The 55856-nt window shown below is 40.1% G+C and overlaps 4 protein-coding genes across 6 annotated transcripts in view; 3 read left to right on the top strand and 1 right to left on the bottom strand.

Moving 5' to 3' along the window:
• The window catches only part of shmt1 (serine hydroxymethyltransferase 1 (soluble)), a 12027-nt gene extending 619 nt beyond the window's left edge, over nucleotides 1-11408 (top strand). The window contains exons 1-12 of one of the 2 annotated variants that reach the window (XM_038695393.1): nucleotides 2488-2639; nucleotides 3722-3827; nucleotides 3994-4139; nucleotides 4276-4391; nucleotides 4535-4695; nucleotides 5580-5661; nucleotides 5782-5994; nucleotides 6126-6239; nucleotides 6326-6448; nucleotides 8517-8633; nucleotides 8823-8933; nucleotides 10744-11408. In XM_038695393.1, the coding sequence (XP_038551321.1) occupies nucleotides 3735-3827; nucleotides 3994-4139; nucleotides 4276-4391; nucleotides 4535-4695; nucleotides 5580-5661; nucleotides 5782-5994; nucleotides 6126-6239; nucleotides 6326-6448; nucleotides 8517-8633; nucleotides 8823-8933; nucleotides 10744-10916 (1449 nt within the window). In that variant the 5' untranslated portion in view covers nucleotides 2488-2639; nucleotides 3722-3734 and the 3' untranslated portion in view covers nucleotides 10917-11408. Of the gene's footprint in view, nucleotides 1-2487; nucleotides 2640-3721; nucleotides 3828-3993; nucleotides 4140-4275; nucleotides 4392-4534; nucleotides 4696-5579; nucleotides 5662-5781; nucleotides 5995-6125; nucleotides 6240-6325; nucleotides 6449-8516; nucleotides 8634-8822; nucleotides 8934-10743 lie in introns of those variants that run through there. The other variant, XM_038695400.1, reaches the window with a different exon arrangement.
• Nucleotides 11409-13015: 1607 nt separating this feature from the next.
• Nucleotides 13016-18132, top strand: cpsf4 (cleavage and polyadenylation specific factor 4). Its single transcript, XM_038695489.1, has 8 exons — nucleotides 13016-13441; nucleotides 13595-13645; nucleotides 14282-14434; nucleotides 14609-14704; nucleotides 14875-14968; nucleotides 15195-15267; nucleotides 15414-15575; nucleotides 17603-18132. The coding sequence occupies exons 1-8, from the start codon at nucleotides 13339-13341 to the stop codon at nucleotides 17669-17671; spliced, it is 801 nt and encodes a 266-aa protein (XP_038551417.1). The 5' UTR covers nucleotides 13016-13338; the 3' UTR covers nucleotides 17672-18132.
• Nucleotides 18133-18530: 398 nt separating this feature from the next.
• atp5mf (ATP synthase membrane subunit f) lies at nucleotides 18531-21129 on the bottom strand. The gene is made up of 4 exons (XM_038695544.1): nucleotides 21011-21129; nucleotides 19868-19975; nucleotides 18841-18957; nucleotides 18531-18681 (listed from the first exon to the last, which is right to left on the bottom strand). The coding sequence occupies exons 1-4, from the start codon at nucleotides 21060-21062 to the stop codon at nucleotides 18653-18655; spliced, it is 306 nt and encodes a 101-aa protein (XP_038551472.1). The 5' UTR covers nucleotides 21063-21129; the 3' UTR covers nucleotides 18531-18652.
• Nucleotides 21130-33639: 12510 nt separating this feature from the next.
• slc29a4 (solute carrier family 29 member 4) lies at nucleotides 33640-49264 on the top strand. 2 transcript variants are annotated; one of them, XM_038695359.1, is made up of 11 exons: nucleotides 33640-34971; nucleotides 37366-37741; nucleotides 41025-41156; nucleotides 41290-41403; nucleotides 42299-42427; nucleotides 43339-43413; nucleotides 43567-43826; nucleotides 46076-46196; nucleotides 46414-46601; nucleotides 47932-48172; nucleotides 49085-49264. In XM_038695359.1, exons 2-11 carry the CDS (start codon nucleotides 37507-37509, stop codon nucleotides 49228-49230), a joined length of 1641 nt encoding a protein of 546 aa, XP_038551287.1. In that variant the 5' UTR covers nucleotides 33640-34971; nucleotides 37366-37506; the 3' UTR covers nucleotides 49231-49264. The 2 variants fall into 2 exon arrangements, with proteins under 2 accessions (XP_038551287.1, XP_038551286.1); XM_038695358.1 differs by having other exon boundaries at nucleotides 43567-43835.
• Nucleotides 49265-55856: the final 6592 nt, after the last annotated feature.

The raw sequence follows: 55856 nt of genomic DNA, 5'->3' as shown, positions 1-55856 counted from the left end.
AAGACTGCAATACCAGAAAATTGTTTTTTATGTATTTCCATGTCTTCTACTCGGATCAGCTGGTGAGGAACTTTTTGCTTTGGACAGCTTTAGCCTCAATCTTTTAGTCTAATGTAATGTAGGAATCCAGCTAGGGTATATTTAGGACTCCTTTACAGAGTTCTCTTTTTTCAAAAGACTCTGCTGGAAACATTAAAACGTCAGCTGGAGTAAGTGTTTTCAACCGACTCATGAAGCTAAGATGAGTTTAATTAGCCAGCCAGCCGCAGCTGGCAAACTCTATGTGAAGCTGCTCCAATTGTTTCAAAGATTACGAGATACTTTGAGTGGTAAATTAAACTCCGTCATTTGTGTGGTGTGCAAGAATGGATAACTTGACGTGCATACCATTAGATTAAAATTCCTTTGTTGTCTTTGCATCAAGTACAATGAAAGCGGGTGCAATCCTAAAAGCTCGACCTAAAATTAAATTAAGGTTCTAAATGTACGAATAAATAATACAATTTGTGTAAATTAGTGAATCTGAAAAACAATAGATATGAAACAATACAGCTCCATAACTTATTGTTAGCATCTGAGATATTACTCTCCAGGATATTTCACACACACAGTACATAGTTGAAATGTAAACATGTTCTATGAAGTAACTTCCAAGTATTATAGTGCTGATAGTCACACAGTACCCAAACAGTCAGTGTCAATGTTTAGTTCTCGTCTGGACGGTAACTAAGAAGCACAAAGGCTTAGTGAACGGCCAGCTGGAAAATGTACAGTGGAACATGGTTAGTAATCAGCACAGAGAGCTCAAACATCAGCCTCCATACTGTCACTGTTTATGTGCCCATGCTGTGTGTCAAGCTGACTGTGTCTGTCTCTTATTTTCTGCTTGCAGCTAAAGACGCAGCGGCAGCAGCAGCTAGAGGAGTAAGCTCCCTCTCACTGAAATGATGAAGTCTTTATCAGAGGCATTTTCACATGTTCATGGACTGGCGCAATATATATATATTTGACTGAGGAGGAGCCATGCTGTTGACATTACTGTAAAATATGACCATTTGTAAAATGATTGAGGAGACACCAGTGGAGAGAGGGGTTGTGAATATTTTGGCATGGAGTAATGGCCTCCTTGTTCCCTCCAGGAAGTAAAGCTACAATTGAGAATACATCGGCCTTCATGTACATTCAGAATGAACCTCTTCTAACCTATGATCTTGTACATGTACAATAATGGTATACTTATCATTGTACAATTGCAACTTTGCTAACAGAGCTTTGCCACTATGTTTTTTTTGGGGATCTTACATTGTATATAACTGATTCATGAAAATACTTCAGATTAATATGATGAAACCAGTTAAATGTGCCCATTTCTTTATTAACTTTATTTCCCTGTGACAAAACTGTCACCACTGGTTTAGAGCAGGATTTACTGGCCTCAGGTGCAGGAGTCCCTGTTGGGTCTGCTGATATGAAAATGAGATGAGTCAATAAAGCAGATGTTTATTTTGGAAAAGTAGTAGTAGAATCTGGCAGTGCAGAAAAGTCTTTGCAACAGCACTTTCAGAATATACTAAATATAACTGAACAGTTAAATCTGTTAAACGAATGAATAATAAAATGGCCCTGACATTAGTTTCAGATCAAGAACAACTAAGAGGTCAAAGATGTTAATATGACGATGACGAATGTATTAAGTGGTACATGACGCAGAAGTGAGTTTGATTTTTTTTTGCCAGACAGGATTAAAGGCTGGGTTTTAGTCTCGGAGCCAGTGTGTATAAAGCTGCTCAGAGTAAAGTGTCAGTGTTAAGTTCATCGAAATTAAGTCAGTAGGCAGCAGCTACACAGTCTCTATATTTTGAAAATGCCTGATACAGAAGGTGTGTCCCAATAACCACAGTCCCTGTACAACACACAAGTTCATGACTTTGATGGATTCAGTATTGATACAATCAAATGTTCACATTAACCACGTCTGTTTCAATAAGGAAATGTGCACTATGTATGACATCGGCTGAGCTGTGAAGGATGCAGGTGAGTTTGAATGCCAATAAAACATAAAAATGACAAATCTGAATATATAAACTTGCAAGTAAACATTTTTATGGAAAGGTTTTCGACCCCTGAGTTCTGTTTTAGAAAAATAAATCAATAAACATATTGTTATTTTACATGGAAACATTTATTAGAACCTCCAGAGATTCTTCTCACTTGAAAGGGTTACTATATGCTAAATATTTGTGTGAACATCTCAAATGGCATATAGTTATTTCCTAGTCCTAATGACAATCCTACTTTGTGCTAAGACCGATTTGACTCCTAAATCAAAATTAAGGACCACTGTAATTTTTATCTGCACCGGTGTTTCACCAAATTCTGTAACCCATCAAATGATGTTACCTGATTAGGAATTTCATATCACTGCAAATGGATTTATCATGCTTTCAGAGGGTGGCGGTAATGCACTGAATATGCTGGATTAAAAACTCAAAAAGAAGAAGAAGAAGTGAGTGGATTGGTGGAAAGTTTGGCGGACTTTATCCTCCACGGAGAAGCAGTTTTTTGTTGAAGCCCCATGGTCTGACTTCAGTTCAGCTTTAGTTACAAGTGACAGCGGCGGGAGTCTGCACCACCGACCGGTGAGTGAACTAACTTCATTAATGACTCATGGGCTCAGTGAAATGCAGACACAACGGACGCAGATGTTTGTGTTGTGTGTTGGCATAGAGAAGTAATTTTCAACAAGAACATGTTATTTGGCACCATTTGTCGATTTGTCCTGTTATAAAGCACCGACATGACATTTAGCAGTTTGCCAGCTGACCCATTAGTCCTGCAAAAAGCAAGTTAGTTGTTACTGTTTGCATGTGGATATTTTATTAACGCTCGTTATATGTTCACAGTCCACCTCACTATAAAGGTTTATCAAACTCTTTCAATCCGTGTTTTCCCCTGTTGCTGCTCTTTCTGTCAGTGGACCCAGAGTCATGTGCTCGGCTAACTTAACTTAGCAGCATAACAGCTGCATGGCTGTCGTGCAGGCTTCTAACTTCGTAGACTCGACAGAGAATAGCCTTACATAAAGATCTGGCACGTGTAAACTAGGACTGAACAAGTCATGGAAATATGATTGAAATCGCATTATGGCCAAGTGCAATATCCAGATCGCAGGAGCTACAATATTTTGGTAAACAGTGTTACATCATAGCATTATAAATGAAGCTTCTGACTGAAGGGAACGTGCTTGTTTGCTTCAGACCCAGAGCAAAAATCACATCTTCATTTTTATATATTTTTTTCAGTGAAAGTAAAATGCTGAAAATGACTATTCCCACTAAAATGGTGCATGTCGTTCAACCCCAGCAGCAAACACATATTAGTAAGCTTTATGAAGTAGTGAATGTGTTGTCTCAGTTATTCAATTACCTGTGTTGTGACAGTTTCTTATCAGTCTGGTTCAAAGTTTAACTCATGAGGCCATAGCTGTAGTTGCACAACACTGCACAGGTGGTGCTGCATGTGTCTGAGGCTTAGGACTGGAATAATGGATCTGTGATAAGGATCTGTATAGCCGAAGCACTCGCTGTACTCTTTCATAACACACCCACAATCCTTTCTTAATGCAGCTTTTTGATAAAAAGATGTTGTCTCTCTTGGATATTGTTTTTATGTTTTTATTTCTGTCTAGTCTCTGAATTATCTCCCCTCTTTGCGTGCCCAGACAAACAGCAACCATGTCCATAACAAATGGCCACACTCTGAGCAAAGAAACGTGGGATTCTCACAACAAGATGATGCTGGAGCCTCTGTCCATCAGCGACTCTGAGGTTTGTGTTCAGTGGATTTTAAAAATAAGTGTTGTGGAGACTGGAGAGATGATTCAGTGGGATCAGCAGTACTAACCACCCTCTCAAAAAATGGCTGAAAGGAGAATTATTTCAAGTTGTTGTTCTCCCCTGAACAATAAAGTATTTGTGTATATTTGTGTTTTAGGTGTTTACCATCATAAAAAAAGAGAAGCACAGGCAGACGTACGGTCTGGAGCTGATAGCGTCTGAGAACTTTGCCAGCCGAGCTGTTCTAGAGGCTCTGGGTTCCTGTATGAACAACAAATACTCTGAGGGATATCCTGGTCAGAGGTACAAGAATCAACCAAGTTTGTCTATGAAATCCAAGTGTTTGATTACATCCTGTTATCAGTGCATTCTGCTTTATCCTATCCATTCAATAGCAAGTAAGTATAGCAGTAATAATCAGTATGATCCGTGTGTTCAGATACTACGGTGGTACGGAGCATGTTGATGAGCTGGAGAGACTCTGTCAGAAAAGGGCGCTGGAGGCATATGGTCTGGACTCAGAGAAATGGGGTGTCAATGTGCAGCCATACTCAGGTACTAAATTGCGAATAACATCTAAAACTCATCTGACTCGTGTCAGTATTTTAACTTTCTGTCTCATCAAACTCTTCTTCTGCATCTCATCTTGTTGTCTCTCGTTTCCTCTCTGACTTGTTATGTTCTTTCCTATTTGTAAGGTTCACCCGCCAACTTTGCTGTCTACACGGCCGTTGTTGAGCCACACGGCAGGATCATGGGACTAGACCTTCCCGACGGAGGTCACCTGACACACGGCTTCATGACTGAGAAGAAGAAAATCTCAGCAACGTCCATCTTCTTTGAGTCCATGCCGTATAAGGTACAGAACAATCTTGTGCATTTGTCCAGACACACTCGCCCAGTGTCAAGGTTTAATAAGATTATTCTTAACACTGAAAGTATGTGCACATCGCTCCTCATGAGAGCTGGGAAAGATAACAAGAAGCCCTTAATTTGATGGAATCAGGGAAGTTAGTACAGTCTGCTACAGTTTGATAAGCAACTAATGTGCAATTACAGTGTCATATTCTGATTGTACAGAGAATAGAAAAGCTGTAGAGTCAAGGATGTGGACAGGAACATTTGACCTTGACACCAGAGACCTGGGTTCAGGCTTTGTCTCAGACTAGGCATTTTAACTGTGGTCCTCTGATGTTTCCTTGCCTGGCTTAAGTTGGGTTAGTTGCCTTAACTGTTTCTTCACTTTTGTTGCCATGTGTGGATAATGTAGGGGGAAAAAAATCTGTTGATTGTGAACATTTTGGAGATGAGTTCAGCATGAACATTCTTCAATATAAACAAATCTGCTAAGTGTATTGGTTAAGAACATTTTGCGGTTCAGTATGAATGTTATGTCTGATGTTTACATTTACTCAATTGGCAGACGCAGATGTAAAACAGATGGCATTATGTTTCTTTAAACAAAGATATATATATATATATATATATATATATATTAACCTTACAAAATTATAATATAAAAATCTGATAGTAGTTCAAAGCACAGTGTATATAAATTGAATCCAGTAAAGACAAGATTTAAATGTGGGAAAAATCTGAAACATAATGGAATAAAAATGCCAAAGTGATTTCAGGTTGTTTCACTCTGATGGGCTTATGGTAAGTACAGTCTGTCCAGTTGTGCTCATGTTCAGTGTGTCAGATGTAGCTGTTCTGGTTTGATACGTGGTCTTCTGTTTTTAGGTGAATCCAGAAACTGGCTACATTGACTATGACAGACTGCAAGAAAACGCTCGGCTGTTCCACCCCAGACTCATCATTGCAGGTCCTTTAGTACACACACACACACACACACACACACACACACACACAAAGTGCATGCTAACTTCTGCCATTACGTCTTTACTTTCACACAATTAATTTCTTTTTTCTTTCTCTTCTCCAGGAGTAAGCTGCTATTCCCGCAACCTTGACTACGCCCGCATGAAGCAGATTGCTAATGAGAACAGTGCGTATCTGATGGCAGACATGGCTCACATCAGTGGATTGGTGGCTGCTGGAGTGGTGCCCTCACCCTTTGAGTGCTGCGACATTGTTTCCACGACAACACACAAGACGCTGCGTGGCTGCCGCGCTGGACTCATCTTCTACAGGAAAGGTAGAACCTGAATATGAAGCCTCTGCCATAACAAACCACTTCCCTTTTTTTTGTTTTGTCATCGAGACTTTTTTCTGTAATGAGACTCTGTGATTTCTCCAGCTTTACATTTTTCCATTTCCCTCTTCCAGGAGTGCGGAGTGTGGATGCCAAGGGGAAGGAGACTCTCTACAACTTGGAGTCTTTGATCAATCAAGCTGTGTTTCCTGGGCTGCAGGGAGGACCACACAACCACGCAATTGCAGGTATACCTCTCATCACGCTTTGTCCTCCCAGTTTTATTTAATTATGCCAGGATCTGTCTGATTTGGGTCATGTTTTCCACTGGCAGGTGTTGCTGTAGCTCTCAAGCAAGCCATGACACCAGAGTTCAAGGCCTACCAGATGCAGGTTCTTGCTAACTGCAAAGCTCTGTCCAGTTCACTTATTGACCACGGCTACAAGATTGTCACGGGTAAGTGACACCCCACAAACGCAAATGGAATTGAAACATATCTCCAGTGTCAGTTTCCATCGTACAGAAGTGAAATGCATTTACCACAGAGAACATGAGCATTTGCTGTAACTATTGTCGGTGAATACTGCAGCTTAAATTGAGTTAGTATGGCGTCTTGCATTGGCAATTTACCTCTGTTGGTACTGTTATGACAAAAAGCACACTCTGATGTATTTGGTGCTTCTGGTCTACAAAGCCCAGGTCAGACGAGTGGCCTGTACTATGAAGGGAGTTCAGCCTACTCAGAGTTAACTCGGGGTTATCAGGCAAACTCAGGGTTGACGACCTCTGACTGCCTACACTGGAGTTAAACGGTACTAGGAAGGTGGATAAGATGTTGTTTAGTTGAGTCCGTGTTAACTTAATTGGAGTTGGTTCGCATTAAAACAGGTGTGTTTGGCCGTGCAGGCAGAGTTTTTTTGCAATGGCGCATGCTTCGTATTTCTCCAGAGGAATGCACGTTGGTAGTGTCAGGAAATTATGAATGTAAAGACAAGTCAACGGCTAAATCTAATATTGTGGCGGACGACATCGCATCGCATTGAGTAAATTTGTAGCCTAATTATCTTCACAGTGGTCTTATTGTAGATCAAATCGCTATAATGTATTTTATGTGTAATATGATGTAAAGGTACAACTGCACATAAGGTCCATTGTAATAGGGAAAAAAAGGAGCCAGCAGAGGGGTAGTCCTAATAATCCGAGAGAAAATTTTATTTAATCTAGCCTACAAGTAAAAAACTTGAATAGCCTATTCACTGACATTATAGTCACACATTTAAGAGAAACTTCACTTTGCAAGGCTGCAACATCACACACACGTCTGCAGTGTATTATGCATGCACTGGAAAGTTATATTAAACTTTGCAATCGGATTTAGCAGTGAGGAAATACTCCTGAGTTTAGCCAACAATCACTATCATGCACCGAAGAGACTTTGCCTTGGATTCGGCATATTCAGAAGAAAACAGAGTGATTTTTGATTTTTTTATGACATTATTTCAGGGAATTTCCGATTTTTATTTTATTATTTTCTTCTTGTAAATTTCACACTTTCATCTAGGATTTTTTTTTTCCTCGGTTATCAGCCCCACCCTGGCTCCCTAATTTTTGGACACGTAAAATAATCTAAATATGTGAAAACACTCAGGAGAATTCAATTATAGACTACAGATGGGCTCCATCTACGAAACTATTGAAAGATTCCTCTTTAAAATCACTGAGGCTGCAGGGCTCGCTCTCTGAATGTAATGCTGTTGTGTTCAGAACTTCATTGCAACCGCAGTGGAACCAATCGGGATGAAATCTAAACATATTTTATGAAGCGGTGTGTATTAATATCCTGCTTCTCATCATTAACCCTGAGTACAGATGTGGTGTGTAGTCCGTGTATACAGGATAACCTCGAGTTAACCACGAACAAAACCTGCTCAGAGCAGTTTAGAGATGCATTTTGATTTTAGGAATATGATTTATTTTATTGACATTTTAGATTTGTTTCCAGTGAGATAATATTGTGTTTATATAGTGACTTTGCTGTTGCTGTTGTAGGAACTTCATTTAGGAATATTTAAAACATTTAATTGTAATCCTGTTCTGAAGTTATATAACTAGTATGCACATTTCAGTATTTGTTTATGTATCGAAAGCCATATCGTCATTGCGAAGTTGAACAATTTTCCTCATCGTGCAGGACTAGGTCAGACTGATCATTTTAGCACTGATTATCAAAAGATGTTATGAGACTTTAAAGTATTTTCCATGTTTCTCATAATTATGAGATAAAGATGTTGGATGGGTTTATTTTATAATTAATTATAATTACAATAACTTTTTTTCTTTCTTCAATGAATACCATCTGCTTCTTTAGCTGTGAAAATACCAACCTCACATTAACTTAAACTTCTCTTCATGTTGTCTCATGAAGAAAATTAAAAAATGTATAATTATGTATAATTAAGAAAAGGGGACTGACATGCTGTTGTAGTGTCTTCTATATTAATACTCTTTTTCTCTACCTGTGTAGGCGGCTCGGACAACCATCTGATCCTGCTGGACCTTCGCAGCAAAGGAACTGATGGAGGACGAGCTGAGAAGGTTTTGGAAGCCTGTGCCATCGCTTGTAATAAGAACACCTGTCCAGGTAGAGTGTGTGTGTGTGTGTTTTACTACTGATAGGGAGTTATTCATGCAGCCTTGTTTGCATACAAGAGTACTGGCAAAGTAGTCCTTTATCTCTCTGAATGATACATGTAAATACCTTTTTTTTCCTACAGAGTGCTTTAATGAGTGCCCAGACTCTTAATGTTTCCATATACATGTGTTTGTGTAGGGGATAAGAGCGCTTTGCGCCCCAGTGGTCTGAGGTTTGGCTCCCCGGCTCTGACCTCCAGAGGCTTGGTGGAAGATGACTTCAGGAAGGTGGCTGAGTTCATTCACAGAGGTAATTTTTTGATTTTTAATTTTTTTTTAAACTGAAATTTCCAAGATAATTCTCTGAGAAATGTGTTTGAACTAAGGTGACCAGACCACTGAAGGGATGCTAAGATATTAGGCCAATGGTGCTTTTAAACATAATCAACCATAAAATCTGTCCTTTGAGTATCAACTGCTCCCCGTGTGCAAATGACTGAAAACCACAAATTAGAATTTAAACAAAATGTTTGTACAGACAAACGAGATATGTAAGGGATAATGTCTGATGAGGTGTCCATTTTCATGAATGAATGGCCTCCTTGGAGTTCTCCTGGTAACACCTGAGGGTTTGACTAATACCTGGAACAATCATTACCATCCCATAAGGTTCTTATGCAATGGCAATGCAAAATACTTCTAGTCTGCTTAGCTCATAGAACCATTTGGCTCAGCTATGAGCCAGAAAGCTAACAAGATTAAAAGTCAGTAACATTGTGTACGGTTGACAAAAATTGAATATAATTTGACAGTATGTTTAACAACAAAAGTAGCTAACTATCCAGCCATTGTCCAATAAATGGACAAAAGCAATATCAAGATTTTCACAAACAAGTGAGAAGCAATGTGTACTCTCTGCTGCAGCCTGAAGTAGTAAGTTGAATATTTAAGTGTGTGTATGTGAGATGATCACTAATGTGATCAGTGAGTTCGGGGGGGGCAGTGCACTTCTTGCAGCTTGTGTTACAGTCGCCATCCTGTGCTGTTCAGAGGTTGACACACTGAAGGACTTAACTCAGTGTTGATATAGTGTGATATCCCCATATAACAGTTTTTTTTCTCCCGTTCCTTGGTAGTAAGTGTTATTTACTCCATTGCTCAAGCCTCAAATGATAGAAAATGGCTATTATTCCCCACAGACTTTGCTTTTGTGACCAGGACAGTGATATTCAGAAAAGTACCTATTTCCAATGAGAAAACGGACAAATTTGTATCTTTTTGTTCAAATAAAAAAAATAATAATACGCAACATACTACACTGTCCTGGACACAAAAGCAAAGTCTGTGAGGAATAATAGCCATTTTCTATCATTTTGAAGCATGAGCAATTAGGAAATTACACTTATCGACTTAACAAAAAATCTGTCACATAGTGTATTCAGATGCAACGCACCTTGTTGGACTAGACAGCAGTATAAAATCCCTGCAAGGTCTCATTCAGAGCATCAGTGTTGTAGTATTCAAAGTAGGAGTTTGTTTTTTTTGCAAGGAAACCTTTTTTTAATTGCCCATTTCATTTGGGGTTTTTTTGTGTTGATCTAATCTTTTTAGCCAGTTATAACTCTTTGTGCCATTTCTTCTCTTCTCAATTTCTTTTTCTTCAGCTGCATCATCAAAGTTGTCATATTCTCCAAATAAGTTAAAAGAAATGTTGAAGTCACTCATTGTTGTAATAAATTGGACTAAACGGAGGCTTTCACTGCATCCCTGTTGCTACGGTTACTGATACTTTTGTTTTTTTACATAAAAACATGGGGAGAAGTCAACTGCAACAAAAACATCCAGTCCCAGTGGTTTTCAAACTTGTACATTTAGCAGTTTGAATCAGTTCACCTTCAGGTTTTGGGCAAAATCAGCGGTGTTTTGTTCTGAACTGCAACAATGAAGCCATGTGAATTTGCTACAGCTCCGAATGACGCCTCTGTTAGCTTCTTCTCCATAGCTCAGGCATCAGGAGGCTTATGGGCGTCGTAGTATTTGGAGCCATCCACCAAACCATAATGATCAAAAAAAACAGAACATGATTTCACATGGATGAAATTGCAATCCTTCTCCTGCAGGTATTGTGCTGACTTTGGAAGTGCAGAGAAGCCTGGATCCCAAGGCCACGCTGAAGGAGTTCATCCACGCTCTGGCCCAGGGAGAGAAGTTCCAGCAGCAGGTAGCAGAAATCAGGGCAGAGGTGGAGGCGTTTGCTGGTCAGTTCCCCATGCCTGGGCTACCTGAGCTGTAGAAGCGATAGTTCAGACACTGATGACTTCTGGACTGATGATTGTAACAAACATGATGCCAATTTTGGTGGTGTGCTGTCTCATGTCTATATTTGTTTGAGTGTTCGCTTGTTAAATCTGTCACTCCTCAAATCAAAAAACTTCCTCATGAGTTCACAGTGGTTCAGTTTCAGCTTGAAACAGAATTGCAGACTTTAATGTCCTCCAGTAATTCAGTGTTGCTACTGTGCCTTTACTGTTTTACAGTAGATGGTTTTGTTTTCCACTGTAGCTTTGGTCTCGAATGTTCACACCACATTTAAGCTTTAATCTTGTCAGAAATCTTTTGTATTAAATGTACAATTCCAAAGTTACTGTACTGCAGGTTGAAACACAAAGCATGACAATTTGTTTCATACTTGAGCACTCTACATCAGACTGTATAAGAAATACAGTTTGATTAGGAAAACAACCACAATTGTTAAATTTAATTAAAGTGACCATAATGAACGAAACAGTTGCTGTGTATGATCATTCAGTTTGACTGCAAACTGGTGCAGAGTCCTTTTAAATAAACATGCTCGCAATGACGACGCTATGCTGACGTCAAGCAGGTATAATGTTTACTATGTTCGTTAGTTTAGTGTGGTAGCATGCTAACATTTGCTAAATGGCGCTAAACACAAAGTACAGCTGATTGAAAAGCCATTGGTTGTGCATTTATTGGGTGAATGAAGGTTTTGACCCGAGTGTGTTGCTAGAGAAAAAGGGATCACTTAAGTGATTATAATTCATCCTGAGGGGGACAGGAATGTCTGAACTAATTTTTTTAACAAAAATTTCAACTCACTCAAAACCACAAATGTTAAGCTCATGGTGGCACTAGAAGAACAGTTGGAGAGTCATCAAAGTCAGTAGGATTCATCGTCTAGTGACTGAATGTCTTTACTTACTTTAACTTTAAAGGAAATTAATCCAAGTGCAGGAATCCTGGACGTGACATTCTCTACTCAAATCAGATGCTGCAGGACATAAATCAATAGCATCTGTCCATCTTTTGTTCTCATCTTTTGACTCAGACTGACCACCAGGGTCAACTGATTAACACCTGTAGAGTTGTGTATGGTAAACACTATATGGGGCAGCGACCTCTTTCAGAACTGTTCTAAGTTTTAAGCACACTCAAAAGAAATTCTAGTAAAATCATTAAAACCGTTGAATGGCTTCCTGGCCCAAAACATTAGGCTACTTCAAGCGGTAGCAGAGATCAAATCCCAAGCTGAAGCTGAGTTTTTATGTAGGCCTACTGGATGTTGTGTTTAGCACGCAAAACCCAAAGTATTTACACACATATGTCATTCCAAGGTCAAAATAACTATTACATCCAAGTTTATGGTTGAGAGTATGAAAGGTATTCAACATTATGTCATGAAGGTATCAAGTTATGCTAAATTTAGAGCAAAATATAAATTCAGGGGCATAAAAACCTATATAAATTATTTGTTTGAGAACACTGAATTATTTATTAGTTATATTATAACTAAATGTGTTATTTGTTTTTTCTCCACACCTCCCAGGCTTTATACATTTCTTCTTCTATGTAACAAATTATTTCTTTACCAGTTTGATCCTGACAGGATGCAAAAGGCTGATTTGGACCTACATGTAGAAAATGAAACTGAATATTTAAGTGTGAAAAACGGAAAAATATATAGATGAAGAATATAAAAAATGGACTGCGATGGACTGGCGACCTGTCCAGGGTGTACCCCGCCTTTCGCCCGATGTCTGCTGGGATTGGCTGCAGCCCCCCGCGACCCTGTACGCAGGATAAGCGGTTGATGATGGATGGATAAAAATGTAAATAATCGGATATGAGTGAAGTTGTCATGAGGGGGTGAAGGGTGTGTTTGGGAAACTTTGGCTCAAGAAGTCAGTATTTCTAAAATTAACTAACTAACTTCACCCCGGTAGTTACTTATACGTCTGTTATTACATTCCTTGGTTACAATGCTAATTTCTCAAAAAAAAATACCCATACAGAAATAGCTTTAAACCAGCTAAAAGCCCACTATCCTGTGGCGTGAACTAACCCAGCCTCTCGAGGATCGTCTAGTCTTGCCTTAATGCGTGAGGTCAGAGGTCAGTCTGCGCGCCTCGCATCGATCCACTGTGAGAACAAGGAGCAGCAGTTCGTGACAAATTAAAAACTACAGACCGACCAGTGTTCATGGCTTTTCCTTAAAACAGTCCCAGCACGCTACAGAGAACTGCAGTTATTGTGGTTTCTCATCGGGGAGCTCGCAATTTGTTAGCTTATCGGTTAGCATAACTTAGCTAGCCTCGTTAGCTGGCTAACGAAGAAAACACTAGCGCAACTTCAAGCTAGCTAACGGAAACTGACATTTCTTCGATCGGTGCAGTAAGTTACAGACGACCGCAGCCATGCAGGACTTACTGGCTACCGTGGATCACATCAAGTTTGACCTGGAACTCGCTGTGCAGCAGCAGCTAGGAGCACAGCCTCTGCCCTTCCCCGGCATGGACAGTAAGTGTTAGCTGCTACTTAGCCGCTGTAGGTAAACTGTGATCAGAGTGAACGGTAAAACTGACGGTAACGTTAGCTAACGGCAGGTTGGCACTGTGCATGTTAGCTTTGTGTACCTTTCTTTATTAAGGTTGTGTTATTGTGTCCCTGCAGAGTCCGGATCAGCTGTGTGTGAGTTCTTCATGAGAGCAGCTTGTGTGAAAGGTAAAAACACAGTAACACTTAAGCACCTGTGGAAATAAATAAAGCAGGCTGAAATAAGCAGAATGAGACATTGCTTTTTAAAAGAGTATTTCACAAACGGTAGAGGGACAGTTTTCCTTTTATTCTGTAGTATGAGTCGAGTGAGTCGAATTTTTTTTAATTAGACACATCTCAGCTCACCAGCCTTTTTTCAAGCAAGTAGATCTTCTTATATTAAATCAGAAGCTAGGATATACCTTTCACAAATACAATAAATTAAAGCCTACAGTGGGGATAGGTGATCACTACAACTCACATTTTAGAATGGATCTCAGGAAACAGGTCAGTAATAGTATTTTACATGTGTTTGGGGGGCACACTGTTGTGCGAGGCATGAGTGGTTTTCCTTTCAACAGGATGACAAACTAAAAGGTGTGTTTTACCTTGATAGTGTGTTGGATGGGTGCTGGTTCTTACAATCACACTTTATTTGTACAGCATCAAAGATGGTGCCCCAAGCGCTTTACAAAACAGGGTTAAAAACAATGTTAAAATGAAAATAATAAATACTGGTACAGACACGGTCTGCCCAGCGGGTTTGCATTAGGAAATTTGTGCCGTCGTCTGTGTTGAATCTCATTTTGTTTCCACTCCCAGGTGGGATGTGTCCGTTCCGTCACATCAGTGGAGAGAAGACGGTGGTGTGTAAGCACTGGCTCAGAGGACTGTGTAAGAAGGGAGACCAGTGCGAGTTTCTCCATGAATACGACATGACCAAGATGCCAGAATGCTACTTCTACTCCAAGTTCGGTTCGTTGGCTCAGTGTTTCATAAAATCACTCAGATGAGCTCGATGACTGTATTTTCCTTGTGACTGTTGTTCAGCACCCAGTGTTTTTCTTCCTCCTGGTCAGCTGTTAAGTGAAAGCTCTGTGGTGCTGGTTGATGTTGTGTGTTTTAAATGTTGTGTGTTGACCCTCGCAGGTGAGTGTAGCAACAAGGAATGTCCATTCCTGCACATTGATCCAGAGTCCAAGATCAAAGACTGTCCCTGGTATGACCGAGGCTTCTGCAAACACGGTAGGTCCTGCTCAGCGGTGGACATAAACACTCCAGCAGTAATGATATTAACACCCGACAAACTTACTGTTTATACACACAGTCTCCACTGCTGGTTTGATTTTCTTCATCAGCAGCAAAACAACCTCTTTACTTTCTGTTGTGGCTCTTCTTCCATCTTCCTGTCTCAGGTCCTGACTGCAGACACAGACACACAAGACGAGTGATCTGTGTGAATTACCTTGTGGGCTTCTGTCCAGAAGGGAAGTCCTGTAAATTCATGCAGTATGTTACCCTTTTTATTTGATTCATAACAGATTCAGTTTTGGTGTGAGATATTACAGGTTTTGTCATTTTCGATTTTTTTTCTCTCTCTGTCTTATTTATGGGATGATTTATGCCATCTAGTAAAATATTCTTCAGACAAAAATATTAAAGCAGCAATAGAATAAAGAAAATTGGAGACTTCACCTTTCAGTTATGTAGATTTTAACATCTACTTCTTCTACAGTCCTCGTTTTGAATTACCTATGGGAGCTTCTGAACAGCCTCCTCTACCACAGCAAACCCAGAACCAGACAAAGGTAAACAGATAACATCTGCAAACACCAAACACACACGTCTGTATGTATAAATCATGGGCTAATAGGACTGCGTGGATTCATTTCATTCATTCAGGTAGTAGAAATCAAACTACAAACAATTCCTCTTTGCTTGTTTCCCGTTGCAGCCTGTGCCTACCATCGGTCGCTCGTCGCTCTCTCTTATCCAGCTGACCAACTCCAGTCCAGGTCAGCGGCCGCAGAACCACATGCAGATGAATTCTGTTCCGCAAAATAACATGACTGGCAACAGAGGGCCTCGGCCGCTGGACCAGGTCACCTGCTACAAGGTGAGTCACCTGAACATTTGTCTGCTGACGTGCCTTTGTGTGTTCAAAATCAGTTTTAGATCCTTTTGTAAATACAGTAGTTTGATATTTTGCTTAATACACTTATTATTTTTCTTGCTGGGTTAGATAAGATAAACACCACTCATGTCTGTCAAGTAAAATGAAAATCCAACTGGCAGTCATTTACATGGTTTCTTAGAAGGTAATGTGTGGAAAAATGCTATAATGTAAGAATGCTTTCTAAAATAGACATGATAATAGATTATATTTATCAATTCAAAAATGCAAGGAGTGAACAGAAGGAAAAAAACTAAATCAAATCAATATTTGGTGTGACGACCCTTTGCCTTTAAAACAGCCCCAGTTCTTCTAGGTACACTTGCACTTAGTTTTTGAAGGAACTCGGCAGGTAGGTTGATGGAGACCTACCCTCAGTCCTTCTGTGGATTTATCAGCCCCAGTTGCTTCTCTCTCTTCAGGTAATCCCAGACAGACTCAATGATGTTGAGATCGGGGCTCTGTGGGGGCCACACCATCACTTTCACATCACATCAGGACTCTTTGTTCTTCTTAACGCTGAAGATGGCTTTCACTTTATGTTTGGGGTTGTTGTCATGCTGCAGAATACATTTGGTGCCAATCAGATGCTTCCCTGATGCTATTGCATGATGAATAAGTATCTGCCTGTACTTCTCAGCATTGAGGAGACCATTGATTCTGACCAAATCCTCCAGACCTTTGGCGAATAACTTGCCTTCTGCTGCAGCCAAATATTTTATATATGAATTTTCAGTCCAGTCCAGAGCGACTGCTGCCATTTTTTCTGCACTCCAGTTCCTGTGTTTTCATGCATAGTTGAGTTGCTTGACCTTGTTTCTATGTCAGAGGTCTGGATTTTTTGCCGCAAGTCTTCCGTAAAGGCCATTTCTGACCAGACTTCTCCGGACAGTAGATGGGTGTACCCACTGTTTTCTGCAGCTCTGAGCTGCTGGACGTCTTCAGATTGTGAAAGGAAATAAGCATGTTCTGTCTTTCATCTGCTGCAGTAAGTTTCTTTGGCCAACCACTGTGTCTATGGTCCTCAATGTTGCCCGATTATTGTGCTTTTTCAAAAGAGCTTGGACAGCACATGGACTGCACTGGAAACTCGTGTCTGCCTTGAAATGTCTGCCTGTGAGAGACCTTACTGATGCATCTTGTTGCTGTGCTCAGTCTTACGAACGTGTATGACTTTTGGCAGTAACTTGTCTTCAGCAACCTCACCTTGTTAGCTGAGTTTGGCTGTTCCTCACCCAGTTTTATTCTTTCTACACAGCTGTTTCTATCTCTGTCAACCTACACATTGAATTTATGATCAGGGTGGTCACACCAAATACCGATTTGATTTTATTCACTTTTGTTCAATTGATGAAAATATTTTTGAAAGCGTTCCTCCTTTACAGCATTTTCCCACAGCTGCCTAAAACCATTGCACATAACTGTAGATAGGATTGTAATGCTTGGGTTTGATATTTTAACACATCTCTTGTAAATAGCAACATATACCTAACCATCACAAGCCTACTCTTCATTTATACTCGTGTTTGTATATTGTTTATATATTTTACTGGTAAATTGCACTGACCATTTTACAGGGATTACATTGGAGTTACTGGAATCTCCTCAGTCTGACAACTGCTCTTGGCTCAGCATCAGTCTGGCACGTAACCCAACATCGAACAGCAAATTATAGTTTTAGAAAGAAAATTAGGGTCCTCTATACGATCTGGTGAAAAATGGCTTTACATGAATACCACATTTTGAGACACCAGGATCAGTAAAGTAATTTTTGATCATCCACACGGCATGGTACATCATCTCATAAGCGTGAGGATTTGCATCTTTTCTTTACTTTTCTGCTCCAACACACTTAAACATCCTTCTTAATAGTCTACCCGTGTAAAGCAAAAGAACACTGTGTATTTCAAGCTTTCTTTTAATAAGGTGCCATTAATATCTTAATTCTTTTTTCTTCCTTGTATCTATAGTGTGGTGAGAAGGGTCACTATGCCAACAAATGCACTAAAGGCCATCTTGCCTTCCTAAGTGGACAGTAACCTTCAGCCTTGATGTCACCTAAGCAGAGGAGACGAGAGGAAGAGCAGCAGAAGAGGAGGCCCGTTTGCTCAACCGGCTGAAGTTGAATTTAAAGACTTTAACTGCCACTGTTGTCACGTCAGGATGATTTTACACAGGCACTAGGACAGAAACACAACAGCTATTTCTATCTTTTTTTGCCTCGTTCTAACCGTGGATACATGGGGGGGAAAAAAAAAAAAAGATCAGAAAGAAGCTTCGCCCTGTGTGGCGATGGTGGACTGACTCGAGGGTTAGTGTACAGTTTTCTACAATGTTTGTACTGCGTAGCACACTGAATATTTAAAGACATCAAACCAAGTTTCCTTGGGTCGTGTGACTGCATCAGTGACACCAGACCAGTGGTTCTATTTTGCGAATTCTAGTAAATCTGTCCGACATTGTAAGTGAAATAAAACAGAAATGTGATCAATGCCAGTTAGTACTCAAACTACTGTAATTAATCTGATCCCGAATCCACCCTGCACTTTTGTGGTGTACTTGCAATTTAAATCTGTTTAAATTTTAGACTAACATCCTGGCTGGCAGTAGTCCTTTAAGTTTTTAGATCTGAATACACAGATTAAAATCTAAAGAGACTGGGGGGACAGCAGTTTGACTCAAAAAAAGGTATCTCACAATATCCTTTGTGTTGTCAGTGGATACAGTCTAGACTTGTTTAAATCTGTACAAACATTCTTACAGATTTACCTGTTAAATTCACATCACCAGAGCAGTGAGGTGGCATTGGATTGCATTTCCACATGCTTAACAGGTGAGAACTGTAACTATTATCGCAGCTGAACTTTAAGCTGAATTCACACACCCCCAAACATGATATCCGATAATAAATCTTCATATTTTTTATTGGTTACAACAGTCACATATTCAACACAGAGCTGAGAGTAGAAAGAGCGGGGGAACAAAGATTCAAGTTCAACCCCTGATGGCTGCTGAAGGTCTTAGTGGTACTTCCTCCAGCGATCGTGTTCTGAAAGAGAATAAAAAAGATGTTTTAAATGTTCTTCACATTGGTGAGGTTTCGTAGCTAGTTTGAGACGAGTTCAAAAAATATCATTTAAAAGGAAAACTTTGTAGAAAAAAGCTCAAACATAAAAAGACAGGAAGTGAATGTTTAGGCATGTCTTACTGATGTGGTCATATTCCCACAGGTAGCTGATGGCCACGTAGCCAACCAGCAGCATAGCTACACCACCAATGCCTCCCTTCTTCACGTTAATGTACTTGTTGTAGTATCTGTCGTGGCCTGGAAGAGAGGGGGGCAAAACAAAGCAGCATAAATACACGCCTGAAACCAATAAGGCAACATGCTACACAGTGGCATCCTCAGATTATAAAGATTTGAGTGAGCTAATCAAACCTGTGAGCAATCTTCATGACCTGAACACAAATGCTGATTTTACAACATGTGACTAGAAATGTTAAGAGCATGTGTAATCTTTGCTTGTGAATAAGGAGTCACTTATTTAAGTCCCTTAATGAGCTGGGAATCGATACATTTTCCCGCCCTTTGTCAATTAGCCATATTCACCAGTACCATATCATACTAGGAGCCTGATATATTAAAGTTAATCAGTGCTTTAAACAGCAGTTCTCCACTTTCCAAGTACAGCAGTGGAGAGCTGTGCAAACAGTCACCTGCGGTGTTACTCCCCAGCCATCAATATATGCATTTCACAAAATTTTTCCTAAACATTGATGTGACAAGGCGCATCACCTTTAGTTGGGAACTACTACAAATCGCAGCATGGAGCATTATGTTGTACATGCTGATGAATGAAAGCACAACTTACTGCATTGAAAAAAAGATGCGATTGTAATTTAAATCTGTGTATGAGGAGAGTATGTTTTCTTGTGCTGCTGACAGATTTACACCCTTTTCCTACCCAAGGTTTAGGATTTAAGGTGCTACAAATATAATTAGGAAAAGGAGAGATTTCTAATACCTGCTTCAGCTGCTGTTTTATTAAAAATGGTTAATGGTATTTCAAAAACATTTTACATTTCATGTATTTCACACAAAAGCTATTGAAAGAACTGCAAACTACTCTACTTTCTGTGATAGAACTGAAGCAAAGGAAACAATATCGGAACCGAGTTCCTCCTCTAGTTTCCACAGCTCTTCATAAAGTTTTAGTGAGAACAGGTTTCCTCACCCCGGCGGACGGCTGAGATGATGCCATTTGGAGTGAAGTCTCGACCTCCAAGCCAGCTTCCCAGCTCACCCAGTTTCACGTCCATCAGTCGCTTCTCAACCACGGGAACTGGTCACAAGTGGAGACAGCAAGGACACTTTGATTACACACTGAGCAAAACAAGCCGTAGATCCAATATGTCTAACGTTACCAGAGCAGGAAAAAAAGATTGGTCATTTGATTGATTTGACTATTGACTGATAACGTTACACAGTTATAATTGTTTAAATAGTTTCAAACAAAAATGACAAATTTCCTGGTTCCAACATTTGTGGCTTTTTTTTGTCTTGAAGTTATTGAATAACGTTACATTTGTCTTTTAGACAGACAGTATGACGACGTCATCTTAGACTCAAAACTATTATTCCAGAAAATAAGTGGCAGACTAATTGATCCCGAAAATAATTATAAGTTGCAGCTCTAAATTGGGTAAAGTAGTCAACAACTCCATCCTCTGAGAAGTCGTAAATCAAGCAAAGTATTCAGTCTACAAACAAGTTTAGTGGTTCAGCTTTGGCCCCCAAAGTTTAACGGTATACTGAGGGGCCACATTTGAACCAGGTGTGTAACGTCAGGTAACGTTGTATTACAGCTGTTATGAATTAAGTGGCCCACCGTTCAAAACACATTGTATAGCAATGCACCACCTTTCGCGTTGTATTTTGATGTGGTAAATCTATCTTAAGTTTAAATTAACCAAAGAGAACATCAGAGTTTGGGCTCAGCTCTGTTTGCATGCTAACCTACCGTGCAAACTAGCCAAAAGAAACGGTTACATCACGTAAATATGCGAGAACAACATCATTATGAAAGTTTCGTCCAGACTGCAAGTAAAGACTACAAGTTTCTGATGTCTGAACCCAGCAGTTAGTGTCCAAAAGCCGCTCAAGGATTCATTTAAACTGACAATGACACGCAAAGTCCTTGACGTGACTCAAAGGAGTCCGTGCGGCCTTCAGTCGCACAAAAACCTCCAGGTGACCCAGTACGGGTCTGTCCGATAGAAGAACACACTCCGTCTGAGAGAACATGCAAAAACACAAACAACTAATCACTCAATACAGAAAATGTCTTCTTTTTTCATCAGAGGACACGCATAATTACCTGGTCTGTCCGCCATCTTGACTGGTGCAGAGAGCTCGCCGCAGGGAATCATGGGTATAAAAGGAAGAAGTGCATTATGGGAGAAGAAGTAGTTTTTTAAACTGTCCGCTAGAGGGAAGCAGAAGACATGAAACCAAACGATTGATAATTAAGGCTTCTTTGCATCACAACACTACACAGAGCAATGGCACACTGAGGGATCTTGAAGACGTGTTTTTGAACATGCACGTAGTTGTCACTTTATTAGGCACACCCAGCGCCGTTAAATAATGAAATGTCAATCTTATTTAACGATTCTGGGCACGACTGGCCTATCTTAAGCTAATTCAGCAGCACTACAATAGATCCTTCATGAACAGAATTTTTTTCACCATTTATCAACTAAATGATTCATTAAGTTGGGACCACTGCCTGTCCCATTGACGCCCACCACTGTATGCTTTTTTAAACACAGCTTTGTTTTTAGTATTTTTGTGTGCACAGAGGGCAATACATATGGTATTTAAAACAGATGGATTCAGTTTTCACAATACATTTCTGCTATATCAGAGTTTGTTTTGCATTTATGCATTAATATGTTCAATGTGATTTAAAAAGACTCCAACCTAGCTACCTATAGGTATATAAATAAATGTTTGTTTTCTAATTTTTTTGTACAATTCCATGTTAAACATCTCTCCATTAAAAAGCATATAAGTGAAATTCTGACCTGAAGGGCGTCTCTGATCAATAAGCAGCACAACAGCCAGTAGTACTATACATAATGTACCTGAAGATATAGTTAAGATCTTATTCAGGCTGGTGTTTGTGTTTTTGTGTGTGAGTAGAAGAGGTGGTGCTGTGGTGGCTAGTGGTAGTCCCTTCTCAACACACCCACCAATCAATACACATCTCTCTATCTCATCTCTCTCTCTCTTTCTCTCTCTCTCTCTCTCTCTCTCTCTCTCTCTCTCTCTCTCTCTCTCTCTCTCACACACACACACACACACACACACACACACACACACACACACACACACATACACTGAGTGAATTAGGGTGTGTAGTGGTGGTTTTGGCCTTCATCCAACACTGAGCAGCAACCTCTTTCCTTTATTAGACTGATTTTCCTGCTGCACTCTAATGACATTCATTAGATGAAGGACTCATATAGATGTCCACCACCCACCCTGCTTTTTTCCCTCTTTATCTTTTTCTGTGCTTTCCTCTCTCACTCACCACACAGACACACATATCTACACCCATTTACTCAACATATCTATAATACTTTTTTTTTTTAGATAGAGTACATGCAGTTCAATTCATGTTACATGTTTGTGCCAATTCATAACAGAGGTTATTTCATTGCACTTTTCATATAGTGCAGGTCTAGACCGTATTATTTGTAATGTTATTTACAGAGACCCTCCATGAGCAAGCACTTGGTGACAGTGGCTTACAAGAAAAATTCCCCTTTAACAGATAGATACCTCAAGCAGAACCTACACTCAGAGTCGGCGGCCATCTGCCTTGACCGGTTGGGTTAAGAGTAGTGTTGTCGTACTCGTCTTAAGACCACATATTGATGGTCTTGGTCTTGTCTTGGTCTCGACCGCATTTGTACTCGGTCTTGTCTCGGCCTCAGACATTGAGGACTCGGGATTTTATTTCAAGACCAGTCAAGACCATAACTTTGGGAATATCAATAAATTGCTTTTGCATTGTCTGATTTCTTAACATCTTAACTTTGATTGGAAATAAAACTTGTTGCTTCAAATGTAACCAATAACCCTAATTAATGACTGTCACCCCTCCCTGCGATGCTTACTTTGAGTGTACTCTCAGTGTTTGTATGTGGGTGTTTTAATGGGAATGTGGATCTTTCAAATCAATTTGAGAAGTACCTATGATCTCGTTCCACATTTAATTGCGTGCCATGCAAGGCAGGGAACTGGTCTTGGTCTTGACTCCGTCTTGCCCTCCCTCAGTCTTGGTCTCGACTGCTCTCAGCCCCTAAAAGTCTTGGTCTTGTCTCGGTCTCGATAAACTCTGGTCTTGGTCTTGACTTGGTCTCGGTATGGGCGGTCTTGACTACAACACTAGTTAAGAGAGAGAGAGCAGGAGGAAAGAGAACACACAGTGGCACAATGCAAGACCCACATAGAGATATGAAATAATAATAATGGTAATAATAGTAACAATAATTGTAGCAGTGGGTGTTGAGCAGGAACATGGGGGCAGCAGGAAGCTTGCAGCCACAGATCCAGACTCCACAGCCCCCGAGACAGAAACACCTGCAGAAAGCGACAGAAGGAGAGAGGAGAGAGACAAGCAATCACAAAACTAAGTTGAGTTAATAACATGCTTTAATGGGATTGGAACACATACAGATGGAGAGGGAGAGGAGGAGAGAGGAGCTCTGTGCAGGAAGTCCCCCGGCAGTCTAGGCCTATAGCAGCATAACTAAGGGATGGTCAAAGACAACTCTGAGATTCCTCACGGTGGTGCTGGAGACCAGGGCGATGCCATCTAGAGTAACTGTATCTTTAGATAATGCATCTCGGAGGTGTTTGGGGTCCAAGTACAATAACTTCAGTTTTATCTGAGTTTACCTTCAGAAAATTACAGGTCATCCAGATTTTTATGTACTGAAGGCTCGCTTGAAGTTTAGCTAACTGATTGGTTTCATCTGGCTTGATCGATAACAATAAAAGTTTATGGAGTGCTTCCTAATAATATTTCCTATAGGTAGCATAAGGTGAATAGGATTAGTCCAAGCACAGAACCTTGTGGAACTCCATAACTAACTTTGGCATGCATAGAGGATTCATCGTTAAAGGGTGACTTAGGAATTAATTAGGACAACATCTTTTTCCATTTGATCTAGAATTGAGTGATCATGCCACAGTCAGCAGCAGTGAAACAGAGCTGCAACGTTATCCATGCAGGTAATTGTGCCCCTTCAAAGTACGTCCGCTAAAGTGCTTTTTTTTGCCACTGCCAGGTTCAGATTGTTATTATAAGTGTCTGACACATTATGGAAAGGATCCCTACAGCGATATACCTTTTTGCAATCCTTTTGTTTAACCACAACAGTTGCTATATCGCTCTCATCAAAGCCACCAGACTCCCTTGACAAAAACAGTGCTTGTCCCAATTGTTGTCCCAATTAGTCACATAGACACAAAAAATGTGGTCCAGGTCAAAAAATGCCGAACTTACCCTTTATCGTGTACAGACTGAGATCAATCTGATAAATAGGACTTAAACATGCTTAGAGCGGTTCCTTTAATGACAATTAAATGTTCAGGTCTCTGTAATAGGATGTGATGGCCAATGGTGCTGAATGCAGCACAAAGATCTAAGAAGACAAGAGCAGAGACAAGCCCTTTGTCTGATGCAATAAGAAGGTAATTTGTAATTTTACCAGTGCTGTCTATGTGCTATGATGAACTCTAAATCCTGACTGAAAATCCTCAAATAAACTGTTATCTTTCTACAATAAAGTCACACACTGGATCAAGAGCGGGTTTTAAAGAAGAGGTTTAATTATAGCTACTTTAAAGGGCTGAGGTACATAGCCTGTAAAGACAGATTGATCATGTCTAGTAAAGAAGTACTAACTAAGGGTAAAACGTCTTGGAGTACAAGAGACAGGTTGATGGCTTGGATAAAGAAGTCATTTAAGTTTGGTGAAGATCGATGGGGGCAAAGCAGTCTAAATATATATTAGGTTTTACAGCTATATCTAAGGTTCCTGAGTTTGAAGATAAATCGATACCAGTTGAGGGCAGGAGGTGATGAATTTTGTCTCTAATAATTACAATTTTATCATTAAAGAAGCTCATTAAGTTGTTACTACTGAGGGCTATAAGAATACATGGCTCATGCCTGGCCAATTACCTACAAAGCACACATTATTTGCTCTGTGTGCGTGTGTGTTGAACATGTATGAATCTTTACCAAGTTTTGTCTTTGATGTCAATGTCTATGAAGCTCTCTTTACTGCATGTTGACCCAAATGTATGTATGAAATAATGAGGTGGGATATGATAATATTATACACACAAAGCTTTGTCACAACTGCACCTGCATGTAAACTTAAAAAACCCCAAAAAACTTTAAGCCCAGAGCTAATATAATGCAATAAGCCTAAAGTGAAACCATTGTGCAAGTGCCTTAATCCTGCATTCTTGCTAATGGCCAGCAGGGGTCGATTCCAGTGGTTGCAAAAAGAAGCCGAACAGTCCCACAATGGGCAAGTCCCACTTCTTTTTTACAGTCTTGAGTGAGATTGGTGAGACTGAACTAAACCAATACATTTACAGACAGACAGACAGATAAACAATGTGCTGTAATGCGTTATAAAGCTCCACAGCAGAGGGAAGCAGCAGACTCAGATGATACTTTTCTGTAGGTTCATCACTATGAACAACCTCTTTCACACACAAGTGGTCTTGAGATTGATGGTTAATATAAAAATAGTGATTATAGCAGCTTTAATTGTGGCAGATCACAGAGACACTTTCAATCTATGTGCTGATTTGAATGTAGCCTATAAATGTCCAAATGGCACAAAAAGTAGCCCAAATTATCAGATGCCGCCCAAAAACAAAAAAAATGTTGCCTAATTGGACAGAAAACATCCCAGTCTGGTTTCCCAACTCACGCCTCCAGAGGTGGCAGACTCCCAAATGCTCATCAAACGCCTGCACACACACACACACACTCACACACAAACACACACACATACAGAGACGTAAACACACAATGACAGACTGACACAATTGACAACCATGCAGACATGGACACACACACAAATTTAATTTAGGTTGTAAAGGTTACCAGCAACACTGTAACATAATCTCATTTAGGGAGTAACCCCATAAGCAGAAATGACCCTGTGGTTCAGGCAGGTTCACCAGCTTGTTTATTAGTTTTGTTTGTTTGTTATGGAGCTGCCTAGGGCACCACTGCACTTCAGAGTCTGTACCAGCTACACACACACACACAGACACACAAAAGCACTAGGGGATGCATTATTTTATTCCACCTCAAGAGGCAGGTGCCCTCGAGGTCTGCCACTGAGACAGCTCTTTGAAGCTGATGGAGTGAGATAGAGAGAGAAAGAGCGGGGGAGGGAGTGGTAAGAGAGGAAGTTGGGTTGTGTGAGGGGGGAGGAAAGACAGACAGGGAGAGGAGACAGGGGGAATGAAAGGGGATGAGGGAAGAAAAGAGATGAAGACTGTAAGGAGAACAAAGCGAGGAATTGGCAGCGGAAAGAGGATGATGGAGGGAGATGAAGGATAAAGGAAAGAAACGAGGAGAGGACTGAGCCCATGTCTCTGCACACGGCTCTCTAATGCACATGACCTTTAAACAGCACTCTTCCAGTCACTCCCTGTTCATCCATCCTTCATGCACCACATTTTCGTTCAGTTCATTTTTTTAAACTTTCCCCTGTGTTTTCTTTATAATCGCCACTTTGTTTCTCTGCCCTTGTCAGCGATTTCTCTTCTTCCCCATCTGTAACTGTCTCTGAACTTCCTGTTTCCTCTCTTTCCTCCCTCCCACAATGATTTCTTTCCTCCTCTATTTCTGCTCTCTTGCCCTCAGCCTCTCTCCCATTTTTCTTTCTTTTAACTCGCGTGTTGTCATGAATGTCATCTCCTCCTCCTCCTCCTCTCAGTTACCTGTATTTTTCTTTTTCCTATTCGGTCTCCTGTTCGAGAGCTCACAGGTGGACAGATGATTAAAAAACTGACAAACAGATAGACACGCAGGCAAGAGGAATGGGTTGTGGGTAATGGGTTTATCAACTGATACTGTTACTATAATAATCTAATTAGAGATATGGAGATCACCAGGGGAGCTGCTAAAAGGAGCCTGCTGGCCTGATGAGTGTCCCAGAGGAAACGCGTGTGTATGTAGGACAGACATAGAGGAAAGACACAGAGGAATAAAGAGAGAGAGAGAAAGAAGATACTACATGTGTAGAAAAGCTCCACAGGGACCATTTCATTCCTCACTGATAATGGCTTTAGCCACTAAATCAAACTTTCCCATTATTCACATTCACTCACACACTTTAATGTAATAGGCACTAATGGCACATTGACTAATCGAAGCTACACTTCTGCAGAATACAAAACAGCACAATGAGAAACAGACCTGCAGTACTCTAGTACTTTAAGTAAGTAATTTATATTTGGTAGTGGAATTAGTGCTAGAATTAGTATTTGTGGAGAATTTGTAGAAAAGCCTGCCCACAGCCTGCAACGCACAGGATAATTATCAGGAACTGTACTACTGGTGTACCAGTGCAGTACCTACCAACACATATATTTAGTACTGGCGAACAAGATGTGAAATTATGGAATAACAGGATAACAATTCGGGATATTTTCTCATAATGCAAAAGCCCTCTCTAGAGAAAACATGGCAGACTCCATGAAAGAGCACGTGCTCCTTCTGTAGATATAAATGGTTAATTCTAGTAATGAAAACACAATTCTTATTTTCAGGTGATTATGCACTAATGAAAACATACTTACAAATACCGTATTCCATTTCTACCAATATTTCCATCCCCCTAAATCTTACACACTGGTCCTTTAACCAAAGCCCCAGAGTGGCTAATTGAGCCACTTTAATACATTTCAGTTATTCTGTAGCCACTTATCCTTCTAGTTTTCAACATACACACATGCATAAATAAACCTGTCCCGATGTACACTACCCGTTTCTCGTATGGTTGAAGAGAAAAGCAGACATCTTCTGTTTGTGACCAATGACCTTGTTTTTCTTTAAATGTGAAATTATAAACTATTTTAATCACATTAGATGTCAGTACAAGTATCAGCACCACATATTTTACCAGTTTTTTTGGTGACGTGTGAAGCTGGGTTTATGGGATCATCCTTTCTTCTACAGTCGCAGTTGATCTGACCAAGTCATCCTCATCCAGAGCAGAAACTGCCTGTAACATCTTTGTCCCCTTCATTCCTCCTCCACTTTGCCCTTTTATCTCTTAAACCTAACATACATTTTCATTGTTAGTTACATCTCTCTATAAAACATAACTGCAGAAAGCACTAGATAAAGAGCTGGTGTAGCTGATTTTTCTACAGTTTATCTGTTTGCTATCATAAAGCCAGAAGCAAGAAATTCTCATGTAAATCTGATCATTTTTTTCCCAGATGGGAAATAATTACAAAATATTTTTTTCTAAATAATCTGGAAAAAACCACCTTGATTGAAAACATCTTCACATGACTGACAGCTTAATAATTAATAATAAAATAATAAAATAATCACTTATAAGGAACAGCTGGATCTGGTACATATGTGACTGAATATTATCATTATTATTATTATTCCAGAGATTCATTTAGGTCCAGATGATGAATCTTAATGATGTTGGTGATCCTCTGGGGGTATATTTATTTGTATATATGTATATAACTGTGTACTGTTTTAGTTTATTTTACTTTTTTTTACCGTATGTTAATGATTTATCTGTTAAGTTCTATGTGTAGCATGAAGGGACTACAAACTTTCTTTTTGTTATACAACCTTGTGTTGTATAATAATACATAAACTACGTTGTACCTTGTACCTAGTAAAACTCTGTTGCAGTGTTACTTGTGTGCTAACTCACCACTGCAGGACAACATGAACTGGTGACACTGTTGTCTGTGTGACAGAAGAAGGTGAAGTCACCCTCTTAATTGTGGGGTTAGCAATTCTAATCCAGTAGTGTTTTTGTCAAATTCAGCTAATATCTCGATCTGCTAGCTGTCTGTTCTGTGTGTGTGCTGAAAACAATCTGGTGTTTGTACTCAGCCCTGGCTCTGTAAATGGGAAACAAACAAAGTGACTCAGACAACGCCACATAACACTATTCCAGTCATTCCAGCCATGATTTGAACTTGTGAGTTTCGCTGTCTGGAGCTGGTGTGCTGGCTCTGGGACCGCCTTGTCCTCTCTACATGTTAGCTTTGCAGCAGCAATAGCAACAGTATGCTAACCCACAACTTAGCTAACGTTATTTACATTACTTGCTGTGTTTTTTTTTGCTGCATATCATGGTTTTTGTCATGGTTTTGAAGTACTCCAGAATAGCTTACTCCACTTTAAAGCCTGTGCAGCAGACTGGACACAGATTGGTGCAATTACTTTACTGTGCAATACTGCAGCTGAGGACAGAGAAAAATAAAATTATAGTACACACACACCATAACACACGCCCGGAGGAAGCAGATCTGTGTAATTTAAATGGTAAAGGGGCTGGTGGTTACATAGCAACCTTTAATAAACAATGGCTGTAAGATAGAGACAATGATAATGAGAAGTACAGAGTGAGAGAGAGGAGAAACTGAACTCTGGCTCTCTGTCTTTTGAGGTTACATGGTGTTGAGTTTCAGAGCAGGGATTTGTTAAGGACATGTGTGTGTGTGCCTGCGTATGTGTGTACACTATGATACAGTGTGTTTAACAAAGCCGTAAAAGCTTTAACTGACTGAGAGAGAAAGCACACACATGCACGCAAACAGAAACCCACAGATGCACTCGCACAGAGACAAACCGCTCCAGAGAGTGTGGATCAGATCTGAAAAGGAAACAGCAAAACAGAGCAGCAGACTATAAATAGATCTCTGCCTTGAAAGAAAGATTTATCTCCTTCTTCTGCCATCTATCTATCTATCTATTCAAATTTTTGCTGATAGTTTAACGAGGCAATTGATACAACTCTCATGTAAAGTCGGTTAGCTTAGCTTAGCATTAGTATGATTAGCACATTATATTACAATTTATGAGGAAAGGAAATTTCAAAATATAAAGTGCTTTAGAGGTGCCGGTAGGTTGAACAGAGCCATACTAACCATTTCTCTCAGTTTACAGTCTGTATGCTATGCTAAGCTAACCAGGTGCTGGCTGTAGCCATATACTTACCGTACAAACAATCAAATAAACTCTTTGCAAAATGTCAAACCATTGTTTTAGAATTAGTTTTAGCTTACTTGGATAAAGACGGCTGAGGGATGAAGTGAAAAAAATTGATCAATAGATGGACCTCAGAAGAATACATGACCTGTTACACAGGGAGAGAAAAAGACAGAGAGAGATGCTGTGGTACCTGTGGCGTCATGTAGTCCCAGCCCAGAAGAGATCACAGCCAAACATAACAATAGTGTGGATTTACAACAAGTGCCTTCCAAGTGCTTGAGGCACTTTCCAGTTTTCACGGCTACTTAAAGTGTGAGTGTGTGTGCACGCTCTGAGTGGAGTGTGTTTTTATGGGCATAAAAGCTAGTCCCCAGCAAATGTCTGTGACTCAATCACAAATTTCAACCATATTACCACTGCAAATGTTTTTTTCGTTTCTTTGTTTTTACTTTAACACATACCATATTGTATAGTAGCAAGTATATTGACAGTACAGACATTAAGCTAGCAGTAACATACACACCAACCATACAGTATGTGTGAGTGTGCATGTGTGTGTTGCGTTCAGCATTCTTCTCTCTCTCTCTCATCTCTCTGTCTGCAAAAAAGTTTCCCCAAATCCCTATCTATTCCTTAAATACTATGGATATACTCATTTCCTATATAGATACCAGACTCTGATGGATCACAGAATTTGGTGAATCAATCGTGACCCCTCTCTCCAGTTCACTGCATGTCTCTTTTCTCTCTCTTCTCTGTCTCTCTTTGTTACATCTCAATAACGTCAATAGACTCTCTCTTTCTTCTCGATGCACCTGTTCCCGCCTCCTCTATACGCCTCTTCACTTTCATTTCCCTCCAAATCCACTCGGCTATATCGAAAACCCTGCAGTCTATTACAGCTTTCTCTGCTTGCTCTTGTGTGAAATCTTTTCTTCTTCCTCCCCTGGAATCTCTTTCTCCCTATCTTCCCAGTCATGTCTCACTGCAGCTATTCTCCCCTCTCTCGCTGTCTTTCTCTGTCTTCATCCACCCGTCGGTCCCTGTATCTTCATCTCTGCCTATGTGAACCTCCTCTTTCTTCTTCACACCCTTCCACCTCTCTCTCACCATCTGTCTCTGTCCCTCAGCCCCTCTGCCTCTTCACTTACACCTGGATCTATGCTTTCATCCCTCTTCTTCTTCACATGCCTGCCTCGCACATCATTACCTTCCCCTTTTCTTCCTCCCGGACACTATTTCTCTCAGTCTTTCCTGTCTTCCTCAACCGTGTGATAGGATTAAGGCCCCATGTGTCTCGTTCTCTCTCTTTGATTTATTTTTGTTGCCATTTTTTGGTGGCTTTGTTCTCATTTTCTTGTCATCATTTCCTTAATTTACCTATTCCCCCTTACTCTACCTGTCTCCCCATCTTTCTTTATCTGTTTTTCCAGAGGTGAGCAGAGGTAGTGATAGTCTGTAGTACTATCAGTATGCAGAGTCATGGTGCTGTGGCTCTGCCGTCACTGATTGAACTAGCAGCTAAATATAGACACTGTTGAGGCTCAGCATCTTTGGAAAGAGGGATGGATGAAAGGATGGAAGGATAGACACACATACAAACACACAGCTGTAAGCTATAGTGTTAGAGAGTAAATAGTGGATATACACATAATAAACCAGTATGACATGAATGCATACTCATGGCAGCAGTCAAATGCACGTGAATATTCACATGGATAAAAATGTTGAAAGGTAGCGCGCACCCACACAAATACACACACATACAGACAATTCCGTCAGTACGGTCCCGCAGGGTATTATTGGTTGCACAGAAAAATAATTCCATTTGAGAGAAGGAGGCGTAACACATGGTCTGACCTTTTTACACATTCATTACAGAGAGCTGCTTGGAAAAATATTTATGGGACACACACACACACACACATACGCACCTACAACAGTAACTCGTCCCTTTCTAGACAGATTGCTCTAGGCTATAACAACATGACAAACCATTACTATTCAACACACGGCATAAATCCAGAGCTGCAAGCCTTCACACAAGCTGAGCAGAGATAAAGGAAATGCCACAGACAGACAGACAGAGAGAGAAAGGTAGACATGCAGCCAAATGGAGAGTTAGACAGGCAGGATGACAGACAAAGACAGAATATTGGCAACTCAATTATAACCCAGACAGACAGGTGAAGTGAGAGGCAGACAGGTGAACAAACATCCAGTTAAAGAGATAAGCAGGCAGACGACTAGAAAACAACGCCCCCGTGATCCAGAGGATTTCACGCAGATTAAATTCATCGTAAGAACGTGTTTCTGGACCAGCATCAACACACCTGCTGGATATGTTTGTGTGTCTCATAAAAAATAGTTTGGTTGATAAATCAAAGATTAGTATTGTATCATTGTCCAGACAGCGTCATTTCAAGAACATTTTAGTTAAAGTATTTCTTTGGCTGTCGTTGCTTTGTATCCTTTTGTCACTGTTACTTTTAATTGTGATTCATTTAATTGGCTAGCCATATGGAACTGATAAGTATTTTTAAATAATGTATAATTTATGTGTTAATAGTTCCTTATCATGAGTATTTAGGCCTGGCCACTCTATTTAAAGGTTACCTGTGGAGTTTTTGACGTCTAGTAGTGCAAAGGAGCTGCTTCTCTCTGAGTGTTTTGTTTATATATAGTGCATTTGCATGATGACGCACATGCACATGCAACAGGTGGCAATAAAACACCAAGATATGCTGCAATGCACCAACAAAGGCAGGGAAGAAGAAGACTGCTATCGAGTAAAAATGGATGGAAAAAATGCTGGATTTAATTAATCACATTAGTTTTGGTGAATAACACTGAATGTATACATAACATTCGTTTGTGAAGAACAAAACTCCACACCATATATGATAAAATGTCAGTCAGCAAACATTTAAATACATATATTTTTTAATTGATTTCTTTCTCAAACTCAACCTCCAGCCAGCAAGACTTGAAAAAGGTTGTTCTGTCTTTGTAAATGTTCTGTGTCAAAGATGAAACTAATACAAACAGACAGCGATTTGTTGAGCCACAAACGGTAAGCTACTGCTGGGCTTCTACAAAGCAAGTTAATAAAGTAAACCTCCCAAACTACTACTGTTATTCTTTTTGTTCTTAATCTGCTGTGAAACCTAGAGAAAATTCAGCCGGGAAGGTAAGGGCAGATAGCTCTCTGTGTATAAAGTGTGAGACTAATAACGATGAAATTCGAAGTGAGCAAGATGAAGCTGTTGTGAAACAGCGATCATCAAGTTCTCAGGAGCAGGGAGGTCCAGTACAGTCGCATGAATTTTGGCTTTCTTTAATTGAAGAAAGTAAGACACTTTGTGTTTTTGGATGTGTTGTGTGTGTTGTGTATTGGATTTTTCTTTTGTACGTGTGCAGCATATAATGTAGTCCATTCTGTATAATAAAGACATGCTAGTCTTCTTTAGCTGAGATGAAATCTCTTGTCAAAGTACATTATTGGTGTTTTTAGGTCTTTGTTGGGACACACTTGTACTGATGTTGTTGTGGCGCAGGGATCTGATTTGAACTTGCACGCTGGACTTTGGGCATGAAGTAGCCTAAATGTCTATGCAGAGACATGTGTAGTGAAAAAAGACTCAACAATTAAAAGTTTGTACAGTTGCAATTTGCATTTACTAAACAACTATCTTTGCATGCAAGTGTTGCGTCTGTATTTGTTGCTTCATTCATAATACATGTAAACACATGCAAATGGCTGCTTACAGCAATATTCATCCAATGAAAGAGTAAAATTCTTCATATTTCTAAACATGTTTTGGGCCACACACGTGTTTAATTGTGTCATCATGATAGACATCACTGGATTAATTTTGCCATGCAGAATATAAGCTACACGATGTCATTAGAGGACCTGTGACATTCAGTCGAAACATCTGTGTCTTTTATTAGACAGTATGTAAAACCAGAGGCACTAAAAGTGGGATTCAAACCCACGACCTCACATCCTGTAATGCAGCTACAGAAGCAGATCCTGTGTCTGCTGTGCTGCAGTGACAGCACACCTAGAAAAACAGCCTTACCATTTAGCTACTACTCATCTGGCTTGGCTCCTCTACAGCTAAAGTGGTGGTGTGCAAGATGATGGAGCCCCTGCCAATAATAAAGCATTAGGATATTGAACTAAACTGATAAAACTGTCAATCACACAGAGGCTCCAGTAACTGTGAATGTGCATGGTAGATTTATTCTCCCTATTGTTTTCTTTTTTCCTTTCCACTATTTTCCTTATCTGTGTGCTTTGTACACGATTACTTCACATAGCATGCCAATGAAGTAAAGTAGAAAAGACCGAAATCACCTCAATCAAAAAATAACACCTTTTATGTGCAAGAATGCAGTGGATTTAAAGCAATGTTATCCTATTTTCATGTTTTTTTTACTTTAACATTCATACTTGACTTTTTGTGGCATATAAGCTTTTAAATAGCAAAGGGAGGGTTTATCTCTGTGGTGTACAAGGTGAATTATAGCTGCTAATCATAAATTAATATATTTTTATGGGTTATTTAAAAAATGTCATGCATATAATTTTCCTACTTTCTATGAGGTTTCTCTTAATAATATAAAGCAAACTGGATTCTGCAGGGGGAAAAAAGTTGATTACCATCGACGGTTTCATCCTCCACTCTAATGGTGTTTTTGAAAAGACTGATTGCAAAAGATGAACAGCCAGAGGCAACCCCCCTCCTCCTCCTCACCCCCTCCTCCTCCTCACCCCCTCCTTCCTCATCCGTCCATCCACGCTTCCTTTCCTCTGCTGCTGGATGCTGCGTTAGGAGCGCACGCAGGACTGTACCGGGGCTTCCCTTCTGTCTGATGGAGACGGGCTGAGGAGGGACCAGGTCCGGCCGGCGGAGACCACCTCGAGGATCCTGCAAGAGGGACTCCGCTCCTGCTGCTGCTGCTGCTGCTGTGAAGAGCCGGGGGAGCGGACACGAAACAGGGGAGCGAGAGAAGAGACACGGGAGGTAAAGGGGTCCATTAATAACCTGTTGTTTGTGTGTGTTTCTTTTTCATTTGCGGGAGAAAGCCCTGCGGTCTCGGCTGTTACAGAAAAAAACACAAGGACGGATTTATAAAGCGACATTTAAACCTTTTTGGACATGATTGGGATCGTTTAAATGATGATTAAGAGACAGAAGCGGAATAACTGAGAGAGAGCGTCTCTGCTGCTTCGCCGTCGTGTTTTTGCCTTTGATTAATTACAATTTTTAATGTTCTCACGCGCCTGTTTAATAGGCTAACAAGCCAAACACGTGAGCTTAATTGATCTGGAGTTAAACGCATTTAACCCAAAGATAGATTTATCCCCTAGGTGGCCTGCTAGAGGTGTGAAATCAAGTGTTTTGGCCCACTCTGGATGTTCTTTTTAACATTATGTAAGATGACAATAGTAACAGCAGCGTGATATAAAACTGCAATTCAATTATGGTCGCAGGCTGGAGCCTTTTAATTTAAACGAGGAAGGCTGAGAGCGCCCCCTGAAGTCTGCAAACGGAACATCTGCTGTGCTTTCTACGTATGTGAGTCTCCAGTGAATTAACATCATGATTAGGTTTAAAACAGTCACGCAGTCTTGACTCAATGTTTTACGTCCAGGGGAGGGAGCCTCTGTTTAATCACCTGCGTCCTTGTTTCCCTGCATCCTCTGGAGGCCAGGATGAGCCCAAATTACAGAGATGACAACTGTCTTACATCATCTGATCCTTCCACTTTCCCAGGCAGCTGCGGGTTTTAACATAGGAGCTCACCCTAAAAAAAGCAGCCGTGTTCCTGACTGAGTCGCTTCATCTTGTAGCAGAGCTGAAATGTAACTCGCAGGGCACCGGAGGCCGCAGGGTGGCTGTGTGCTACTGACAGAGCTGGGTTGTTTGCTGTGGCACCTCTCTGCATGTCCTCAAGTGTTTGTGTGATCACACAGGTGAACACAATGCAGGAGCTTTTATTTTGTGCGTGTTTGCATATGGAACATTGTCAATACCCATTTCTATTGATCTAGCCTGTAACAATAACATTTCCCTGTTGGCTGGAGGTAATGAAAGCAGGTTATTGAGCCATGGCTCAGCTGCTGTAATGACAGAAGGGAGACCTGATGAGAAGTGTTTACGTTTAAACATGGGGGGGGGGGGGGGGTGTCTTTGTTTTTCATTATACTCTCAATCATGTTTGATAGAGGGTGAAGATCAGCTGAAACAATTAGTTGATGGATTGATTAGATCCACAGAAAATGTATTATTATTTAAAAACTATTTTCATAAACGATTCAGGTATTTATCAGTTTTCAGTTTTGTCAGTTCAGTTCAATTCACTGCCTTTAATATATATATGTGTGTGTGTGTGTGTGTGATTGTGTGTGTGTGTCTATATACAGATAATTAAAATAAGATAGAAATATCTAACTGTAAATATCTTTTGGGGTTTGGACTGTTGATTGTACAAAAGAATAACAACATCAACCTGGGTTTCAGGAAATTGCAATGGGTGCATCATTAATTTTCTGACATTTTATGGACTAAACGATTAATCAATTAATGAAGAAAATAACACAGTCAGATTAATTGATAATGATAATAATCATCAGCCTATTGCATGATGATAAGTGTAATAAATAACAACAAGCTTTATATAGCAATAGCGATGGATGGATGGACCTTTACTTTGCATTTCCCAGAATTCAGTAGCTACTTAAGAAGCTTCATGTCAGGTGATTTATTTAAACTGACTTTATTGTTTACTGTTCTGGCTCATTATCCTGTGAAACTACAAATCTTAGTCAAACAGATAATTTATATTAACTACATATTATTTTCATTATTGATGAATCTATTTATTGAGTGTTTCAGTTAATTTATTAATTGAATTGTTTAGTCTTTAAAATGTCAGAAAATAGTGAAAAGGGCCCGTCACAATTCCCCCAAGCCCAAAATGATTTCTTCAGGTTGCTTGTTGTGTCTGAAATACAATAAAAAAAAAAAAATGTTCAGAGAAAAACAGCAAGTCCTTACATTTGAGAAGCTTGAACCAGTAAAAGGTTTTACTGATCATCAAAATTGTGGTTGATTAATTCTCTGTAGATGTTCCACTCTCTTCTATATTGTACGGTGATATTGCTGAATGCAGAGCTGCATTTTTGCTCATCTTGTCTGTCACTCAGTCATCCTTTGTTGCTCTGTTTCTCTCATTTAATATGCCTCTCACACGTCCACACACACACACACACAGCAAACTACGTTTCTTTGGGGTGTCTAACCTTGACACTTGTAACTGTCAGCCAGGCTCTGACAGATTGTTGTTTTTTTAATTCTATCTCTGCCTCTTCTTTTACATTTTAATTCTGTTTCTGCTTGTGTTTCCCGCTGCAGATCCTCCATCAACCGAAGGTCTCCTGCATCTCTTCCAGGACGTGTCGCGCTGATTGTGTTTAACATGCACAATCCCAAGAGTGTGTAGTGTCAAGGGGAGTGTTTTGTGTGAGTGTGTGAGAGGATACTTTAATCGCAGAGATGGGCTCGGTGGGAGCGGAGCGCCGCAGGCCCACTCCGGCCCAGACGCCCGAGGAGAGAGACATTTGGAGGGATGGAGGAAGAGCTGGATGGAGGGATGCAGGGAGGGAGGGCTGGAGAGAGGGAAGAGAGAGTGGCGTGGTGCAGAGCTACAGCTTCGACTCCTACCAGCTGGAGGAGGAGGAAATCGGTAAAGATGCCCCGGAGCGAGGAGTGCTGGCTCTGTCCGAGCCCGGTGAGGGAGTTTCTCTTCTGACTATCTGTGTGTGTTTTTTATATACAGACAGAAAAGGAACAGAGAAAGAAGGAAGGACAGAGATAGATGCATCGACAACAGCAATTCATCAAAGTGAAAAAAGACCGCAGAAATATCCTTCTTCTAATCCAGAGCAACAGGAAAAACAAAGTGTGTTTAGATACATTGAAAATAGTCAAGGCCAAGGGTTATTTCACTGGTTTAATTGTAAATTTAGAATTTAATTTGGTCATTATTTTGACAGCTCTGCCTCACAGTATGCTTAGTGGTGCACCACCTGCACAACATTTTTACATTACATCCAATATGTAAATAGAATATCATGAGCATATGTGCAGTAATATAATCCATATTTACATCCAGTAAGTCCTGGGAATTATGGTGAAATAGTGGTGTCAAATTCCACATTACTAGTATCTTCTTTGTACATACTTGCCTTGTTATATATAAGTAACACCCTTTTTGGAAGGTGTTATATATATTCAATGTATATACGTAATATATACGTGATATACGTATATTTTAAAGAAAGCCCTGCATAGCATGTTTGTAGAGTTACGTTTTTCCTGAGAAACAAGAAAGGAAGAGAGGAAGAAAGGGAAGAGATAGATTTATCAGTGAGCAGAGGAATATAAAGATTATTTACACTGGAGCTGTATTTTTATCGTAACAATCTTATCCAGTCTTGTTTGAATTGTATTATTATATACTTTATATTACTTTATTATAGATGTCAACTAAAGCTAGAATGAAGAATATTTATTTGCAAAGAAATTTGTAGGCTATATACAGTATATACTTTGTTATAGGACAACTGACTGCACAGCTGGATTCATGAAAAAGAGACAGCAAATGCTAGCTTGCCCAATGAGTCAGAAGAATAAGATAACGTCAAAGCTAGTGATAGCATTAGCATGCAAAGCTAAATAGCTTGCTAGCTTCACCTTTCCAAATCGATGTGTTCTCCCAAATGTTGTGTTGTGAAGGGATAGACGGCTAATGAACATACAGCGCGATACATAAACAACATTATGTGTTGAAAAGGAGACAAAACATCTTGTAGTTGATTGCACATCTCCTACACGTTCTTAAATGTCAGTCAGCTGCTAACATAAATGTTTTTTTCCTCAGATAAAAAAAATGGAACTTTATGCTCAATAGCTGCAGCACCATCATAGTTTATATTTACATACACAGTAACAAAGTTGAATTAAAATTTCAGTTCCTCTTTAAAAACATTCCTGAAAAAATGAAAAACTGCACCAAGGACAAGTCAACACATTGGCATATGGTAAAATAAGTCAGGCTGAACTCTGTGAAAGACATTTTGCAGTGTGTGTACATGTGTTTGCAGATGGTGGTGGAGGCTGAGAGAGTAAAAACAGTGAGACAGAAAAAGAAAAAGGCAAGAAGCGTATATAAAACAACAGGAGACAAGCCTGTTAACAGAAAATTGCTGTGTTGCCTGGTTACTCAGGTTGTACAAAGGGTATGTTAATCAGATCACAAGTGAACAAGGATGCACAGCGAGGGCCCTAGATTGACAGAAACCTCTCTCTTCCTCCTGTCTCTTCATCCTTTGCTTCTGTCTCTCTTTTGTCCTGCAGCTGTCAGTCTCCATATCTCAGTCTACAACCAACAAAAAAGAAGTAGTATCTCCTCAGAGACAGTCTGCCTTTTCCCTTAAAGAAAAATACTCAGAGATGTGGAAAGGCAGATTCAACGACTGAATTAATCCTAGACTGTCATTACAGTCCTGCACCTACACTACTACTACACTACAATCTGTGGTTCTACTAAGGGACTGTACACAAATTAGCAGGGAGTGTGTCTGAAAAGTGGGAGGCTGGTGTCATTTTTATGTTGGCTAAAGGTAGATTGTTTTTACTTTTTTTTGAAAGAGCAGGAGAGAGTCTTATTTTTTCTCATACTAAATTTATATATTATTTCAGCTCTGTATCAATGTTTTATTAATGTGTACACTGGTAATGCACATTGAAGTTCCATTAAGATATAAGATATATACTTTTATTAGTATTAGTTTGACATGTTGTGTGGAGGGTTCAAAGAAAACCCTGGAGAGGATCTTGCTTGTTCACCACCCAAATACTTTTCATACGGTCACTAAACATTAATGTCATAAAGGGAACATCCACCATAAAACACCTCCATATTGTCAGTTTCTGCAGTCACACAGTGTGGGTGGTGCTGCAGTGTCTTCTTCTGTCACGCTGTGGAAGTTCACTGATCATGCTGACTACACAGGAGCAAATCTGCTGCTTTGAGCCTGAACTGCTTCACTTCCTGTGTGTCAAGAGTTGTTTTGTTTTAGCCCAGAAACCACAAACTGTATGTTGTGTATGCATTGCCATCGCATTTATGGTTATAATAATAAGAATGTATTTAATGTGTAATTTATTTTATTTATTTATTTATTTGACATTGCACAACAAATATGTTACACAAGACAGAGATAGCTTTAAGCTAATTTTCATCTGTAGTCCCTGGGCAGAGGCAAAATGACAGCAGGTTTATACAGTGGACAAAGAGCATTCTTACTAGTAATAAAATAAAAATAAAATATAATAAAATAAATTTAAAAAATAGCACCAACTGAAGAATCACCTCAACAAACAGAAAAGTACAATATTTATAATAAATTTCTATTCCAATTTTTTTTTCCTTTTTTTCTTTCTCCTTTTTAATTACTGAAGAGCTAAGTACAGGTCATCTCCCACCAGCAGATGAACAGGAAAATATTGCAATAGTCTCACTTACCATAATGCTAAACTACATAAAGCATTAGCAACTGAAATAAATAGTCTCAAATTCATGGTTTACTTTTAGTTTGCTGTTAAATATAATGCTCAAAAATCACTGTTAATGGTGGCTCACAGGATTAGGAAAGGATTATGAACAGTTACATAAAGAACGTGCACATCACACTTTAACCATGAAACGGAATCAGCTGCAGAACAGTCCAGTTTTCAGCTGAAACTACTTGGGCAGCTAGTCCATAATCAGCAATTCCTCTGATCGATATTCCACCAACACTGCAGGAACAAGGTCCTCTGCTGTATTAGCTGCTCCATCAGTGGGGCAGTTGCTGCTGCTGCCGCTGCAGCTTGTTTCGTCATGATTAGCTGTAATGAAGATCAAGTGCTTTGGACCTAATTCTGATGTCTTGAAGTAATTTCTATCCCCACTGTTTGTTAGTTACTTGTTGAATTCTCTAACCCTTGACTCTCTCCTTCCCGCTCAGACTTTGAGGAGCCGATCCCTGATGACCGTTACCATGGCATCTACTTTGCTATGCTATTGGCTGGAGTGGGTTTCCTGCTTCCCTACAACAGCTTCATCACTGATGTGGACTACCTGCACCACAAGTTTGAAGGTATAAACCCATGCACGGGCTTACAGGACTGCACCATACAGAGAATGCATGAATCTTATAGACACGCTATGCACACCTGGAGAGAATACATTCAAATCCAACTCCCAGGAGTCATGGCGCTCTTGTGTTGCAGGGACGTCCATAGTGTTTGACATGAGTCTGACCTACATCCTGGTGGCTCTGTTGGCCGTCATCCTCAACAACGTGCTGGTGGAGAGACTCAGCATGCACACCAGGATCACTGTGGGTAAGTCAGATGGGAATCCGCTCACAGACAGAGCTCTAATTGAGAAACATTTCTCATTATGGGTACTTCTGCTGTTACTCATTTATTACTGTAATGACTCTCTGGGAACCTCAAGGCTTTTCAGAACAGAATACGCAGAGTGAAAATGGAAAGACAGAATAAAGAGAAAGTTCTCCTCTGGTTTTTTATTCATAAAATGTTTCATACAAATTTTGCCAAATACATTGAATTCACAAGGGGCTGTCTTTCAAGAGTGCATTTTTTATCTGTTTTTCTATTACCTTTTTAAAAATCTTGCATCATCTTCAGTTTTGTTTTCAGCTTTCAGAGCATAAACTCACTGTGCTATTTAAGATACAAGTGTGTACATTCACACAGATTTTGCATCAGGTTTGTTAAAGACGAAGCCTGATACTGGCGAGATTTAAATGTGGCCCAAAATTATTCATTAAAAAAAAGTTTTTTGATGCTACTGCATGTCTTTGCATTGTAAAATAAGAGGCTGTGATACTGGAGACTAACATAAAGAATATTAAAGCTGTTCAGTGTACCCAATATAAAAAAAATATCTTTGAGTAAAATTGAAGAAATGTTCTTTAAAAATGTATGTCCCTAGGAGACGTGTGATATCACAACATGTAAGAGCGAGGTTTCACCATCATACCCTCTGCAGCTTATAATAGCTCCTCTTGCATCCTTAAGGAAACGTCTTTGAAGTGTGTTGTCTGCTCGAGAGCTTGTCTCCCGAGTTAATAAACTCAGGGATAGACTTCAGACGAAAGTAATATTGCTTTCACGTCGGCCCTGTCAAATATGTGTTCAGTCATGCAATCACAACGTGACCTGGTTCAGTGGCGTAACCTCACTGTCCGTCCGTCTGTCTCTTTCTCTGCAGGTTACATCTTAGCTCTCGGGCCACTGATCTTTGTCAGCGTGTTTGATGTGTGGCTGGCAAAGTTTACCACCAGGCAGGCTTACATCGTCAACCTCGTGTCAGTGGGAGTGGTGGCCTTTGGATGTACAGGTACTACTAATAATAATACTTCTATACGTCTGTCTGTCTGTCTGTCTGTGTTTTTTTGTATGAAAATGCTCTAAAAACACATTGTATTCTACCTGCTCAGCACCAAACAGCTAACAGACACAGTTTGCAACTAGCTGGTGAACATAGTGGAGCCTTTAGCAGCTAAAGGGCCAGATATTTTTCTCAGCAATTGGTTGAGACCAATAACAGAACTAAAACAGAGTGATTATTGGAGTAACATTCATCAGCTGGCCAGAAACACGACTCCAGATGAAAGCTGATGTGTTTGCTAACATAGTATTATAATGCAGTATGCCGATATTGTGTTTACAGCTTGCAGCCCTTAACTGGATAAAAAAAATTATTATTGCAAAATGGCGCTGCTCCATTAAACTCTGCTCTTACAACTTCAACCCACTTCCCACTGTACAAATCTATATATTTCGAAGCTCTCTGAAAACAGTCAAAAATCACAAGCTTTCAGAAAGGTCATAATTACTGTGGGTCTGTTAGACTTCAGAGAATAAGAATGCACTGCATTTTAAAATTGTTGATGATTTTCTGTCCACCTCCTGTATACACACATACGGAGTGTAATGCAAAATTTCAGAGCTCATGGTGCTCTAACTAATTATAGTATCTGTCAGAGTTATGAAATGAACAAGCTACAGAGTCCTCCGCTGCTGTTGATGACTTGCAGATACTGAGGCAGTTTCCTTGTTGTTACTATGAGTGTGAACACAGAGCCTTTCTGCCAGCAGTAGCAACAGTTTGATTAGCGGAGGTCCAGAGGTCAGAGCGGCTTCTCTCGAGTGGCGTGTGGAGGTCCAGAAAGCTGTGTTTCTAAATAAATTGTGTTGTTACAGTGTTGACTGATGTGCACTGATAACCGCTCCCTCATCCCTCCTCAGTGCAGCAGTCCAGTTTCTATGGTTACATGGGGATGCTGCCCAAGAGGTACACGCAGGGGGTGATGACAGGAGAGAGTAAGTAAGCTCAAACAGACTATTAGTTGCACACACACATCCCTACTCTCATTCTCATCTCCTCCACCCTCTCTTTCTCTGTCTTCTTCTCCTCTATTCTCAACCATTTCTTAACTCGTCCCTCACCTGCTCTCCTGGTACTTTCCCTCTCAGGTACAGCAGGAGTGATCATCTCCCTGTCTCGCATCTTCACCAAGCTGCTGATCTCAGACGAGAGGAGGAACACGCTTATCTTCTTCCTCGTCTCCATCAGCATGGAGATGCTCTGCTTCCTGCTTCACCTGCTGGTCCGCCGCTCCCGATACGTCCGTTACTACACCAACCACGCCCAGGGCAAAGGCCCGGGCAAAGGTCATGACCCGCGTGACAGCGGGACGGGATACCGGGTTCACCATGATGTCACCGCAGAGGAAGTAAGATTTGTAAGTTTGTGGACAGTTTCTTGACTATATGTGAGTGAATATACGGAATGTTTATTTTTAGCCATTCTAGTAGCGTGGCTCTGTGGATGCCAACGTTGGTCCGTCAGTCAGTCGGTTGATTCACTACTTCACTCCAGACAAAAACTATTGGATGGATTGCCATGAAATTTATTACATACATTCAGGCCCTGTTTAGCATGAACTGTAATAACTTTAGTGATCCTTTAACTTTTAATCTCGCACCATCATCAGGTCAAAATGTTAATTTGTCCAGTACTTTGGTTTATGACCAAATACCTGCAAAACTAATGACTCCCATCAGCCTCAGCTTTCTCTGTGTTTAGTTAGCACATGTTAGCACGCTAACACACCTAATTAATGTTGATGTTATACTAAGCACTACTGTGCCTACGTACAGCCTGAAAGAGCTGCAAGCATGATGATAGTTTTACTATATAGTAAAGTATATTTAAGTTCTAATTGTGAAATTTACGCTCTGTATAGTGCCTTCAACATATTCACAATGAAATGAAAAAAATGCATCCCTGACACATACCATACCTTCTGCTAACAATCCCACAATGCAACGCATGATGACTAACTGACCTTTACATGGGGAGAAGTGAACAAGGGCTTTGGTATGCAGCTAGTGTCTGCTTGTCATCTATCCATCCATTATATACAGTATACCGGCTCATCCTTTAAAGGGTTGCAGTGTTTATATTTTAGACATTTTACTTCAATTGTGATTTAGCAGGATTTTTCAAGTTAGATTGAGACTTCGACTCTTTGACTCCATGTGGAGTGGCAGCAGACTTTCTCATTAAAATTTCTTGTGCTTGTGTCATTCCTTCATAAATGTTGCAACAACAAACTGTTTGTGAACCAGGACGGGGAGGAAATGTCAGGCCTCAAACTGTGGTGTCATGCAACTCCATTTCCTTGTTGGTTTATGTGCCGTTTCAGTGCGGGTGTGCCCACAGCGTTTGAGGGCTGTGTGTGTTTTAAAATGCAGAATCATTTATTTAAGATGCGGACTGCTTTTTGGCTACCACTCAGAAAGAGAAAGATTGAGAGAGACAAAGAGAAAGGGATTTTGGGAGGGGTTATTAGGGTTGAGGTATGCAGGGAGTGGTGTGGGTGATGTAGGAAAAAAAGATGGAGACAGATGGGAGTTTTTGAAAGAAAGGGAGAGGTTGAGAGAAAATGCAAGGAAAAAATTTGGGAGAAAACTGTTGAGGCCAAGAGGCTAGATGGAGAAGGGGGGAGAGCGAGGGATCATCATAAAAATGAAAAACACAACTGAAGCAGAGCTTTGTAGCCTGAAGACGTGAAGCTAAAATTCCTCATCACACTGTGTGTGCGTGTTCAGAGCCTTCAAAGGAAGACACATCACCTCAGGCTGTCATCTTTTCATGTATGTGTGTGTGTTTGTACGCAATTACACACAGTGTTTGAGGGATGTCCCCCCTGTATTTTACAGTCAAGTGTGTGTGTGTCTGGAGGCTGATTCAGGCAGCTCTTTGTTCTGTTTACCAGGGGAAACCAAGGCAGCGCTCTATATTATGAGATAATCAAGAAGAGTAGTGCCTTCTGGCCTGCAAGTCCCTCTAATCAACTAATGGATTATTGTGTGTGTGTGTGTGCATGCGTGCGTGTGTGTGCGTGTGTGTGTGTGTGCGTGTGCGCACGTGTGTGTGTCTATTGCTTGTGCACACCTGTGTGCCTGTGTGATATGCATATGAAAGTGTGTGTTTGGAAAGTACAACTAGAATGATGTCCCTATATGTTTGTATAAAGATAAAATGTGTGTGTGTGTGTGTGTGTGTATGTGTGTGTTTGGCTTATTTGCAGTCCAGTGTGTACTCTCTGTAACATCATTACGTCAACCTGCAGCCACTTACAGCCATCCTCTATAATAGCCACTGCCATAAAGAGCTGATGTCATGCAGTCAGGAAGCCATTACTAATTTTTTTTAAAAACCCTGAAAAGATCAAACCACCCCAAGAGAATATGTTCATTTACTGTGTGATGGCTACCTCTAGTGTTTTCTTAATGAACTGTTAATGTGCTTCAAAAAGCCTTGACACTGTTTTCTGGAAATGAGAAACAGAATGACGATTCCCCGCTTGATTCGATCATTTGAAATCAAAGGGTTGATGTAATGTTGATGACTGGCCTTTTTCGGTCTGCCATCTGTCTGTTTTATTAAAAAGTCGCTCTGCGTGTCTCTCTTCAGGGAAATAGTGGAACAGGACCGTCTACTACAGAGGAAGGCATTGAGGACATTGTTGGTGGGATGTACGTGCGATTTGACGCCCCTACAGCCAAGATAAGGAAGAGCTGGCCCGGTGTCCGCGGTACTCTCTGTTTTAATCCCGTGCACTCACTGCTCAATTACCCTCTGACTCTAACAGATGGATTTGAAATTTAAATGCATTCCCCGGTGATTATTGGGAAGAGGAGGGTGTTCTTACTGAATTAACATGAGAGCATTAGGTTTTTAAACATCGCCTGTGTGTGTGTGTGTGTGTGTGTGTGTGTGTGTGTGTGTTTGTGTGTGCCTTCTCTAACCAGACATGATCTTGCATCGTTACGTGGTGTCCCGTGTGATCTGGGCCTACATGTTGTCTATAGCGGTGACCTACAGCATCACTCTGTGTCTGTTCCCCGGCCTGGAGTCAGAGATACGAAACCCAACCTTGGGGGAATGGCTCCCCATCCTCATCATGGCCACCTTCAACATGTCTGACTTTGTTGGCAAGGTGAGGTCACATGTTTTTTAAAACTGTAAAGGAGACTAAGAGATGTGGAGATGCTAGAAAAGATAATATAAATACAGTATCTCACAAAAGTGAGTACATCCCTCACATTTTTGTAAATATTTGATTCTTTTCTGTCTTTTCATGTGTCAACACTGAAGAAATGACACTTTGCTACAATGTAAAGTAGTGAGTGTACAGTTTGTACGCATAACAGTGTAAATTTGCTGTCCCCTCAAAATAACACATCACACAGCCATTTATGTCAAAATCGCTGGCAACAAAAGTGAGAACACCCCTAAGTGAAGAAGCGTCCCCACCTCTTCTGCTTATAAAGCTTAAATGCTGTGAGTGCAATGTAATGACTGAATATTACTCAGATTTACAGTTTTGATTGGATTAACTTGATTTTGGTGGTTCGACAGTAAAAGGACACGGATTAGGGATCATTTTAGTGAATAACTCAAATTGAAATTGTAAAAGTGAGGTGGACATGCCCCCCATCCATGCCCAGAGGAAGTTATGCCCTTGCCCTCAAATATAAATACATTTTGATTAACTGGGATATCGTATCATAATTTTAACATTAACCTTGACTTTTGCATTCTGCCAAAATGTATCTGGTTCTTTGTAATCCCAGAAAATACTGGAATGACCCCCTTTCATTTCACAATCCCTGAGATTACAGGATTTAATTGTACATCAGGCTTCTTGGTGCTAAAGAAGCAGGAACAAGACAAAGTCACACTCTAACACTGGAGCTGACCTTGGAGTGAAATTGTTAGATGAGCGGCTCCATTTATTAAACCTGTGAGTAAGGATGGAAAAAAAGTCTGGTTTATTTTTGGATAATTGTACTTAGCTCAAAGGCTTTATCTGAACATTCAGAAATTAAACCTTATCTGGTGTGCTTAAGACATCATTTTGACTTTAAAGGGAAAAAAGTTGGCTCTGATTGTTGCTTTGACTTTGTCCTTGTAGCATTTTGTTGAAATTGGGGGGGAAAAGAGAAGGAGGTGGATGAGAAATTAAATGGAAAATGGGAAAGGAAAATTAGAGGTGTTAGAGCATATAAGTAAAAGAGTGATGACAAGAAAGAGCAGAAATCTCTTTTTTGGATATTTTGATATACAGTCTATGATTTTGATTTATTGTTTAGTTCTCTGACAAGTGCCAGAAGCAGCAAGTAGACGAGGGACAGGGTCAAATGTTCAGAAAAGCGCATTTCCTTTTAAATTTTAATACTTTTCATAAGTTTCATAAAATTTCTGCCAACAAAGCAGAAGAGATTTTTACCCCCAGCATCACTGTAATACCCCCCCTCTTTCCTCAGATCCTGGCAGCGCTGCCGTACGACTGGTCTGGAGGCCGCCTGCTCTTCTTCTCCTGCCTGAGGGTGGTTTTCATCCCTCTGTTCGTCATGTGTGTGTACCCTGCGAACGCACCCACCCTGTCCCACCCTGCCTGGCCCTGTCTCTTCTCCCTCCTCATGGGAGTCACCAATGGCTACTTCGGTTCTGTGCCGATGATCCAGGCTGCTGGCAAAGTGCCGCCCGAACAGAGGGAGCTGGCAGGTAAGAGTTATTCAACTGCTGTTTGAATACATCATTTTGAGCTACTTTTTCTAATGTTTCACATACAAACACTTATACATTGCTCTAACAAATCATCAAGAGATCAATTCATCATTAGTTGCAATCCTATTAATTTTTAATTACTTTTTTCATTTGACATGCCTCCTACCCCTGCTGGTGCTGACATGCTAGAGATTCAGTGCACAGAAGAAATAACAGGTCATGTGATAAAAGTGTGGTTTTAAGTAATGTTTCACCACACAATGTGTGTATTAATGGAGAGAAAACAATACAAACAACCAGCACCTGGTAATCCCACAACGTATAATTTTTACACACAGTTTTTGTCAAACAAGATATAGTTAGTGAGCTATAGAGGTGCTGGTAGGTAGATTGTTATCTTTGGACAGAGCCAGGCTAGCCCCCATGTTTCATATGCTAAGCTAACTTACTGCTGGCTGTAACGTCATATTTAACATAAAGAAATGAGAGGGGCATTGTCTCTCTGAACTAACTCTCAGCAAGAAAGCAAATTAGCATATTTCCCTAACTGTCAAACAGAATTAAAATGAACAGCAACCCAGGATCACAAGATCATTTAGGTTTAAAGGTTTTACTACTGAAACAGACTGCAAAACATACATACAACAGGCTGGACTAAGATGGTGAACATCGTAAACATTATACAACATACAAACATCTGCACGTTAGCATAGTCACTGTAAGCATACTGACATTAGCATGTAGCTGAAAGGCACTCACAAAGCTGCTAACGTGGCTGTTACTGTCTTACATGCTACTCGTAGTCCCAGCGGTATCTCTTGTTCAAAAATACTACTCACTCTGGATAAGCTAGTTCTCTATTCCACACTCAGTCCAGACCCATTCTCTGCTGTCTCTGTGTTTCTCCAGGGAACACCATGACAGTCTCCTATATGACGGGCCTTATGGTGGGCTCCGCTGTGGCGTACGCAGCTTACAGCTTCACCGTTCCTGAATCAGGAACACGCATCTCCACACTCAACTTACACCCACCTGCAAACGCTACCGGGTATTGAATGTCCACACACCTGAATAAAACACACACACACACCAATGTAACACACATACATGTACACACACCTGAAGCCATTTACACACATGAGGCCAGGAGAAGCAGCTCAGACTGATGGACTCATGTCCTGCACCAGGGGACGAGAAGAACTCTTTAAAGAACTCTTTAAAGTTTATAATCGGAGAGATTAATTCTTGCTTCGATTTGGCTCTTTGGATAAATAAAGTGGAATAAGAGACAGAAAGTGGGATTGAGGCCCCATCCACACTACTCCGTTTTTATTTAAAAACTAAGTTTTAAAATGAAAACGATCTCTGTCCACACCAGTGTTTTAGCTGTGTATCAGAGTTGATCTCCGTCTATATTAACAGCTGAAAACACACATCTAGTGGCCGTTCACTCACACTGGGTGTGCATGTGACGGTGTAAACATGAAGCAGATAGCAGATGGTCTACTCCGTAGTTACAGAAGATTTGGCAAAAGAATAAAGAAATACAGACGAAGAACCACACCAGATAATTCTTATACATGGACCAACAACGAGCTGGATCTGTTACTGAATGTAACACGGGAATTAAAAGCAACTGTGGCGGCGGAAAACAGACTGGAAGTCGTTGCAAAGTAAATACGGTGAAATGCAGAGTACAAGTGTAGGCTATTCATAGTTTTCAGTCACGTGACATGCGCGGTGACCTGGAGGGCAAAACAACTGACTTACATAGTGGCTCACACCGCGACTACCCCCTACAGACGCTGCAAAAGCAGTCAAATTTTATTTGGATCACCTTTCAACTTAAAAAAAAGAAAGATATGAACACAAACTGTAAGTGTTGGACATATCCAATCCATGTAACGTTACAGCATCCGCTGACGCATTGCTACCATTAAAAAGCATCAGGTCCCTGCCGCCGCTTGACTGCGGTAATGTTTAGCCTACTTTTACTTTCTGAGCCTTGTCTCCTTCTCGATAAGTAAACAACCATCCAGCATTTCCAGCTACTCAAAGTAACAGTGTATCACTTGTTTACTGGTTGGCAGGCAGCGGAAAATAACGTATTTTTTGCCCTTCATGGGAGCATTTTCCTTGGAATGTGACCCCACGTGAAAATTATGAATAAAATATTTTAAGAAAAATACCAATTAAAAAACTCTGTCAGTGGCATCATGTTTTCTGCTTTGCATGACTTAAAAGACCCTATCAGAGATCTAAACGTGAGCGTCTGCATCATCGTTTCTAAAGTCCTTAATTTTTGCCCATCAGCACCAAAACACTACCAGAGTTTTAAAACGAAAAACGGTGTCGGCAGCGTTTTCAAACTTTGCTGTTTAGGTCTTCGTTTTCGCCGTTTTAGTCTGAAGGTGCAAACGTAGCAAAAGGTCTCAGTTTTAAAACCAAAATGTAGTCGTGTGGATGGGGCCTTAGTAGTGGAAGAAATTATGTTAAACAGTGCAAACGTAGCAGGTTTCCCACTCTCTCAGCCTGCCCATCTGGTGACCTTCAAATGTGTCAGTTCTGCTGTTGTGAACTTTACTCTCGAGGTGAAGAACAGGAGCGCAGCCAGCCAACAGAAGCTCTTTGAGTGTCTCACAGTGAAATTATTGTCTGCATGTGTGTGCCAACAGACCGACTGACATTTGTACAGTGTAAAGCCAAGTGATGTTTTGCTGCAGGCAACGAAGGAGGAGATGTTGTGTCATAGGTCACTTATGTTTCATACATTTAATGATTTCTCAGAACTGTATTCAGAATAGAGAGATGCTGCCAGTGGGAATTCTTCTGGGCCAGTTGTTTCAGCTCTTTTCTTTCCTCTGCTGAATATATGATTGAGGCCTTTTGACAGTGAGTTCCATCCATAGTGATTTGATTCAGATGTTTGATTGAACTCGTCTGATTGCACCATTTAAAAACTATAAAACTATACAATAAAAGCAACTTACACAGAGCCACATTTAATTGACAGTGAAACAAAAGTCGGAGCGTGTTTAGCTCCTGAAATGTGACGTATTTGCGGTTATAGTGGAATCCTAACCACAATGTTGCTATGCTAGCTGCTACAACCCACTAGCTAATGGTCAAGTGTGGTTTTATATGATGGGCGTTGTTAGCGAGTCACCCAAAATCACATTTGCTTGGACACATTTATGTATATCATAATGTACAGGAAGGAAAGAAGAGGGCATTTGAATTACATGTATTTTGTCTATTAGGAGTGATTACTGAACAGTTCACATTTTTTATTTTACTGTGCCTTCAAAGGAATTATAGTTTTCCATTAATGACATGCATTGACAAATCACCAGTTCATCTTCAGCTTGTTCATCTCATTTGAACTGGAAAAGCTTCAGTTGTATTTAAGTATTAAGAACATTATTCTTATCAGTTTTACATAGTCTGAAAAGTAACTAATGGAAGAATAATCTTAAACATCATGTAGTTATAAAGATTATTTGCATTAGCAGCTGCTGTCCCGCATTGTTTTTATTTACAATAATGCTAAAAGAAGATGAGAATAATTTGATATCTGTGTGTTCAGTGACTTTCACATCACTTCTTGTGCCCTCTGATGGCTGGAAAGAGAACAAAATGTTGGTGTGAATTTACCGGACGTGGTGTGAAAAAAACACAGCCGTGTCTTGCAGTTGTTTTTTAAATAGTTAGTGTCAATCTGATCAGTGTTTGTGTGTAAAATCCATGTAATGATGTGATGGGATACTATGGGGAAACAAATTAGTGCCAAAATGTCTGATCACTGTTAGTAGCAAGAGAAAAGAGTTTATGTAATAAACAGTTTAACAGAATGAAAGTTCTAAATATATAGAATGAAATGCTCTCAAAAGCAGTGAATTTTATTGTACATTATTTTCATGTGAAAGCCTCTGGAAGATATGACATTCGTATTTTTGTAGAAGTGAGCACCTGTTTCCTTTATTTTTTCAACACAGCACTGAGCGGCCTCCCCAGAGCCTTAATTCCTCCACGTTTCCTGTTGGATTTGATGCATTTTTCAGCAAAGTTCAGAGTTAATACATTATGAAGAAAACAGGCCAGTCAGTGTGGAAAACTACATTATGTAGGTGAGCACTTGAATGGAGCCTAATGTCAGCGCTGGCTTAAGAATGGTAGAGTGCCATTTGGGAGTTAACCTCATTACTGTATGTATGTCCTGCCGTGCTGATGGTGCCATACAGCCTGCAGGCCTCTCTCCTCTCAGTGAGCTGCTGGGTTTGAAGGTGTTTTCAGTTATTTTTGGTCAGAAGTGTCATTAAAGGACATGAAGTCTCTTTACTTCTCTTTTTTTTTCTCTCTCTCTTATAAAAGGCCATTTGAGAGAAGGGAGATCCCGCTTTCAAACAATTGCACCTTAAATCAATATTTTGGAATACTGGAATCAATATATTCCAGTCTTTATGCTACGCTAAACTAACCTCCTGCTGGCTCCAGACATGAATGTGGTATTTATCTTGGCAAGAAAGTGAATAAGTGTATTTCACAAAATGCCAAACTATTACTTTTAGATAAATAACTCACTGTGGTGGCAGATTATTTTACAGGCTTAATGACAGTTTGTTGTATAAAATAAGGAGCAAGCAAGTAAGATTTTCTAAACAGGTTATCTTATCATGAAAGTTTTTTAAACCAGCATAGTGATCTGCCAGTGCAAAAAACAAGTTTAAACTGCAGTGGAGAAAGTCCTTCAGTATTGAACCATAAAGAAATTTCGATCTGCTTAAAACAGACACTTTCAAACCCTATTAATGACCAACTGTAAGAAAGACTGTATGCACACTGGTGATGAATCATTCATCATTTCAGTACATACTTTTGGTGTTAGCTGACACTTTTATCCAGAATGACTTATGATGATGAGTTTAACAGAAAGAAAAGCACAGGGAGTGTAAAGGTGCTCTAACAAAATGTGTCAAGAAAACACCTGAAACAAGAGGCCGAAGGAATATTTGGATGGCATTCAATCTCCAGACGCATGCAAATAAACATCTTCTAATTCTGCACATTATCTCATCCTCAAGGTCTGGTATCTGTCCTGTCATGTGACTTCCTGTTTCTGCTTTTTACATCAGCAACAGTCTGTGATAACATTTATTTTCCTCCCTGCTGACAGCAAAGAATTTCTTCAGAAACCATGTCATGCTGACTATTTTAGACTGAACACTGAAGTGACTGCACACTGTGAAATAGCAGTAGGGTGTAAAAAGAATGCATACAGACACTACACTGTATATTATGTATATATCTAGATTCTACGATAACATACAATATTTTGCAGATGATATTTGTGAAAAAGTATAAGATCCTGACGTCCACGCTCATAATTAGGTGCAGTGAGCTAAATTTGGCCTTTTGGGGGGAGGAGGGGGAGGGGGTGTCTAATCAGCTTTTGATGTGCATATAACTAACTGAACAACCAAACAGACCACACACGCCTGGTTTCAGGAGTGGGAGGACAGTTATCTTTAGCTCTATTATATCAATATGAGACCTAAAGGTGGACCAGGATGTGGAGAAAATTCCGCTCTCAATGTTTAATTCTTAACACTGTTTATAACTTTGCGACTAATATCATCCCCCAAAACTTGCTAAGTTGTCGCAATATTCTACAATGATCTGAACTGAAATGTTGTTTTATTGTAAATATGTTCATGTTGATTTCAGTTTAAGATGCTGTATTTTCACAAAACAGTCTGTTTGTGCCCTGCATTGTACTGTCATCAGAGCTTAATAAAACAGTTGTTTATATCTTTGTGTGCTTCCTCCATTTATATGTGTTTTTACATGGAAGGAGAAAATGTTATTTTATTTTATTTTATTTTATTTTTTTTACATCTTACGATTTAGATCAGAGCTCCTTTTCTTTCTGTCAGGAAGAGGACAGGAAGCCACCACATTTAGGCAAGTCAGATTTGTCCTGTTTAAACAGCTGCGAGCAGAAACCTCAACAAAACCTCACATCTCACTCCATAATTTTTATCTGAATTTTTGTCTTTTTTTCAACATGGATTCTCATCCTCTGTGCCATGATAGCAAGCGTTTGCTAGAATCTAAAAGTCTTCCAGCTGGAGGAGGCTGACCTACTGCTGTGGAGGGCGCAAGAGAAATGTGAATTCATCCTGCGGGGATCAATAAGTGAAATCTGTATTGACTGCTTCTATCCAGCAGAGAGAGCTGCAGCTTAGAGAGAGCAACATCAAGGACTGTGCTGTACAAGGAGTTCAGGTCCAAATGGATAGTGCTGTAGAGCATTTGTATCACAAATCAGAGGTTGTGTCTTTATTTAGCTTGCCATCTGTGTCACAGAGCCCTGGAGAATAGAAAGAGGTTCTCGTAAAGGGAAACTCTCCTTTTGGTGACCACTGACCTCTCTGTGGCAGGACAGCGTCTCACACACAACCATACAAGGTCGGACAGAGGAGGAAATCATTCAGACCAGTAACATATTCAATCTTGTGCTCATAGTGTTATGGAGGTCAAAAATGTTCAGGTGGAGCTCTTTTCTGTGTGTGCGCATGAATCTATGAATATCTGGGTGCATGCAGGCTTGCATGTGTGTGTGTGTGTGCTAATTTTGGACGTGGCTGCAGGGAAAGAAAGTCTCTGGCGTGTGACAGAGCAACTGATCATTAGTCATTCTGTTCCACATACTGTGGAATGGAAGAGAGGAGGAGTAGTATGATGGAGGAGATAGAAGAAGGCAGAAAGGGAGTGGAAGGGTATGAGAAGTCTGTTCTCCACACTGTGTCTAAGTTTGAATGGTGCTGTGTTTTAAAGGTCAGTATATGCTCTGCAAATGGCAACGCCTTGGACTGAACAAATGAGGATACTATTGTTAGTGCTCTTAGATTAATAAACCCATTCCCAAACAAAACAACTGCTCCTTTTCACAAATCAGATACTAGATTTATCTATGTGTGTAACCATATGTTTTCTGGCATGAATATGTTTCACTTTGAGCCATAAAGCAATTCAGGATGCAGCACCAATCTTCTCTGCAATAAGCTTGTTTGTCTGGATAAATAAGGGCCACGTATTGATGTGAAAATGCTACATGTGGTGTTTTCACATCATTAAAAATGGCTCCTCTTCCTCTTTACTGTCTCTGTGGCGCGGATCAAACCCTATTAAAGGAAGTAACAGAGAGTACTATGGGGAAGACATATTTGTAAAAACCATGACACATTTGAAAATGACATATGAAACTGTTGGACATCTTATCATATCACTATCTCAAATGTATTTTAGGAAACACACATAATATAATTTCAACAAAACCTGAATCAATGGATGAGTCATTTGAAGTCGTAAGACTGTCTATTTTTCCAGTTACTTACAGTTATGCTGGGTATTTTCAGAGAAAGGTCAGAGGCCCCATTAAAAAATTAACCATATATATATAAATATAGGCATAGGTGTCATTTACACTGAGGACACTTAGGACATGTCCCCACCACTTTTGAAATGGCTGATTTTATCCCATCAGTTTTTACAAGCATATGTTAAAAATTTCTGAAAAATAGCTTGCCACAAGAAATGTTAAATAACAAATGTAAATATAGAAGTAACAAATGTGAATTGTCCATAAAAGCAACATAAGATAAAATAAGCTGCTGCATTA

Source organism: Micropterus salmoides, unplaced genomic scaffold, assembly GCF_014851395.1.
Source record: "Micropterus salmoides isolate LMB-PRFRI ecotype aquatic unplaced genomic scaffold, ASM1485139v1 Ms_hic_scaffold_10, whole genome shotgun sequence".
NCBI classification, from domain to species: Eukaryota; Metazoa; Chordata; class Actinopteri; order Centrarchiformes; family Centrarchidae; genus Micropterus; species Micropterus salmoides.
The sequence above is the reverse complement of the archived record's forward strand: the minus strand, read 5'-3'. Positions and strand labels throughout refer to the sequence as shown.

Bases quoted from the DNA above. Each gene is read 5' to 3' on its own strand.
- slc29a4 (XM_038695358.1), top strand. From the start codon at position 37,507: ATGGGCTCGGTGGGAGCGGAGCGCCGCAGGCCCACTCCGGCCCAGACG. The intron at 41,404-42,298 runs GTAAGTCAGATG...CTTTCTCTGCAG, and splicing joins GCACACCAGGATCACTGTGG to GTTACATCTTAGCTCTCGGG. The intron at 46,197-46,413 runs GTACTCTCTGTT...TTCTCTAACCAG, and splicing joins GAGCTGGCCCGGTGTCCGCG to ACATGATCTTGCATCGTTAC.
- atp5mf (XM_038695544.1), bottom strand. From the start codon at position 21,062: ATGATTCCCTGCGGCGAGCTCTCTGCACCAGTCAAGATGGCGGACAGA. The intron at 19,976-21,010 runs GTAATTATGCGT...ACTTGTGACCAG, and splicing joins CAAGATGGCGGACAGACCAG to TTCCCGTGGTTGAGAAGCGA. The intron at 18,682-18,840 runs GTAAGACATGCC...ATTCTCTTTCAG, and splicing joins GTGGGAATATGACCACATCA to AACACGATCGCTGGAGGAAG.
- cpsf4 (XM_038695489.1), top strand. From the start codon at position 13,339: ATGCAGGACTTACTGGCTACCGTGGATCACATCAAGTTTGACCTGGAA. The intron at 13,646-14,281 runs GTAAAAACACAG...TTCCACTCCCAG, and splicing joins GAGAGCAGCTTGTGTGAAAG to GTGGGATGTGTCCGTTCCGT. The intron at 14,705-14,874 runs GTAGGTCCTGCT...TTCCTGTCTCAG, and splicing joins CCGAGGCTTCTGCAAACACG to GTCCTGACTGCAGACACAGA.